Source organism: Pinus tabuliformis, chromosome 5_2, assembly GCF_031772625.1.
Source record: "Pinus tabuliformis cultivar Carrire ecotype Pingquan chromosome 5_2, CPIR1, whole genome shotgun sequence".
NCBI classification, from domain to species: Eukaryota; Viridiplantae; Streptophyta; class Pinopsida; order Pinales; family Pinaceae; genus Pinus; species Pinus tabuliformis.
Genome location: NC_142306.1, coordinates 383811343 through 383883431, shown reverse-complemented (window position 1 = coordinate 383883431; position 72089 = coordinate 383811343). Strand labels below are relative to the sequence as shown.

At 37.4% G+C, this 72089-nt stretch overlaps 2 pseudogenes; one reads left to right on the top strand and one right to left on the bottom strand.

The window, feature by feature from the left end:
- Positions 1 to 31602: 31602 nt before the first annotated feature.
- Positions 31603 to 33721, bottom strand: LOC149159079 (BTB/POZ and MATH domain-containing protein 6 pseudogene; annotated as a pseudogene).
- Positions 33722 to 38734: 5013 nt separating this feature from the next.
- On the top strand, positions 38735 to 65823 carry LOC149159078 (uncharacterized; annotated as a pseudogene).
- The last annotated feature ends 6266 nt before the right edge of the window (positions 65824 to 72089 follow it).

Sequence of the window (72089 nt, the reverse complement as noted above, 5' to 3'; positions counted from 1 at the left end):
TCAGAGCTAAGGTGAAGGAAATCCAAAAAAGGAGACAAGAATTTAAGCAGTCATCTTTGGAAAAGTTGAAGGACCCAATCTAGTTAGGTCAAGATGTCTTCCTTCTTCAAGCAAAATGAGAAGTTGGGTGACTCATCTAGCATTGTTGAATGGAAAGTTAGGTTGGATATCCATTAAGGGAGTTTTGAGGTATAAAATGAGCCTCCAAAGAAAGTTATAAAATAATAATGGAAATAATAAAATAATATTAGATTACATCATCAAATTTTAGAGGGAAGAAACAAAAAAAATATTTTTTCAACTCGTATTTTCAACTTATCTCCCTATGGGTTTACTCAAATTTCAAGTAGAAACACACGTTCGATTCCAAATTTGATTCCTCATCAAATGAGTACCCATGTTCCATACTTTAAATGGACCTTACTACATGAAAAATGAGAAATACATGAAAAACGTGATTACAATCACCTTTTTTCATGTATTTTTCATTTTTCCTGTAACGGGGCACATCAAAAGTATTTAACATGGTTAATATATGCATGAGGAATTAATTTTTTCATCCAACGAGTACTTCCACTCAAAATTTGAGTAAAACCTTAGGGAGATATGTCGAAAATAGGAGTTGAAAAAGCAGTTTTATTTTTTATTATTTTTTACTATTTTTATCCTTTTACTCCAAAAATGGTGAAACATCCCCCCTGATTAACATCATCATATTGAATCCTACTGGTTCTTTAAAGTTTATTTTGGTTGTACGTTTTTCTTAGGAGGCCCATTTCAGACCTCAAAATTCCCCTAATGATAGCTAGCGACAATGATGTTTTTTATTACATTCAAGGAAAAGTGCCCGAGCATCGAGAAAATGCTTCTATTGTTATTAAGAAGAAGAAAAAGAAAGGTGAGTTATAATAAAAAAAAATTATAACAAATGGTTTACAAGATAATTTACTTGAATATGTTAGAAATTTCAGGAAGTCTAAGGAAATGTATGATAATATAGTTGGCAAGTATGAAGTCAACAATTTGAATGAAATCGTCTCCTTGAAAGACCAGCTCAAAGACACAAAGATGAACAAAGGAGAGTGATCCATATTTAAATAGGAACACAACAAATTACAGATATAACCATAAATATAGAGATGCAGTGGAAATAACACTTCATTTCATTAATATCAAATACTGAAATATGCTTACAAACATAATGGAAACAAGACTAGCTCAGGTGATGGTAGCTTATCTCTGAGAAGTGATGTGGTGGCTATATGCATCTGAACTCAGTTGCAATGAGGCTCAAGGGAATTTCTATTATTGAAAAATAAGAGAAAACCCCTAAAAAACTAAAACCGTAACCCAAGGAGATGTAACACGAAGATTTTATGAGCCCCTTTGCGGTTAGTTGGGCAGCCAACTTCACGAGGTCGTAACTTGGTCATATTAGCTCTGTTTGACGGATATGATACTTCGTTGGAAATATCTCTCTCAGGACTACAACTGCTGGTGCGATTTCCCTTGAAATCAATGGATGAATTTGGCCAAGAAAACATTGTTTCAGGCCTAAAAACAGATTTGGAAGTGGAGCACCCAAAAAACTGCCAAAAGTAATAAATTATGCTACAATTAAGGAAACTAAAAGAAACTGAAAGAAAAATGATGAGGGTCCAAGTGGAATAGTCAAGTGGCCACCAATATCCACCTGGATCAGTCCTCCCCCCCTTAGGAAGGAATGGTCTCCATTGCATTGAGTTCCTCCATGAGATGAGGAAACTTCTGCTGAACTTGGTCCCGAGTGAGCCATTTGCCTTGGTGTAGGAGTTGGATGGCTTTGACAAATCTATATAGATGGATGTTTTCCTGGCGAGTGTTCTTGATCTGTGTGTCCATGATCTGATCAATTGCAGCTTGTCCCATGTAGTCTAGATTTAACTCTGTTGGTGTGAGTTGTTCTAGAATGTTAGATGTGTCCAGTAATAGTGGAAAGTATGGCTGAAGGCGATCCACATTGAACAATAGGTGGAGTCCAAGGAATGGGGCAATTATGAGCTTGAAAGTATTATCTCCCACAACCTTGGTGATAGTGTATGGATCATATCTAAGTGGGAGAATATTGTGGTGGGGCCCAATGAGGCAATGTAGGAATTTACAGGGTAAGTTCCTCAGAAAGAATACCAAAAGGACACCGCTCACAACCAGATCTCAAATCAATACACCAGTATTTTTAACGTGGTTAAAACCCTCAGAGTGCAAGGAGGGAAACAGTCCACGGCCTGTCCCAACGTGGGTACAGACAATTTATTAATCAAAGAATGAAAATTTACATAAGCTTCTCTCATGCACGGATTACCCGAACAATGACCCTCCATGCGCTTTAAATAGAACTCATGGACCAATCGGGTGTCAAGCCACGGATCAAGTGTCGGTAATACCGAGGTGAGAGTGAACCGTCGGATCACTACATATCGTGACCGTCGGATTGTAAGTTACAAAATGTACAACGGTAAATAAACACACTTTACCTAACTCTAACCTAACTCTATGCTAGACCAAGTTGAACTTAACTATATCCTATGTGTCGGAATATCCTAACATCCCCCCTTAAGAACAACTTGGGATAGGATTGAAGGATTTACAAATATGACACAATAGGAGAAGGAAGGAGGCACTAGAGCCTATCCCCCCTTAGTGACAACTTCCTGAACTCCAAGCATATATCGAAGTTTAGTGAACTTCGCCTCTGTGAGAGCCTTTGTGAAGATGTCTGCAACCTGATCATCCGTTGGACAATATTGCACTTCAAGAACGTGGTCATGAATGAACTTTCTGATGAAGTGCATGTGTAGTTCAATGTGTTTGCTGCGCTGATGCTGGACTGGATCTTTGCATAGCTGAATGGCACTTTGATTATCCCACCAAAGTGTGGTTGGATGCTGCTGCTCAAAGCCAAATTCGGATAGGATCTGACGAAGCCACAAGGCTTCCTTACTAGCTTCAACGGCACCACGATACTCTGCTTCTGCTGACGAAAGAGAAATGGCAGCCTGTTTCTTACAAGCCCATGTAATAGGTCCTGAACCAAGAGTGAAGACATAACCGGCAGTAGACTTTCGATCATCAAGGTCACCAGCCCAGTCAGAATCAGTGAAACCAACTAACAGAGGAGCTGCTTTGGCACTGTAATGAATCCCAAACTGTACTGTACCTCGAACATAACGAAGTATTCTTTTAGCTGCTTTCCAATGACTTTCACGGGGGTTTTGCATAAAACGAGCAACAAGGCCAACAGCAAAGGAAAGATCAGGACGAGTATGGGTTAAATACAAGAGTTTTCCGACAAGTTGACGGTATAAGGTAGCATCAACTTCAGGAGAAGTACAAGAGACTGAAAGTTTGACTCCAGACTGAAAGGGAGAAGGGGCTGGCTTACAGTCTTCCATGTGAAAATGACGAAGAATATCACAAGCATACTTGGACTGGGAAAGGAAAATACCTTCTTGGGATTGTAAGACTTGAAGACCGAGAAAATAGTGTAAGTGTCCTAAGTCTGTCATTTCAAATTTCTTTTTAAGGCTGGACTTCACATGGTTTATAAGGTTGGGATCACTACCAGTAAGAATAAGATCATCAACATAAAGAACAAGGATGATAAGAGAGTTGCCCACTTTCTTGGTGTAGACAGTATTGTCAGAATGACACCTAGAAAAGCCAGATTCTAAAAGAAAGTTATCCATTTTGGCATACCAAGCCCGAGGAGCTTGTTTGAGGCCATAAAGGGATTTCTTAAGTCGACAAATGAGGCTGGAGTCTGTTTGTATGAAGCCAATGGGTTGTTCCATATAGATTTCTTCCTGCAAGTCCCCATGCAAGAAGGCAGATTTAACATCCATTTGATGGACTTCCCATTTTAAAGAGGCAGCAAGGGAAAGAACAAGGCGGATAGAGTTCATTTTGGCAACTGGAGAGAAGGTTTCAGTGTAGTCAATGCCTTCAACCTGTGAAAAGCCCTTAGCAACTAGACGAGCCTTATGTTTATCAACTTTCCCATCTGGTCCATACTTGGTTCTGTAAACCCATTTGCATCTAACAAGTTTGCGTCCCTTTGGTAGAGGAACAAGATCCCATGTATCATTTGTCATCAATGAATGATATTCTTCATTCATAGCTGCTTCCCAATGTGGATGGCCTGAAGCTTCTGCAAAAGTGTCAGGATCATGATTTACTGGAGCTTGAGCCAGTAAAGAAGAGGCTCTTTCAAACTGAGAACGTGTACGTCGCTGATCTGTAGGATCACCGGCAAGATCACCTGCTGCATCCCGAGTAGCACGGACCCATCTTGGAAGTTGAGGATCCTGAGAAGGTGGGGGAGGATTATCATCCTCGCTTTCATCATCAGAAGAAGAAATGTTTTCAAAGATAGAAGAGATAGGAAGAGGTGGCACATCCGCCGGACTAGGCTCGCAGGCCGATTTATTTTCATTAAATTTTACATCTCTTCTAATGATAACATTTTTGGACTTAAATGGAATAAGTCTATAACCTTTTACATCTTCAGAATATCCAACAAAAGTACATTTCTCACTCTTAGGTTCTAAATCTTTATGCTTTTCATCTGGAATATGGGCCCATGCTTCACTTCCAAACACACGAAAGTGACTTACATCTGGTTTAATGGAACTCCAAGCTTCTTCTGGAGTGATATTCTCTAGAACCTTAGTAGGAGTGCGATTGATTATATAATTTGCACAATTAATTGCTTCGGCCCAAAAACTAAGACTGAGTCCTTTAGATTGCAGCATACAATTAGCCATTTCCTTTAAGGTGCGATTTTTCCTTTCAGCTACACCATTTTGTTGTGGAGTGTATGGAACAGTATGTTGCATTTGAATTCCATTTTCGGTGCAAAAGTTGATGAATGCGTTTTTAACATATTCTCCACCATTATCAGTTCTTAGCTTAAGAATTTGATGTCCAGATTGTTTTTCAACAAATGCTTTGAAGGCCAAAAAAGTGCTAAATACTTCGCTCTTGAGTTTTAAGAAGTATACCCAAGTGCGTCTAGAGAAATCATCAATGAAAGTTAAGAAGTACTTGCAGCCAGAGAATGAAGCAACAGGAAGAGGACCACATAAATCACTGTGCACAAGCTGTAAAGGGGCTGAGGCGTGCCAAGAGGCACGTTTGTCAAAACTGTCCCGATGATGTTTTCCGAGTACACATCCGGAACAAACACCATCTTTGCAAGATACCATAGGAAGACCTGTCACCATATTTTCTTTACATAGATGCTGAAGGGAGCGATAGTTTAAGTGACCAAACCGCTCATGCCAAAGTTTGCTCACTTCATCATTATGAGCAACAAACACTGAGGGAAGATGGATGACCCAAAGTTGTGAAACTTATACAACCTTTTGGAATCATCAGCAAGACCAGTAGCTAGAATCTGTTTAGGATCTTTTAGATCCTTGATTACAACATCATGAGGTGAAAATTCAACAATTTTACCTTCACCTGAATGAGTTATCTGATAGACAGATAGAAGGTTGCAGGATAAGTTTGGAACACATAATACATCATTGAACTGACCATTGTCTAGATGAATAGTTCCAGTCCCTACAACATTAAGAGATCTATCATCACCAACATATATATTTTTGGTGTTACAATCATTTAAAGAAGAAAACATGGCTTGGTTTTTGGCCATGTGACAAGAGGCTCCAGAATCAATGAGCCACTCATGAGAATGAGAAGAAGAAGAAGATACATTTAATGCATAACCAGACTGAGATGATTGACGATGACATGCAGAAAGTGCCGTTCCGGAAGTTGAAGTTGAAGTAGGCTCCAGATGGATGTTATGTTTCTTCATTGCGACTTCCAAGGCTTCCATCTTCTTAAAGCATTTAGATTCTAAGTGGCCATCTCGATTACAAAAGTTACAATGTCTGTCAGTCCTCTTCCATTTGTTTTTATTGGTCTTGTCATTTTGCTGAAATGATCTTTCATCTTGAGGCTGAGTTGGTTTAGGACCATTCCTTTGAGGATAAGACTTCTTAGGATTCTTTGAATTTGGTTGCTGCTGGGCGGCTAACGCTTTCGAGGAAGAGTTTCCAAGATTAAGAAGACCAAGGTGTAAGAGTTTTTATTGTTCTCTTATTAAGGAATCACAAAAGGAGTCAAAGGAAGGGGGTTTGTAGTCTTTGCCTTGACAAATGAAAGCTTCCCTTGTAGAATGGAAAGTGGAAACAAATACAGAGTAGGCTGGTCCCAACTTAGTAAGGATGGAATAAATAAGGTTACCATCTTCTTTCTTAACTTTAACACCTTCCAAGAGATATCTAAGGGTCTTGAATTTGGACAAGAAATCTTCAATGCAAGAAAAATTATTAGGATCCAAAGTAAGCAACTCATTCTCAAGTTGATGGGCTCTAATTTCATTTTTAATCCCAAAAACTTTAGCAAGTTTTTCTAATGCTTCATGAGGAGTTTCAATTTCTGCAATGTGGAATCTAAGATCAGGAGAAACAGACATTCCTATCAAACCACGTGCTTGATCTTGTCTATTTTCCCATTTTTCGGCCTTGTCTTCATCTTTGGGTTTCTTCTCTTGGTCTGTGGCTATTCTGAAGAGACCTTTACTTCTAAGTAAATCTCCCATGTAGGCTACCCATTGGAAGTAGTTAGTGCTGTCAAGAATGACTTGGCATGGACTTTCCATTTTTTGAAAAAAAACTGAAGCTGAAGATGCTGAAAGTAAGTGGTCCAATGGATAGATCTCGAAAAAATAGGCGATTTTAAAAAAAACGGCTCTGAAAAAGGCTTCCGGATGAAGAAGATATGGCTTTTTGAAAAAAAATTGTTGACGTTGCCGGCAAAGTGCGCGAATGTGCGGGAATGAAAAAATCCGCCCCCACAAAATGGAGACTTGAACCCAAGACCTCTACTCTCTTAAAAAGTCTTTGAACCAATTGATCTATACAAAATATTTGAGAGAGAGAGAGAGAGAGAGAGAGAGAGAGAGAGGGGGGGGGGCCTCGATTTGCGTGCTTGCCTTGGGAAGGCTCTTTTCCCCTACAAAACACAAAACACAAAACCCAACACGAATATGCAAAGAAAAACGAACCTTACGGCTCAAAGTTAGCTTTAGCCAAAAAACTAGAATTTTTTAAAAAAAATCTCAAAGTTAGCTTTTAACCGAAAAACTAAATATTTTTCTCAATGTTTCTGATTTTCCAAGATCACACTAAGGTGCAGGGAAAAGAGCATACGCATGAGAAAAATCCTTTCTTTCTGTTTCTGATTTGCCCAGATCACACAGAGTCGCAGGGCAAAGAGCATACGCAGAAATGAAAGGTATAGATCCGGGAAAAAAAAAGGCTAAATAAACCGAAACCGAAATAAGCAGAGAGAAAATGACAGTAAACTGCAAAAAAAAACACTGTATACCTCCCGATCTGAAAAATGACGCAGCTAGGGCTACCGGAAACCTTTTCGCGTGAAACGAAAGGGGTTCCTCACTGAAACAGATGCTCCGAACGCAACAGAGCAGTCCTCTCGGCCCGAAAGCAGTCAAAAATAGCAGATCTAGGAAACGACAGCCGCATGCAGTTCTACCGGCTTCAGATTTGGATCACCAACGGACGCGGCCCTCAAATAGCTCTGATACCATGTAGGAATTTACAGGGTAAGTTCCTCAGAAAGAATACCAAAAGGACACCGCTCACAACCAGATCTCAAATCAATACACCAGTATTTTTAACGTGGTTAAAACCCTCAGAGTGCAAGGAGGGAAACAGTCCACGGCCTGTCCCAACGTGGGTACAGACAATTTATTAATCAAAGAATGAAAATTTACATAAGCTTCTCTCATGCACGGATTACCCGAACAATGACCCTCCATGCGCTTTAAATAGAACTCATGGACCAATCGGGTGTCAAGCCACGGATCAAGTGTCGGTAATACCGAGGTGAGAGTGAACCGTCGGATCACTACATATCGTGACCGTCGGATTGTAAGTTACAAAATGTACAACGGTAAAGAAACACACTTTACCTAACTCTAACCTAACTCTATGCTAGACCAAGTTGAACTTAACTATATCCTATGTGTCGGAATATCCTAACAGGCAATGCTTCTGCAAATGTAGCCAAACTTTGTCACCCACCTAGAACTTGTGTGGCACCCGATGTTGATCATGTCGCTAATTGTACTTAACATTGGATTTGTCCAATATGTCATGGACCTGTTGGAAGATGTGTTGAATGTCTTTAATGAATCTATTTGCCTTGTCAGTTTTGGGCTGGACATGAGCCGAATCTTCCGGAGTCACTGCAGATGGTATGGCCACATCAATGGGACACAGTGACTGGAATCCCAAGCCCACTTGAAAAGGGTTGTGGCCAGTAGAGAAGTGGAGAGTCCAGTTATAACTGTACTGGAAATAGGGGAGGCTCTCATCCCATGTGCGTGGATGATTTGAGTTGTACATGCACAAAATGTGTATGATCATCCTATTGATGACCTCTGTCTCACCACCAGTTTTGGGATGGAAAGTTATGGACTTAGTGAGCTTAGTGTCCAGCATCGACCAGAGACTGTAACAATATGTATTGAAGAACCTGTTGTCCCAATCTGGGATGATAGACCGTGGGATCACAAAGTGTACCCACACTCATTCAAAGAAGAGTTTAGGAGTTGCTTATGTTGTGATATTCTTCTTGTAGGCCGCCATAATGGCCATCTTCGAGAATATGTTGACAACCACTAAAACACAATCGTTGCCATGCTTAGTAGAAGGAAGGCCTGACATGTAATCCATGAAGATAGATTTGTAAGGTCAACTAGGGGTAGGCAATGGTGTAGGAAGTGCAGGATCTGATGTACTTCCTAATATCCTGTTGAAGATTCGGCCAATAAAAATACTTTTGTAATACTGCCACCATTTTCTCGACCCTGAAATGCCCAACAACCTGACTGTAGTGTGCTTCCTAAATCATCTTGGCACGCTCACTTGAAGGAACACAAGGTTGTCCTAGGTGGCATAAGAGAGCACCCAGAAGGTGAAAATATGGAACTTGTTGACCCTCCAAGAGAATATGGTATGTGTCGCCAAATTCTGGGTCACTTTTGTAGACAAATGGCCAATCGAAAGTCTCTTGCCCGCAAGAGTTGAGCACAGTGGTTAACGTGATGATTGGTGGTTGGCTGAGGCAGTCTGCAACATTATTGGCGTTGTCCTTCTTGTACTTGATATTCAAATGGAACTGTTGCAGGTATGTGGACCACTTCTGATGGAGATCATTCTGCAACTTCCTTTGCATCTGTATGGACTACGAGGGTTGGTGGTATATGTGGATGATCGTTTCCTTCCCTAAAATATAATGCTTCCATTGTCGGCATGCTTGCACAATGGAATACATCTCTTTGTCATAAGTGGGATACTTTTGAACTGTGTCTGAAAGTGTCTCACTGTGATATGTCACTGGATGCACCTATTGAGTAAGGATTGCCCCAGTAGCATGGCCAGAGGCATCTGTCTCGATCTCAAATGGTTGTTGTAATTCTGGTAATGTGAGCATTGGTGCAGAGCAGAGGTGATGTTTCAACTCTGTGAATGCTTTCTGTTTAGATTAATACCAAAGGATTTTTTCTTTCTCTCATCCCATGGTGACTTGACTCAAGAGATAAGTGATATGCGAGAACCCCAACATGAACCTATAGTAGAAATTGGAAAGTTTGAGAAAGATGTGGTTTTCTATTAGAGTGGTTGGTATTGGCCAATTTGGAATTAATTAGATCTTGCATGAATCCACATGCACCCCCTGTTCATCAATAATGTATCCTAGATACTAAACCTGGGTCATGCCAAAAGTGCATTTCTCCACATTGGCACACAACTTGTGTTGATGTAGTGTTTGGAGAGCCTGTCGAATGTGGTGGAGGTACTCTTCCCAACTCTAGCTGAAGATCAAAATGTCATCCAAGTATATCACTATAAATGAGTTCATGAAAGGCTGCAAGATGCCATCTGTTATCCTCATGAAGGTTGCAGGAGCATTCGGCAACTCAAAAGGTATATCCAACCATTCAAAAAGGCCCTCCTTGGCTATGGAGGAAGTCTTCCACATTTCGGAGGGTTCGATTGGTACCTGGTAATATCTGGACTTCAACTCAATCTTGCAGAAATATTTCCCCCCCTTGAGTTGGTCCAAAAGGTCATCCTTCTATGTGATTAGGTACCTACTCTAGAAAGTGATATTTTTCAGCACCGATGGTCAATACAAGGTCTCCAAGTACCATCCTTCTTATGTACCAACATAATCAAGCTCCCATAGGGAAATGAACTTGGTCGGATGTGACCTTTCTATAGTAGCTCCTGAATATAACTCCTGATTTCATTGTTCTCTAGAACAAAGCGCCAATAGATTGGTCCATTGGGAAACGATGCACCTGTGGTCAGATTGATGCAGTGTCTGACTTGATAGTGCAGAGGCACCCTTGCAGGGGAGGTGAAGATGTCCTCATACTCCTCCATGACCTTTTCCATTGTTCTTGTCATGTAGAGGGGCCCTATCTGGAGATTGTGGCCACCGTCTTCTTCTTTCTCTAAGGGCATATCATCACCAAAAAAAATTTACCAGTTTTGAAAATGAGCTTACAATGTCATTTTGGCGTAACTATAGAGGTGAGGGTAGGTAGTGCTACCTCTAGTATCCTATACAACTTATTTCCCAAGGTAAAAATAGCAGTGTGAGGCCTTCACTCATAGAAAACATGTCACTTCCACAAGTACGGTGGGCCTAATAATACATCACAAACATCAAGGGGAGCAACATCACATAATACCTCATTCCTGAAGGGCTTGATGTTGTATGGAAGGTGGCATTGTTGGCTCATGCGAAGATCCTGTCCTTGGTGAAGCCACCCAATGGTGTACAGTTGTATGTGTGTTGTCGTCAGTAAGCCTAGCTACTTCATAACCTCTTCTGCAATGAGGTTCTTTTGGATCCCAGTGGGTAACACTTTACCCACATTAGGGAGTGGAAAAGATGCTCCTTCTCTAGATCTTCGGGTTCCTCCCTCTACATTTTCATGGTGGAAATGGTAATGTTCGGTTCCACATCGATAACCTGCTTCCCTTTGTCATTACCCTTGTGAGGTTCTGACTAAGAGTCAGAACATGCATCTAATTTTGAACCCTTCAGCTCAGCCACGAGTGACTACTTCACCCAACACTCACTTATGTTGTGAGTGGACCTCTTATGGAACTCACTCCACTTTCCTATGTCCTTCTTCAGCTTTGAAGTGTTTTCCTTTGCTTGTGGCTTTGGTTGGTTATCGTCGGCCATCCTACCTTGGATTTGTACTTTGTTCTATGGTTTGGGGGCACTTTTCCCTTGCTTCAGATTCATAGATGCACAGTCTCTCTTCTTCTTTTTGAACTTCTAGCTGATCTTGATGGCATACCAGTATGCCATGTTGAGCGAGGATATGTCTAGGAACTCCATCTTATCCTGAATGTATCTATCTAGACAACCACGATACTTGAGTACCAAATGTTTCTCAGAATCCTTCATACCCAACTTCGTGTGAAGGGTATGAAAAACATTGGTAAACATCGGCACATATTCATCCCTTGCCTTTTGCAGTGTGCTCCAATTTATGTATTTGTCCTCATAGCTCCTGACAGGGTAGTACTACTCCTTTATGGCATCCCGAAACGAATTCCAAGTGGGAGTGACTGAAAATAATGAGGTTGTACTTTCATACTTTTTCACATAGTATGTTTCCCACCAATCCTTGACATGCCGTGTCGCTTTGAGAAGAGAAAAAATAATCTTTTCTTGACTAGAAAAATCATGAACAGAAAAATATATTTCTAGCAGATTTAACCATTTACCTATGGTGTTTGCATATATTTTTCACTCAAATATGAGAATGTCAAACTTTACTTGTACCTTAAAGGGTGGGGATCCTCCAGAGTGGCCGTTGGATGTGGATGCGCCACTGGTGAGCAACCGTTGAATGATCTATGCAAAGTTATCCATCATCTTTTTCCTTTGTTTCTCGAGGGCCTCCGATTGAAATATTTTAATAGCATCTCCTTCTCGTTCTTCTTTCTTTTCTTCCCCCATGGGCATTTGTTGGGGTTTACGAGGTTGATATTGCAAAGGGTCAACCAGATCGAGCCCTAACTCCTTATATCTCTACCTCGTTGGGGACATGCGAAGAAAAACATAGAAAGAACAAACCCCTCTGATACCATTGGTTCGTATTTAAATAGGAACACAAAAAATTACAGATATAACCATAAATATAAATATGCAGCATAAATAAAACTTCATTTCATTAATATTAAATACTAAAATATGCTTACAAACATAATTGAAATAAGACTAGATCAGGCAATGGTAGCTTATCTCTGAGAAGAGATGTGGCGGCTACATGCCTCTGAACTTATTTACAATGAGGCTCAAGGGCCCTTTTATTATTGGGCAATAAGATAAAAACCCTAAACAACCAGAACCCTAACCGAAGGAGATGTAACACCAAGAGCTTCTGGGCCCCGTTGGGGTTAGTTGAACAACCAATTTCTTAGGGTCGTAAATTCGTCATATTATCTCTGTTTGACGCATATGATACCTCATTGGAAAGATCTCTCTGAGGGTTTATAATGCAATTTCCATATATATACCTAGATGCATTTTGCCAAAAAAAAGTCATTTAGGGCCTCAAAACAGCTACAGAAGTTGAGGACCCGGTAAATTGACAAAAATAGTAAATTGCACTACAATTAAGGAAACTAAAAATAATTGGAAGAACAATGGTGAGGGTCCAAGTGGAATAGGTGGGTTTCCAACAATATCCACCTGGATTAGAGAGTATGTACAATCCTACATTTTGCAGATATCTTATCTTAGAGATCAATTGCAAAGAGTTTGGTAATTTGTGCCTAATAGGAAATTGGTGACTGTGACTCTAAGAGGTCTCCCACCTATATTGGAAACATTCATTAGTACTATAAGAAATAACAATACCCTCCCATCATTTGATGAAATTCTTGGAAATATCACTCAAGAATAATGAAGGATGATATCAAGAGGAAGGATTCAAAAGCATGAAGCGGGAGATCTCGCTCCATTTATCATTGAAAACAAGAAGAAAGCAGAAGGAGGTCCATCAAATTCAAGAAAGTCTCCACCTTGAGATGCAAAAACAAGGAATGATAGATCATCATCTCACATTGAATGCTACAATTCTCACAAGAAAGGTCATTATTTTTGAGATTTCCCCAAGAAGAACAATGTTCCACACTACAAATCTACAATCAACAACAACAAGTTTGATGATCAAAAATGAAGTGAATACCAAGGTAATGATGGCAATGGAAGAGATGGAAGAAGAAGACAAGATGATCTTAGTCAACATGATGAGGATCATCGTCCCCAAAAGAATTCAAGATTCTCCAGGTATGAAAGTAATGTTACAAATCAATATGAACATATTCTTATTGATGCCCTTACTACTTCATCTCCATAATTGTGGGATAGTTAGTTTGGTTATAGTTGTGCCACTCATCACTTCTACGGATATAAGGAAGTTTTCTCTAATTTTGAAGAGAGTGAGTCAAATTTGAAAATTATTCTTCAAGATAACTCCACTCATCCCATCAAAGGCTTTGGGTCTATCAAATTTCATTTGAACTTTAAGGAATCTATTTTTCTCGATGATGTGATGTATGTGCAGAGATTTAAGAAGATTTTGGTATCAATATCTACTTTGGGAGACAAAGGGATGAGGACTTCCTTCATCAAGGAAAATGTTCTTACTTTTCCTGTTGTATAACCTATGAGAGATTCATTCACATTAGGATCAAGATATGAAGGAATATACTGGGTTACTGGAAGACCTCTTCTATAATTATTCCATGATAATATTCATCTAAGTGAGCTATGGCACCAAAGATTTCCCCATATACATTATTATTCTCTTTTGGAATTGGAGAAATTAGTCTCAGGGATTCCTAAGGCCCAAGCTCAACATGATGGACTATGTTTAGGTTGTGCTAATGGAGAGAAGACAAGTGGAACATTACCCTCTAGTGAGAAAAATACAAATTACATTCTCCATATCATTCATTTTAACATATGTGATCCAATGTTTATGAATTCTATTATTGGCCAGCTCTACTACATCGTCTTCATTGACGACTTATCAAGAAAGAAAAGGATATATTATTTGAAGCACAAGGATGAAGCCTTTGAAATATTCAAGGTGTTAAAAGCTTTGATCAAAAATAAAAAAAGGGAAGAAAATGAAAATATTCAGGTCTGACAATGGTGGAGAGTACACATCTAAGGAGTTCATTGATTTTTGGAAAAAGGAAGGTGAATAAAAACACAATTGTGCCCTATACTCCCAAACAAAATGGAGTGGTTGAAAGAAATAACAGGTCCATTATAGAAGCTACATATGCCATGCTACATAATCAAAAGCTTGCAAAGCTCTTTTGGGGAGAATCAATGAGTGTTGTTGTATATGTTTAAGATAGGGCGCCTCATCAAGCATTAGACAACAATACCCTAGAAGAAGTATTCACATGTGTCAAGCCCGATGTTGGTCATCTTCGTAACTTTGCTTTCCCCATATACTTTCACGTGACGAAGCACAAAAGAAACAAGTTGGAGGCTATGGGAAGAAAATGTATGTTTGTTGGATATTATGAAAATTCTAAAGCATTTAGAAAGTATATTCTTGGTCAAAGCAAGGTTGAAATGAGCAGGGATGTTACATTCGAGGAAGATGCTTCCCTTGTAAAAGTAAGGTACCTTCCTTTGCATTATCCTCCTGAGAATAATGATGATATGGATATTTTAGATGTTCCTTTGATGTCGTTATCTGAAACAAATATTGTTGATGAATCCATGGCACCCATAGATTCCTTAGATCCTCCTCTATGTGATCCTCCCACCAAGAAGAGGGGACTTTGGATTTGTGACTCATTACAAGATGATGAGAGGTGTTCTCCCATTGGAAGAGAATTTAGAGAAAGTAAGAATTCATGCAGATACCAGGGATATGTTTCCACCATGAGAACTATGACTGAAGCCAGCCTCCCACCATTGAAGAAGTCGTGAAAGAAGAAGTTTGGAAGTATGTTATGGCCAAATAATATGAATCAATTATGAATGATGATGTATGGTATCTTGTATGAGACCGAAGGGGAAATCTGTGTTGAATTCAGAGTGGTTAATCAAGAGGGATAATATTATGATGATAATATGTTTCCATTGCTGCAAGTCAAGGATGGACCTATCATTAGAGGGATTTGAAGACAACATTGCTTTATGGCATGTTACAAGAATAAGTGTACATTGAGAAGCCATGACGATTTGACATAGAGGATCAAAAGGAACATGTTTGCAGGTTGAATAAGGCATCATAAGATTTGAAGCAATCCCCTAGAGCATGGTGTGCCCACATTGACAATTATTTGGTGAAGCTAGGCTTCACAATAAGTAATGTCAATTCCAACCTCTACTTCAAGGTAGTCCAAGATATCTCATTGATTTTGGTTTTATATGTTGACCATATATTCTTGATAGGTAGTGAGACCCTAATGATCAAGTGTAACATGGAGATAGCCTCTAAATTCAAGATGAAGGACCTCATACTCATGCATTACTTTCTAGGACTTGGCATATGGCAAAGGACCGGTGAGCTTTTCCTCTCAAAATGAATATATGTTGTGAAGTTGTTGGAGAAATTTGGAATGATGAAATGAAATTCCCTACACACGCTAATGGGAATAAACTTCAAGAAATTATCTGCAGAGGCTATAGGAACCAATTTGGAAATCCATCTAAGTATAGATAATTGATTGGGGCTCTAATGTTCCTAGCGAACATCCATCTAGAGATATGCTACGCAATGAATATGTTGTTTAAATTCATAATCGTGCCTCTCCTACCCATTGGATCACTATCAAACACATTTTGAGATATTTGCATGGGACGATCACACTTGGTTTGAGATATTCTGTTGAAGATGTTTGAATTCATGGATACACTGATGTTGACTGGGTAGGAAATGTTTTCGATAGGAAGAGTATGTCTAGATGTTGTTTTAGCCTTGGATATTCCATGATATTTTAGATGAGCAGGAAGTAGAAGTCTATAGCACTGAGTACTGTAGAGTCAGAGTACATTGTTGCTAGCATGGCTAGCTAGAAAGTAGTTTGTTTGAGGAATCTCTTTGGAAATTTATTTGAGCATGCCCTAGAAACTACACTAATATATTGTGAGAATAAGAGTGGGATCCATCTAACAGAGAATCCTATATTTATTGAGAACTCGAAGCACATAGAGAAATCAAAGAAATGGAAAAATGAAAAAAAAATCTGAGAAATCAAATAATCTGAGAAATGACTATAATACTAATTATTACCTCGAACATAAAAATTTTATTTTTTTGTAGCAATTGGTGTACTAGTCATAGAAACCTCTTCCCTTTTGATGGAAAATATCATTAGTAGTTTTTTGAGGTAGAAGAGAGACCTTGGTATTTTAATTTTTTTCTTAGAGTTGTAGAGTGTCACTCGCAAGATTTGAGTGTGCAAACGATGGAGGTGGTTGAGGACGGTGATGAGGGTGAGGAGGGTAGTTAACCTAACTACCAATTATGATATTTGTAGTATCGAACTGATCAAGATAATCTTCATCATCCACATTGTTCTTCTGTGTAATAGGGAATGGGATACCTTAAAGATACCAAGCTAGGTGGCCTTTGTCACATGAAGGGTAATACATGTAGAACCATCCCTTAGTAAATACACAATGGTACCATGGGTAGCCCCCCCAGCATAACATAAAAATTTATATACCAACTCCAAAGGTATACTGTAGGACTTAATGAAATATGACTTTGGCATAAGCAATGTTATATATATATATATATATATATATATATATATATATATATATATATATATATATAATCATAATGACCTCTTACCATTACAAAATACCATGAACGTTTATGTTAATATGAAGAATATGCAGAATGGAATAAAAATGGTCCAAGTGTCATGGCTAACCCAAGTGTTAGAAATACAGAGAGGGTGGTTGAATCAATATTTCTTTGAAGTGTGATATTATGCTAGTTAATATTTGTATCACAAGTTATACTATAACATAAGAAATATAATTTTTTTTATTGATGAAGCTATTCAGAACTCTAATCCTCTAAAACAAATCTTAAGCTCGAACTTGAACAACAGAATCTGTAATGCCTTCAAGGCTCCCACCTTGAGCAAATCCAACCACCAAATTGATCAAACTGAGCACTCTAATATTGCTAGGATCCAAGCTTTCCAAATAGACTTCAAAATTAGCTTCTATAATATGTCTCCAAAATAAGTTCCAAATACACAATATAACAGGTCTACAAAATTCCCTTGCTCCAAGAAGGGTTCAAGTCTACTTCAACAAGGCTTACAAAGGTTTCTTCGACAAAGGCTTCAAATATGATTCATTAAAATATTCGCAAATTTCTCTAAAGATTCTCCTACAAGAGTCTTAAAAAACTTGCTCAAGGAATATCAAATTTGTTTACAAGAGAGAGGGCCCAAAGCACTTTTAAATTTTGATATAAAATTGTTCCAAGTTTTCAGTCAAAATAGTATAAAATTTTCACCAAATTAGCGACAGAGATTGATAAAAAATGTGATCATAAATTGGTATAATTCTACTCTCAAAATGATATTAAAAACATAGATCCAAAATAGTACAAGGAAGCCACATTTTGAGTTTTAATTCTGCTACAATTAAGCGATAATTTAAGGGTGCATAGTCAGAGCCATAGTCCAACGATTATACGAGGTTGATATTTGCATGGGGCTGAAGTTTGTAGGAGTCTGATAATTGAAAGTGGTTCAGGTCTAATAGTATAGGCCGAGTTCTACTCCAGTGTAGGTTGAGGTCTACTATAATGAAGGTCGATACTTCTCTACGAGAAGAATAAATTTTGTGCTGTATAGTGTTTGAGTTTTACAATTCCAATAGGATTGTAATATCTGTCAATAAACCTTGATCCAAAAAAATGGAGATAACAACCCAAACAAATTCCCTGAATTTTCTTATTTTTCATTGACATATGAACCTTATCTCTCTACATCTAGCTTGATATCCTTGATATTGTCTTCCTTGGCGAAGTTGGACGAGGAAATGATGAGGAATGGTGAATTATTTATACTAGTTGAGCCCTCATTGAATTGTCATGTCTATATTAGGGGGTCTACTTTATCTCAAGGTAGGTGGACATGAAGAGGGGGACAAAAATTGATTTCTTCACCCAAAAATTTCATTTCTCATCATTTGAGGGAAGAGAGGAGGCATGATATAGCTCATTGGAAATTTCTTAATGTGATCCTTGAATCTATGGCATTCTTATATTCATCAAGTCATCATTTCACATTAATAAAATCAAATTATTTGAACAATATCCCCCTTTGCTATTGTTGGTAACAATCCCCTCATATGTTGCTACCCTTGTTATCATGTTTCTCCTACTATCACGATGTTTCCAACCCATCATATTCTCCTTCTTTGACATCAATAGAAAACTAGTGCTCTAATGGGATGTAATATAGATGGCCCACATATTTTGAGGAACATATTAAAAATATTGTTTAGGTAGGGGTTTTGTGAAGAAATCTTCAATTTGTCCCTTAGTTGACATAGTTCCTTTTTATGCTCTAATCTACAACTTGTTCTTGATGAAAGTGCTATTAGATTGGGATATGTTTTGTCTTTGAATGGATGTCTGAAATTTTTAAGAGACTAATGGCACTAGTATTGTCACAGTACAAAGTAATGGGCTAATGTGTTTCTATATTGACATCCTTCAAGGCTTCGTTTATCCATAGGATATTTGTACAATAATTTTTTGTTACTATATACTTGTATTTGACTATGGAGAGATATATAGATGAGTATTTCTTGTTAAGCTAAGATACAAGACAATCTCGTAAGAAGAATGCATTCCCACTCATACTCCTTCTGTCATGAATGCTTCCTTCCCAATATGCATCAATATATGTTTCCAAGGTAATATTTGTGATCTTAGGGTACCATAGTCCAAAATCAAAAGTGCCTTTTAGGTATCCGAGTATTATTTCTATAACTAGAATGTGATATTCCTTTAGGGTTAAATGGAATATTTCCACCATTCCTACTTCATACATGTTATCTCGTGATGCAGGTATGAAATGTAAGGGACCTCCAATCATTGATGTATAAAGTGTTGCATCCACCATAGGAGATTCATTATCTTTACTTAATTTGTAGCCTATACTCATAGGTGTGCTCACAATAGCACATTATTTGATCACAAATAACCTAAGAATATCACTTAGATATTTTACTTGTGATATGAACATTCCTTCTTCAATTTGAATTACTTTAAGTCCAAGAAAGTAAGACAAATCTGTAATAATCGACAATTTTTCAAACTCTTTTGACATATCTTTGGAAAATTTGTGACTCATTTCATCATTATTTCTCCCTAAAATTAGAGCATCCACTTATACTAATGTGATTAGTAGATTATATTTGTCCATCTTCATGTAAAGGTTACTTCTTGCAACTCCTTTATTGAATCCTTGTTAAAGATAATGATCATGTCTAGCATACAAAGCTCTTTGAGCATGCTTTAATCCATACAAGGTCTTCTTTAATTTGTATACAAAGTTTGTATTTTCAGACAATTCAAATCCTTTTTGTTGTTCCATGTCTAGTTCTTCTTTTAGATCTCACATCCATTTCATATACTTTGAAGGATTTTGAACAAGAAAATGTTGAAAACATCCATATAGCCTCTATTCTAGAAATAAGAGGAAAGGTCTCTTCAAAGTCACTTCCTTCAATTTGAGTGTATATGTTGCACACCAATCTTGCCTTATTTCTGATGATTTGTCCATCTTCATTCATTTTTTCTTATATACCCACTCGGTTCATATAACATTTTTATTCTTTGGATGATGTACTATTTCCCATTATCTTCTTTTCAATTGGATTCATATCTTCGCCCATTGACTTGATCGAGTGAACATCCTTACTTGAGTGAAATTCTTTGGTTTTAGTGTGGATAATAAAGAAATGTCATTCCTTTTTGGTGTGTGTGTCATGTTTCTTCAAGTTTGTATTCTTCCGTCTACATCTCCAATCATTTGGTCTTCTATATGATATTTTTGTACAAATTTTAACATTGATGGTGTTTGACATGGTTCATCCCTTTGATTTTCTAGCTCCTCTTCTTTTGCAACACCTTCCTCTAAATCTACAAAGATAGGGTATTCTTCATTGGTTTGAACTACTTCTTTTTCATGTTGAAAATGTACAACTTTAGTTTGAATTTCATCATCAAAAAAAAGGAGAGAAATCAAATTTCCTTGCTTGACCAAGTCGACCTCCAAGGGTACAAGTCTGCCCTATTATGTGGAATCTACGAATGTGGATAGAAGTATCTTCCCTAGGCCTGGTGGACTCACCTAGAACAAAAGAAAGACAAGGTGAATAATGTTTTCCTTAAAGTAAATAGATAATGGGATGAAGCCTGCGTTGAATCTATCGTATGCTTCACTCCTTCCTTAGATTGTATGCTCCAACACTAGCTCCAGTCTCTATAATTAGAACCTGCATAGGCAGATAACATAAGCCAATGATCTATGAGATATATGAAGAACCATCTAATCACTTTATTCAATAGATAAAAATGGTATTCAAATATATGGAACCATAACATCATATACAGGAAAAAAAGGAAGTCTTTGCATTAATAGAAATGGTGTGAATTACAACAAAAAATAGGTTTGGATCTTATACAGGGGCTCCTCCAAGTTGAGTTGTCATTTTCTTGTTAGAAAGTGCACCTCTACTTATCCTAATGCTTTGAAAGATATCTCTCACATCAAGGGCATAAGGGTAGAATCACTCTCCAAAAGCCAACAATAACCAACCAAGTGCTTATGGAATTCTTATGCATTTACCAATCTAGGATTGAGATCCACTCTTGATGGGACTATGATATCAAGGGATAAGGGATGAAAAATATAAGGTGGGATAGGGTAGGATTCAAGCCTTTTATTTGAGGTAAATAGTTACAACAAATATTGGAAGCTTTTGGAAGAGGAATCTTCAGGATTCCTTTTGATTTCCTGAATTTATAGAATAAATTCACCCCCAACACTAAGGAACCTGCTTGTGATCAATGTAGGTGCTGAGTAGGGAAACCTCATAATCAACCCTGGATAGTAAGGGTCTAGGGTGCACTGGTCCTTAAAATGATTGAAACAAGGTGCTTTCAGGCAGAAACTCAGGTTTAGAAAGAGTCATGCTTAGGGATTTTTGTAGGGAGGATGGAAAAGTGTTCAAAGGATGTGAATGATCATGTTTGAAGGCCTATTGACTAGATGTGACAAATTGGCCTATAACAGATTGCCCCATAAAGCACAAAGTTAGAAATGATATTTGATCACTGAAGTGCTTTACCTTGTAACAAGTCAGGATCAAGAACAGCTCACGAGATCATCATCTGTTACAATACATCTACATCATGAAATCTTTTTTGAGGGATCCATACCCATACACAACACATAAGGTAACATTACATCTACAATGATCAAGAGACATGTCCACATAAGACAAATGGTGGACCCATGACTACGTGATTTTTTATATAATCATAGCCATCATACATTGTGATATTCTATTACTCCTAAAACCACAACCCATATGGGTGAAACTAGATTTGAGCTCTTCTATCTCATTCACATGACCACCCAATGTATGAGTCTAACCATGTGAATAAATGAATTGAGGTCGAACATGGTAGACACCATATGATTACCGGCTAATGATGTAATATGCTAATAGGCGTGATAGAAACCATCAATGATGTTAACGATTATCAAGCTATTCTAGTAAAATCCATATGATGTGAATAAATCAGTTGATGTCGAACATGAAATAAAATATTTTAGTCTAAGCTCGATGATGTAAACCTTTCACCGAGAGTGAGGAAACTTGCAATTGATGTATGAAAACACGAAGGTACGAAGAAGTGTTTTTGAGGTAACTTCCAGATAATGAGATGATGGAGACAGTAAACAACCTATCGTGGGAGGGCCTTGATTATCCCCCATGAATGACACAAAACATGTATCATGATTTGAGATAGAATGATTAGAATGTTGCTGATACATAACTAGATTAGGAAATGTAGACATGGAATGAAGGCTTACGAGTGTTGTGGAAGATATTGACTGAATAGTTTCTCTTGAACATAGTGGCGATACTAAATGGATTTGGAAACATTGAGATAAAACCAAAAGTGGAGGCATTCAAATGGTATGTTCAATAAAAACATAAGAATATTTCCCAACCCAATAGCCATCGAGATGAGGTGGAAGAGTGTCATGTTTAGGAGTGACTCATTTTCATTAAAAAATGAAGTACCCTATTTTCCCAATTTCCCCAACCATATTGGTTAGTAACTCTTTATTTTATAACAAGATTGAGGAGGATAAAATATGCTTGATCTATAAGTTCATCCTTCAGGTGAATCACTCTAAGAATATTTAACAAACCCAGAGAAGGAGTTCTTTGGTCCTATGATAAATTACGAGTCCATCAATGTTTGATATTTTAAAAAGTCCAACAAAGGTATAACTCGACATATTTTTCATGTTTAGACCCTTTGAAAAAGAGGAGAAATATTCTCTTGAGTATGAGAAGGTAGAAAATCATACTCAGGAGAACCTCTTAGCCATGTTCGACTAAGGTATTCCTTTTTTGTAGTGAATATATCTCAGTTCAAAAAAGAGTGAAACTTATACTCACTAGATATCTTTTAATTTACTTTAATGAGGTCGAAAAGACAAGTGCTCGACAATATTTTCATATTTTGGGAGTCTAAAAAGAGCTAAAAGAGGACTTCTCCTAGAGGAATGAGTGGAATGTATGGATAAAAATTGGTTTTGGTCATGATGGAACTGCTCAAAACATGCAAAGGTCAAGACACTGGCTTATGAGACCACTCATTGCAGTGGTTCCTCAGGAATAGGTAAAAGAACCAAGTGAAAGCATATGATTGGCCAAGTAGATGGTAACAATGGAATTAGAAAACCAAGGCTCATCTGGAAAAAATAGGATGATAAAAAATGGTAATCACACTAGATAGGATGAGAATGGTTTCATTTTTACACAAGCCTAAAACATGGGAAACTATGCATGCGAATACTTGAAGATGGTTTCATTTTTTCACATTGTTTCATTTTTTCAACGAGCTTGACACAAGAAAATGAACTTTTCTCTAGACCTAGTTTCATTTTTTAATGAACTTGACAAAAGGAAAAGAACTTTTCTCTCTACTTGTTTTTTTTTTAATGGGCTTGATACAAGAAAAATAACTTTTCCCCGACACCTTAATTCATCTTTTAAGGAGATTGACACAAGACAATAAAATATTCTCTGGGAACGTTGATCATGACTTGCAAAAGGCCATGGCTTCCAAGAGATTCTCATCATATGAGAGAACGACACTCTAGAAGGGATATATATTAAGTGATCTAATGGAAATATCATGCTCCAATGCCCCAAGTAAATCATTCACCATTTCACCTACTAGATCTAGGTCAAAACAAGTTGAGGAAATAGTGAAAGGATAATATTCATTAGTAGGTATGTGAATGGGATACATTGCCACATAATTAATCTGTGGCGAGATAGATACCACATGAATATAAGGTCCATTTACAGATTTTCATTACTTAGGAGTGAAATTAGGACCAACATATGAAAGTTGGTCAATGGTCATGATTTTTCTTTCATGCGGGAAACACATCACATGAAAGAGTGAAGAAACAAGAGCTCCCATGGTATAAACATAGTCACACCCATGAAGAACATTGAGTTTAGTCAGGATGTGACATTTGATGAAGATGCTTCCTTTGGAAAAGCAAGGGACTTTCCCATCCCCACCAACACTAAAACAAGAGATGATATTATTGATGTAGATGTAGAGCCATCCATGTCATTGCTGACCTTGCAGATGAGTCTATGTGTAACCACCCCTCCCATATCTACATAATTTCACTATCTTGCTAGGGTAAACATGAGTTGAGGGCTACTATGACATGACATAACCTCCTAGTTCACCTTAAGGAAATGGGTTTACAAAATGAAACCCTATTAACCTTCCTCAAGAGCTACAGGACCTCCAAGAGGTAGAGCACCACTGCAAATGACCAAACCCTGAGTCATATTTCTTTTTCACAAACTAATACTTCCAGCCGTAGGAATAACACTGTATCCATGAGACTATATGCCTTCAGTCAAGTTCACAACCTTGCAAGGTAGCGACTGCAATCCCATTTTCTTAGTTCTAATTTTGCGGCCTCAGAATCAATAGCACCTTTTAAGGGCTTGTCTCCATACCATTTCCAAGAACTTAATGAGACTTTCCAAAATGATAAGATACATCAAGAAAAATATGGATATAGAAATTTGAGCCACAAACTTGACCCAACCATGCCTAACCATGACATTCATTTCGTTGAACATATTGGGAACATGAAATCTATAGTTCACTAATACATATCTGAACATAGGGCTCTGATACTTATCTGAGAATAATCAGGAAGTTATAATTCCCTCTCAAAGTAGATTTCATAACATCTATTATGTCATGCATTCAATAACCATTAATTTACCAATAAAACATGATGAGAGGCATGACTAGAATCTGTTATAAAACCATGCTTCTAACTTGCATTTAACTAGATTAATAAGAATGATAGAACAACTATTAAAGAAACATATTAACAAGTAAATCTACTCATTAAATGCAAGAGGAAATAACTCTTATTAACATATTCAAAATCTAATCAAGCTAGGGACTTCCATGAACCACATGGCCATAGATTAAGTTGAACTAAACATTTCTTTTAGCCAATCACCCCTATTCTAGATTCCAAGCATGAATGTGGTACGTCATTGTATAAACCAAGAAATAAACAATCAAGGGAATATATAGGTTAAACCACTTCTAGCCTCACACTACCGTGGTATCACCTAAACTGGTCTTGAGATCATGAAACCAAACCAATATTAGATGCATTAAAATTCCTTCACCATTCCTTGAGGAATCTTCCCTTCTCTACCAAACTATTAGGGGATTCCAAGAGAAGCCCATCTCCACCCAAAACCATTGGGATTTTCCTGAGTACACATCACCTAGATCCAAAACCTTCCAACGATCTAAAGCTCAACTGAGAATGAATCCCATCACACCATGGCTATCTAGAAATGGCAAGGTAAGGATTAAACCACTGTCAAACTAGACAAAACCCATGCTAATGATAGTAAGATAACCTAATACACACATGCATGTACCATGCATGCCAAAACTAGCAAGGAAATCATACAAGCAACTTTATACCTACAATCAATCCCACTGTAGCCTCTTGATCCATCTATTCCTTGCTTGATCCTTTCTTTCCTTTGCTTTCTTTTTCTTTCTTCTCCTTCCTTTGCTTCCTTTGCTTCCTTGCTCATCTTGGTGCTCTTCTCCTCTCTGAAAGCAATTCCCAAAACTAACCTAATAAATACTATGAACTGATCTTCAGAAGCCTTTTTATTCTTTAGGCCTCTATTTCCTTCAATTTCCTCTATTTTCCCTTCAATTTCCCTCTCATGCAAATATGTTACTCTTCATGTCCGTTTTCTCCTATTTTCCTTTATTTTCATAAATGTAAATAATTTCCGTTTTACATTTCCAAAGCGTTTGCCAATTTATTTAGCCATAATAATAGAAAGTGACACCAACTAGGATGTTTTCTCGACATTCAACTTGGAATACGTGCCCTATGACATTGTTCTTAGTTTTCATTTATTAACCTTATTATATGAAATTTTAACCCAGGGTTGTTACAGACATGCCCCTTAGTGGAACATCGTCCTTGATGTTCAATGAGACCTATAACTAGCAAGATCGTTGGGAACCAAAACATGCTTCCTATGGAGCTTTATAATCCATGTTGTTGTAGTATTTACAATGACCACCGCTGAAGACATGACAATCATATTGTTTATTGGAGATTTATAAAACAACTCATTACGATATTTAGAATAAAAACCACATATATACTCATGCACATTTGTTTCATCCAAGAAATAATCATAATATCTATGGATATTTATAACCACAACTCAATACCATATTTACAATGATATACAAAGATAACCACCTATCTATTCATCTTAAGATAAAGGACTTTTACTGTTACTAGATGCCACTCTTATTAGTTGCTTCAAAGCCTTAAGTAATGAACCTATTCTTCATTCAAATTAGTTATAATAAAGTTGTATGCCTTTAAAAAACTTAAATTTTATTAAAAAAAAAATTATTTTCCTCCTTTACAATTGAACCCAAAAAATTCATTGTCTTAGACATGAATTTTGTTGATTTCTAGGGTAGCTATAGTCGATATTCCTAGCTAGTTAGGTGAACCCTTTAAATAAATTAAAAGGAAGAAGTTTAACATTTTAATTTTGAATTTAATTTGACTCCAAAATATTCATTTCAGATCCAAATGATCAGGTCATCCCAGCCATAAAGATGCAACACTTGGGGCACGCTAATACACTATAAATTAGCATTTGACCTCATCACTTGGAGATCGACTCAGATCATGAAAAGGAGCATGTAATATTTTATTCACACATGTGAAGGAGTCTAGGAAAGAGGATGAGATTTATAAGGGAGAATTTTATCTATGGAAACCAAGTTTATCCATCTTTTGACCAACATTGACCTCACACGTATGGAAACACCGACATATTGTTTGACTGAATTTTTTCTTTGCAAGTTCTAGGTAGCTGACCAAAATTTTGGGTAGGTTGAACAAAATTATTTGTTAGCTCCAGGAAGTCAAATTTCAGCTATATTGAAAAAAGGTTGACCGAAATGATGAGTGCAAACAAGAAGGATGAAATTTGATTTATTTGACAAGGACTTGTTAGATCTGTGTGGTCAGTTTGACTTAAAATCAAATTGTACCTTTTGTTGAATTGAAGAATTTATCCAAATAAAAGATTGTTGTTTTTCTCTCAAAGTTGGGTTTCCCAGGTCAATTTTTTTATCTCGCTTTTGTGCTTGGTTGTCTCTTTATGTTATAATCATTATTGCACTATTATTGGGATTTTCTATTTATAATTGCTTAATATTACATGTGATATAAGAAACTTGATTAATAAATCATTAGAAATTAATTATCAAATTAGAATATTAGATTCTCCTTAGGAAATCAAGATGGTACCAAATCTAATATTTTTAAAGAGAAACCATAAGTTAATATAAACAAGCTTAAAGACTAGTCATTTGATTTCCCCAGAAGGAAAACTTAGATTGGACTATGGAAGAGTCAATTCGCTAACTATAGTTTGAATGAAAAAAAGTCTTAATATTGATTTCATGAAGAATGAGTTTTTTTGTCTATAAAAGGTGTTAAGTTTCCATGATTAGGAGGAGGGTCAAAGTCCTAGAAGTAAGCAATAATCCTCATATCTGCCATAAAAGGGTCAAAAGGCCTCAACAAATAAACGAAAGGTTCGAGAAAAGCATCAACCTATTCGAAAAAAGATCAGAACAGAACCATAGCTAGCTTGTTGGCCTAGAAGAAGATGAAAGGTATCATACCCTTGAAAACATAGTTTTGAATTACCGATGATAGTAGTCTAGCAAGGTTAATTTGGGGATGTTGTTCTACCATAAAGTGATTGTTAAGTGTGCATTTTGAAGTATAAGACTCACCTTAACTTAAGAAAGTTTGACCGAGACCTAGACCTGGTAGGCTAGTAGAGTTGGGGAAACACTTGAAGTTGATTAGAGTTACTCCAATGAGCTTGTGTCTCCTTAAAAAAAAAATACTTATTTAGGAGAAAGAAAAGGATTTGTTAGTGTGATGAAATTGAAAACGTATGTTAGGTGCCTATAATACTAGTGTATTCTCATTGTTGTTATTAGTGTAACCCCCTATTGCTATTTTTGTTCCCATGTATCCCCGATGTTGTTATTGTTGTACCAATGTATCACCCATGTTATTTTTGTGCCCCATAGAAGCCATCCATGTCCCCTTTTAGTTCCTCTTTGATTTCTCTTTGTGGGAGTGAGATTTTTTGCACGTGGTCCCATAATTTTGATATACCTCCTTTGTATAGATAGGAGTCTAAGGGGTCATGATATAATCAAAGACTACATAAAATAATATTTTAAGGGCCAATAATAACAATAGTGGGCTTCTACGAGGCACAACAATAATAACATGGGGGATACATGGGAAAAAAATTAACAATAGGGGGCTACAGTAATAACAAGGGGATTACAGTGCTAGTATTATAGGGACCTAACAAGGTATTTGCTAAAGAATGTGACTTAATCCTTCAATGTCACACGAAAGGGATTACATGATTAGTTTTAATCATCTCTACAATTTCAAGTTGGTGGAAGTTCTTAGATGAACAATCAAAGGGTTCAACAACCAATTTTTGGCACTTTACTTAAATGTCCACACTCACACATCTCATCAAGGGAAAATAACAACCTAGTATAGAAAGTCCTTTATTAATGCAAAGAATGACTCTAGAGTGGAATTGATGACAATTACGTTCAAGCAGGGAAGATATGGTGGGGCATGGTCATTCAAAAATGGAATTATATCATGATTGCAAGTTACTGGCCATAAGTACTTATTGTAGCATTAAATGCATGAAAGGGACATTGCCTTACAAAGGGAAATTTGGATCATTTATCTTGATACATTTGTTTGGACTGATATTGGTAGTTTGACTCAGATGGAACATCCTTCATTGATAAAAAAATATGAGGATGATGATAAATGCATCACACATGTGGAGTTGGATATGGATTTGAGAAATTCTCCCACCTATACAACAAATTATTTTGTAAGGCATGGGGTTTGAAAACTCTAGAAGAGATTAAGGTTATGACTTGAATGTGAAAGTCATAAGATACCCAAGAACACAATAAAGAATGTTGAATGCTACTAGGAGTGTGTTCTTGGTAACATGAAGATGTCTCAACTTACAATTGAGACCTTCTCATGGATAGATAACTTGATGACAAACAAACCCTAGCTCATATAATTCGTGCAAGGAAGAAAAGTGAAGCTACATGAATTAATAACAAAAGATTAGGATGATGATAAGAATTTATATCTTGATGAAGTTGTATATGGATTTCAATGATTTTTTCAAGAAGGAAAGGATCAAGAGGGAGTTGACAATTCCCTAGAATCCTCAAAAGACAAGTACTTTATATAATTTTTCCATGATTATTATTGTAGCTCTTTTGATCGGCCTCTTGTCCTTTTATCTCTTACATGGTCATAATAATATCTTCCATGACCTTCTAATGAGGCTTGTAGGTACATCATTAAGGATGCCAAGTCTTTAATAACATATAGAATCATAAGGAAAAAATAAGCAAAGTTTGTGAAAAGAAGATTCTCTAGAGGATTAAGTTCAAGAGAGTGCACAAGACACGAATAACACATCTAAATTATGCTTCAGTTTTGGGTTATCCTTTGATATTATGGATAAGTAGGAAATATACATCTATCACACTCAACACTATAGAAGCTAAGTATATTGTAGCTAGTTTGGTGAGTTGTGAAACAGTTCATCTTTGAATCTACTCGCAATATTGTTTGATCATGTGCATAAGATGGCCACGATGAAAAGTCAGAACACATTGAGATCAAGTACCACTATTTTTTAGACATGGTACATAAGGAAGCAATGTGGCTCCATTGCATTTGTATGCATGAGCATGATGTTGACATTCTCAAAATCAAGCCTCTATCACAGGATTAAGTTTGTATACTTCAAGAACAAGCTTACAGTAGTTGAGAATGCTTGCCTCAGTTAAAGGGAATGTTGAAATTGTAGCATCAAGGGGAAGGCATTCTCCCTAGGTTAGAATATTGATGGAAGACATTCTCCCTAGGTTAGAATATTGACATTTTAATAGTATTGACTAGGGGACATGTAATGTGGCTAGGGTGAATCGCTTAGAGATCATCAAGGCAGAGAGTGCTCCCTGAGCTAGAATATTCTAACCATATTGCCAAGAGATACTTGGCTAGTTGGTAGAGTGAGTTCCTTTAGCATTGGTAAAGTGTGTTTCCGTTCAATTTGCATGAAAGGATGATAATTGGCCTAGGGCTTCACCATTTCTAGTTAAAGGAATTAACCTTGCTCCAAGTGACGACTTGTTGCGCTAGTGAGCAAGGACTAGTCTTATTCACCTTAGAAGGCCAAAATGTATTTGGCTAGGGGGTGTCTAGATCTTGATGTTGATGAAAGATTCTTTCCATGTGATTCTATATGACAAAATGAAGTGGATCGATACATTAATGTAGCAAGCTCATTCAACATTCTCAGAGGAAACACATGCTCTTAACCATTAGGCCCACTATCAAAACCACAAAAATACAAAGAAGATCATGAGCTCCAGTTTTCCTCATAGTTTGCAAAGAATGCTCTATAGATAATAACAAGATGACCTCATGCAGTAAAAATAACTCATTTTCGACTTAATGTTCATTAAAACCTTGACTGGTTATAGATGCCTATAGGTATGGTAATCCATAATTGAATGCCTCAGGCGTAGAGTATCCATCCTCATCATTTAATCTTGTCCTGTGATCAAGGGGATTAATTATTAGTAAACATGGATAATTATAATTAGAGGTAGGGATTTAAGAATCCCCAACAAAGTTAATCTTGTAAATAATAAATTTATTTTAATCACTACCACTATATTTTTTAGTTAATTATTAAACAAATAATTAATAAATCATTTTATATATATAATTGAAGTAATTTAATTATATTTTGTAAATTTGTTGACCTAGTTGACTGAGATTTAAACTTGGAATCTCCTACTTTATATATGTAACTTTTGACTATGCCCAAATAAACCAAATACACTAATAATTTTATTTCAAAAAAGATAATTGATAATCAGTTACTAAAACAACCTGTATTTCTACCTCAGGAGACACCAGCAAAACCAAAAATTGCATGAGCAAACAAATAAATTAGAAAAAGACAAATAGTTTATGCTTCCCCATCTGAAATAGGGAAAACTTATTAGTATAATAAATTTATGTTATGTTCGAAGAAAGTAGAGGCTGATAATACTGTAACAACAATGAACCTGATATAACCTGCTGCCAGAGAAGTTTACAAGGCGAAGAAATTTCCTTATAAATTGCTCGAAAATAAGAGTTAAAAGTGTGAACACAACATATGACCGAAGAGCAATAATAGGCTGTACCTGCCGAATGCATATTTCCCCTGCTAGGATTATTAATGGCAATAGTGTAGACATCATTATTAAAAAAAAATCATATACAAGGTCTATCTTAAAAATGTGCATCATAAATCCTCCAGACTTAAGTTCAACTTTCTAGCCATTGCCCTTCTCAGCATCCACAGACAAACACAAACAGTGATAGTCAGCCTCAGTTAATCTTCAACAGTGTCGTTACTTTCATAATCACACTCCACAGAGAAGTCCAAACTCTGAATGCTATTTCTTGGTCTTACTCTCCTGCCATTAATATCAGTACCATCGGAAGGTTGATCGCAGACACGCCTGCGATTTTCTCTGCTGCTGCAATCATCCGCAAATCCAACAACTGCCTTTAGAAGTTTTGACACAAGTAAAGGGTATTTCTGTTGCAAACACTCAAAACCCTTTGAACGCATAACCTCAGGCAGATTTTGTGTGGAAAATTTGAGACATGCAGCTTTCAAGCCAGTAGCATGGCAACTTTCAGCCAGAGCAAGAGTGGAGGCAACTGTATTTACAGATATGTTTCTGCATAATTTTGATTCACAGAGTAGCCTCAATCGCCGTAAACCATACGCATCTGCTACGGCAAGCAAGCGCTCTGTCAATGTCCCAGTTGTTGAAGAAGAAGATGAATTGGCTGGGGAAGGCTCTTCATCAAGAAGGGTTTCTGTATAAATATAATGCAGCATAGCCTTGAACACTCTAGGCTCCATCTCTGTAATAAGAACTTCATTATTCTGCTCCGAAGAAGCAAAAAAATTGATCTGAATACTGGGGATCGTGCAGCTAAAACAAGCTTATGAGCACGAAATTTCTCCCCAGCCACATCAAAAGTTACATCCTTGGCTTCTTGATTTTCTAAAAGTTTACCAAAATTTAAACCTAACTCTGATTCGGGAACAGCTATGGAGTGCAACCCAGCGTATTCGTTGGCACAGACCACAACACCTACTGTGCAATGTAATATCACGCAATCATCCTTGAGGTAATTAGATATTTCAAGTGCAGCCCGTTCGATGAACCGGTTGTAGCCCCACAGGCTTCCTTGAACGTAAAAAATGTGAGGGCCTCTCTCCCCCCGGGGCGCGCATGGCTGTAGAGGCTTATGTCAGTGCCCTCCCCGCTTTGATCCACCAACGTTAGTACGATGGTAGCGCGAACGTTAGTGCCCTTGCTGGCCAGACCTATGAAAACCGAAACATAACGCGATTTATCATGGCTACTTATGCCGTCCGGGTAGAAATAAATGGCCCACTGATAACCTCCCGCAAAGAAAGTCTGGCTGGAAATGCGCCTGCCAACGCCAATGCCCTTGACCAGTGAATAACCTTCTATCACGAAATTGTGCGACCCATTGGCAGTGCTGGTAACCGATCTCGAGGTCGAAGCCGATCCATCGCAGCTCTGAATTCCATACTGCATTCTGGACGGAAATATGTACCCAAGTGACCTTTTAATTGCGAAGGGCCAGCCCAAAAAGACAAAACAAAACAAAAAAAACAGAAATGAAACGCTAAGCTGCCAAAATCGCCCTAATTCACAGATAACTCAGCCGCTAGAGACCCATTAGATATTCCCTAGTTTATCGTCGATCACCTCCCACTGCCACTTCACCCAAGCGGTTTTTGAACGATTTCGGGGGAAAACTTCCTGAATATTCACGGCCTTTGTAGAATAGCCAATATAGATGTCGAGACAAACTCGTGATGGCAGACAAGATAATAATGCTGATTATGACCTCCAAATTCTCTCTATATATATTGCAAGTTATAATCAATCTACGTCGGTGCGAGTTGGAATATGGGAGTAAAAATTGATCGGTGGTCGTTGAAATTGTGCCATGCTAGTCTTCCATGAGATATGGTTAACTTTCACAATAGGACAATAGGACTTTTTCCCATGTAAAAAAAATCTTCAAAAAAGCTCTAGATTTAGTCCAGGAAAATCTTATTTAATTTTATTGGGTAAAGGAAAAACAAATTAGTAACATTAAATCTTATACAAATTAATTAGTTTACATTAAAATTTTTAAATTTTTAGTTTATTTATAAATAATTATTTTATAGATGGTAGAGATTTAACTACCATAAAATATTGTAAAATATTTTTGATAGTGTCAATTTAAAGGTTATATGTATTTTAAAAATAATTATGCTTTTTTGGCCCTTTTGACTAAATGTATTAATTAACAAAAATGTCATATGAAATGCAATAACTTATGGTTTCTTGGACACGTAGTGTTGATAAGCCATATTATTGACTTGTAGAATTGTAAGAAAATACCTCCATAGTAAGTGGTATGAATCTCCATTATTAAGAATTTTGATACATTTAAATGTATATTTATTTAATTTATATATTATTTTTTTAACAAATAATAGTAATAATTTAAAATAAAGTTAAAATTTAGTTAATTTTTATGACTTTTTTAACCTCGGTGAAGTGAGATGTATTATAAAGTAAGTGTTTTGGTGCTTCACATGAATGATGCCTATCAACTTTTAAGAACTATTTATTTTAGGTAACTACAATAATATTAAAATATTTCGTGTTGGTACTGTATATCGTAATAGACCGAATAAACTCATAACAATAACCGCTCACAAAACATTTATAGTTGGTGTACTTTAACCCCTTAAAAGGCATTTATAATTGGTGTACTTTTTATATTGATACCCTTGTCTATTTTCAAATAGGGCTTCTCGAATTTTAATTTAATTATCAATAAATAATAGGTGGATGATAAAGGGCTTAAATATATCTCAAAGTTAATTATGCCCCTTTTACATTTCAATTCAGCTAGTACAACTATATAAATTATACACTTGGTGAACAAGGAAAAGCATCAAAACACATGCCTCATCATACATTTTATATTGTGAACAACAAAAAATTCACAAAAATTAATTAAATTATGAAATTATTAGTATTTATTAAGAGCATAGATCCATCTTTACTTTATATTTACCAAGTTGGCATATAAAGATATTTGATCCCTCTCGAGGCTTAGTAGATCCAGAGTAAAGATGGATCTATGCCGGTTTAATTTGCCCTTTAAATATGCTACATTCCACGTGAATACCATGGATCAATACCATGTGCCATCTTTAGTTTTATTAATATTAATATTAGGGTTAATAATGTTTTTTTTGCATGGTGTTAATAATAATTTGACCCATGGCATTTGGCACATAGGCTTCACCTAAACAAAACCTCTTTTTTAGTATTCATAAATATAAAGTGAATTTTGATTAAATATAATTTTTTTATTTAATTATTTATCATACCTCTCATTTATTTATATTTTTATTAATTTACCATACCTCTTTTATAAATGTGGTATTTGGCCCATGTTATTTAGCCCATGATATTAAAATCCTATTTGGCCCATAGGCTTCACCTAAATAAAACCTATGTTTTTAGTCTCCTTATATATAAAAAGGTTTATGGAGTAAATATAAAAAAAGGTTTTATTTATTTACCATACCTCTAGTTTATTTATATTTTTATTTATTTACCGATCTTTGGAATAAATATAGAAAGAGGTTTTATTTATTTAACAAATCTCTAGTTTATTTAATTTTATTTCTAAACAGGGTTTAAATGTTAAACATTACATGTTAAATGTTTATGTTTTCATTTAATTTTACATTTATGTTTCCGTTTACACATGTTTACGTGAGATCTACCCCATAAAATGAAATAATGTATGATTTAAACATATATAAATTTAAAGCTTGTAACAATATTTTTAACCATGAAAATTTACCCTATCTTTGCCCTTGAGATTCTTAACATGTAAATATGTTAAATATGTTTTGTTAGGGTAACGATGGACCCCAGATTACTAATACCACATGTCCAAACAACCATAAATCTTATTCATATGAATTTTTTTAATTAATAAATTCAATTAAAATGGAAGAAAAAACATAACCACTTGGGATATAAATCTCAACCTTCTATTTATGACTACTACTAAGAATATTTTATGGAGTTTAAGACTCTATCATGTATCCAATAATCATGATAACTAAATTAAAATTCGTCTATTCCAAAACAGATGCACTTATCTAAATATGTGATTAAATTCTGAATAATATTTGTTACAATACCATGGGCTAATATCATGGCTTATGAATACGAGATTCTAAAAAGCCATAACTTATTTCATAACTTGTAAATGGGATTTGTTACAATGCCATGGGCCAATACCATGGCTTATCAATACCACATACCCAAAAAATATAACTTATTTCACAATCCAAATATTTAGTAACAATATGACAAGATTCTCAATCATGGATATTCACCCCCACTTTACTATGGATATTATTAACATGTAAATATATTTTTTTACAATACCATGGGCCAGCACCATGACTTATCAATGGATATTCACCCCACTTTTCCATTTATATTATGAACTTGTGAATATGCTTTGTTACAATGCCATGGGCCAATAGCATGGCTGATCAATACCTTATACCCAAAAAAATCATAACTTATTTCTCAATCAAAATATTTTATAACAATATGACAAGATTTTTAACCATGGATATTTTCCCCCACTTTATCATGGATATTATTAACTTGTAAATAGGCCTTATTGCAATAACACAGACCGTGGCTTATCAATACAATATTCTATAAAATATTTTAATTTAATTTAATTTAATTTTATGACATTTTTTTAATTGAATCTAAAATAAAAAATGTTCTAATTACTTTTGAGATATATTTAAACTATCTATAGTCATGGATACTAAAAATATTCTCATATAGATTAAATCAAGTTTTTAATAAAATAAAAAATTTGAATACTTTTATATATAAAGATGTGAAATTTATATATAAAAGTATTAATCTAAGATATAAGTTTAATATTTTACAACCAATTGAGGTATAAACATAATACAATGGACCAAATTTAAGAGATAGGGGGAGAATGGGAAGAGAGATAGGGAGGGAGACACAAAGATGGAGGGGAGAGAGGAGAGAGAGGGAGAAAGTGACAAACTTGGAGGGAAGAGATAAAGCGAGTGATGGGGGATAGATAGAGGGAAGGGAGAGAGAAAGGGAGACATAGGAAGGAAGAGAGAGAGGAATCATGAGAGGGAATGAGAGAGAGAGATGGAGGCTGAATGATCCAGGTGGATGTTGGTGGCCACCCACCTATCCCATTTGGACCCCCACAACTGTCTCTTTCAGTTTTTCAGTTTCCTTAATTATAGAGCAGTTTACTATTTTTAGCAGTTTTTCGGGTCCTAAACTTCTGGAGCCGTTGTGAGGCCCTAAACGACGTTTTTTGGGAAATCTACCTCTCCTTTCCGTCATAGTCCTCGGAGAGATCTTTCCAACGGGCTATCATGCGCATCAAACGAAGATCGTATGCCAAAGTTACGACCCCGGGAAGTTGATGTACAAATTTACCCAAACAGGGCCCATAGTTTGGCGTTTCATCTTCTAGGGTTAGGATTTGGAATGTTAAGGGTTTTCCATTGTTTCTAAATAATAAATAGGCCTTCAAGCCTCATTGTAAAGAGAGTTTGAAACAGTTCAGAGGCATGGACCCGACACATCTCTTCTCAAAGATAAGCTACCATCGCCCTATCTGGGTTATTTCTATTTGTAAGCATATTTCAGTATTCTCCATTAATGAAATGAAGTATTATTTCCGCTGCATCTCTGTTTTTGTGGTTATCGCATCTCTGTATTTATGGTTATCTTTGTAATCTATTGCGTTCCTGCTTAAATCCGGATCACTGAAGGGGAGAGAGGGGGAGGGAAGAAGAAAGACAAAGAGGGAGAAAGGCGGGCAGAGAGAGTAAGGGAGAGGGAGATATATAGATACAAAGAGAGAGTGTGTGTATGTTTTGGAGGTGAGCTAGAGAGAGGGAATAAGAAAGAGACACATATATATAAATATAGATATTATATAGTATTATATAACCATCCTAGATCCATCTTAAACTTGGATCTATCAAGTGCCAAGAGGGATTAAATTTCTTGAGGTGCAAACCTTTCCTCAAGTTTTACAATAAAAAAAATGTTTTCACCTCGAGATATTTGATCCCTCTCGACACTTGATGGATCCTGGGTTAAGATGGATATAGGCTAGGAACAATAAAAATAATTGCATAGTTTAGTGGATGGAAGTTATTTTTAGACATCTCAAGTCTATTGTAGAGTTTAGTGAAGGTCATTTTTCCTATCTTTCTGGTGGATTTAGAAGTAAAGCTCCTTATAAGAAAGGAAATTTATGGAAACCTCGGGATAGTCGTATTCTAGATGATGATGATGATATTTAACCCTAGTTAACACAAAGAAAAAGATAATAATTACATTCAATGAGCCAAAAAAATAACAAGCACAGGCACCCCTTGTTCTAGCGAATGAAGAAGATTGTATTGAGAAAATTATGTCCTAGTCTCCAACCAAGGAGGTAGACTCGAAAGACCAAGAAGATTATGAATTTGATGGGGTATTATTGAAGGAAAGAAATATCTAGTGACATGTCACTTTATTTAGGCATTCATGGAAAACGTATACAACTTAATAGGTTAGGGTGCATATCAGATGAATCATTAGAGTCTCGTGCAAAGTGAGAAACCTTTGATGTTGAATATTTTCGTCAAGCAACCCTTAACTATAATTTTCATGGAAAATGAGAAACCTTTGATGTTGAATATTTTCCTCGAGTAGCCCTTAACTATAATCTTAATTTGGATAAGGCTGTTAAGGAACAACCTTTCATAAAAGAAAAAATGCATCTCCTTAACGTACGATGGAGATTTGAGTTCAAATCTCGTAGGGGGTGTCATGTTGTTCGTTATATCTCCCCTACAGGTCAGAATTATTGTTCTCTTTTACAAGCATGTTTGGCATGGAAGCAAGAAAAAGAATTCCAGGGAGTAATATAAGGAAATCATGATGATAATGTGTAGGGGATAAAAGGTCAAGAAAATTATTTTGATGTTGTTTCTTCATTTCCTCATCTGCAGAAAACTTGGGCATGGGCTCCAAGAAACATGTTTTCAAATTTTGTATGTCCAAATAGGTCATGGAGAATCTATAGTTCTAAGGAAGTAGTAAAAATTGAAAACAAGGATAACTAATCTATTGAGGATGATTTCAAAACTAACACGAGACTAAAACAATGAGTATTTAGGAGACAATAGATGCATAAATGTGTCAATAAAAGGATACATGTGTTTTAGAGGAAATGTTTCCTCTTACAAAAAATATACTAGGATAAAGGAATATACCTTTGAATCAGGGATATTATGTCGGAAAAATGTGATGATAAGTGAAAGTGCACAAGGATTGGAACTCAGCAAGTCAAGGCAAGGTCTCTTATTAGTTTCTGCAATTGGTAGTAGAAAGCATAAAGTTGGTTTACAAGCTTTTCTTGAAGGTAATTGGAAAGATGAGAAAGGAAGACCATGCCCCCTTATGAAAAGAAATGTTGACAATATGTGGAAGTGGTTGATAAGATGCACAAACTATTTGAGAGCCCTAGAAATAAAAAATAAATTGCACATTGTGATCATCTATTGACAATAGATGGAAACCAAAATCCTTAGTGCATGGAAAATTTAGTGTCTTTAACCAGATTTCTCCAAGCGACTCTGTAGGAACAAAGTCATATGAGTCTGGATCAAAATGACTGACCCCTTCCTTCACACATCAAGGATGTGAAGGTTATGTTTCTCCATTTTTGGTTGAACTCCGAGCTCCTCACTTTGGAGGCAATGGAAGTGACATGAAAGAAGAGGGTATTTTTCCAATGTAAGAACATCAATCTACTCATCATAGGGTGAGAGGGGACCTGGACAAATTTGTGATAGTTCAAATCTTGAAGATGAGGAAGAGCCTTTCCAGCCTCACTACATTTTAGCTTCTCGCTGGGTAGATGAATATAACTCTCCTAGAGAAGCAAGGTCTGAGAATGAGGGCACAAAGAAATGGAAGAGACGTTCAACCAACATTGACAATGAGGGGAGGTACACTTCAGTTTACAATGACATTGAGAATGGCAATGGTCAGAGTATTTGTCCTGAACCAGGAGAATACGTGGGAGAAAGATCAGAGGATGCAAGAGGAAAATCAAAAGTTATGAGGATGATAGAGTTGAAAGTATTAGTGGTGTCTCATTTGGGTAGTGTTATATTCTTTCCATGACTACCCCATGCACAGGGGGGTGGTAGCCCTGTTTGTATGTTGTACGTTATGTCCGGCACTGCCAGGGGGTCACAAGGGGGGTGGTTGCCCCCTGATGTGAGGGGGCCATAGCCCCCTTCCATGGGGTCTGGGGCAGTGGCATGGGAATTTTTTTTAGGCACTATATTAGGTGGGTCGACATATCTATGTTTTTTTGCATGGATTTCTCACATGGTTTTGGGCATGTTGGTTTTCTATCCATGGTATTTTGTAGATTTAGTCAAGGGAACTATGGTTATGTTCTAATCCAAGGTTAATGGATTGGGGTTTATAGATGCTTTGACATGTATATATATGTATTCTAACATTGAAAGGAACATAATGAAAAGCAATCTCATAGTCTTGGTTTTGGGATCTAGGGGAAAATCTCTATGTATACCTATTTTATGTTTTATGCTCTTTCCATTTTTTTCTTTTTTTTTTTAGAATTTGCATGCAGGTAATTTATGTATGATGTTAAAGCCTACATTTCATATGAGATTTTTTTGGCTCCACGGGGACGCCCTTGTTGTTGAGGGGTTTTTTGCTTGAGCCTATGGTAGACCCTGTTCAGTGGGAGATTCATGGGATCGATTCTTGTGGTGAAAGAATATGGTGAGCAGTGGAAAGATAAAGATCAAGAAATTTAATGGTCAGAGTTTTGGTTTTTGGAAACTGAATATGGAGGATCTGCTGGTAGATAAAGATTAGTAGATCACAGTAGATCCATGTACTAAATAAAGAAATATGTTATTTTAAGACTCAAAAAAGTTTTATTGGAAGGAAAAGAGCACAATACGATTGTGTGTCTCAGATTCAGTATTTCTTAATGTATCAGGGGTTGTGGGACAATTTAGGGACATTGTTCCAATCTAAGTCTCTGGTTAATAAATTGTTCCTATGGAAAAAGCTCTATAACCTGAGGATGAAAGATGGAGACTCTATGAAAGAGCATCTGAAGGCATTTAATAATGTGATAATATAGTTATTATTTGTTGATATTAAAATTTTAGATGAAGATAAGTGCATCAGTTTGTTGTGTTCTCTACGAAATTTGTGGGATAGTCTAGTTGTTGCAATAGGTAGCAATGTAACTGCCTTGGAGTTTGGTGAAATAGTCTCATCCTTACTATCGGAGTAGATGAGATGGGAAAATATGGAGGGCCAGAATGGTGATACCTTTTCTATACGAGGAGGGTCCCAGCCTAGAAACAAAAGTAAGTCCTTGAGTGGGAGATCTAAATCTAGAGGGGACTTATAAATATCCAAGAAAACATATAAAGGTGTCTTAGAAATGTGGAAAGCAAGGGCACTTGAAAAGGGACCATAAATCTAAATCTCTTGAGAAAGGAAAGGGATATTATGATGCTCCTTCTCCAGATTCTTTTTGTACTCTAGAAATGACATGATGATCCAGGTGGATATTGGTGGCCACCTGCCAAGTCCACCTGGACCCCCACCATTGTTTCTCTCAGCATTTTCAGTTTCCTTAATTGTAGCACAACTTACTATTTTAGCAGTTTTTTGGGTCCTGAACTTTCGGAGCCGTTTTGAGGCCCTAAACGACGTTTTTTGGGAATTCTGGGAGTGCTCAGATAGATCTTTCTAACGAGCTATTGTACGTGTCAAACAAAGATCGTATACGAAAGTTACGACACCGGGAAGTTGGTGTACCAATTTACCCAAACGGGGCCCACAGTTTGGCGTTTCATCTTCTAGGGTTAGGTTTTGGAATGTTAAGGTTTTCCATTGTTTCTCAACAATAAATAGGCATTCGAGCCTCATTGTAACATAGTTCAGAGGCATGTAGCCACCACATCTCTTCTCAGAGATAAGCTACCATCGCCCTAGCTAGTTTATTTCCATTACTGTTTGTAAGCATATTTCAATATTTTACATTAATGAAATGAAGTATTATTTCTGCTGCATATCTGTGTTTATGGTTATCTCTGTAATTTGTTGCATTCCTGTTAAGTCCAGATCAGTGGTATCAGAGTTGTCTACTTTTTCTCTGTTTTTCTTTGCATGTCCCCAACAAGGTCAGGATATAAGGAGTTAGGGCTTGAACTGGTCGAACCTTTGCAAGACCAGCCTCGCAAATCCCGATCGCCTCCCATGGAAGATGACAAGAAAGATGAGGGGGCAGGAGATCCTATCAAAATCTTACTCGAAGAAGCCCTCGAGCGGCAATGAAATGCGATGATGGACAACTTTGCCCAAATCCTTCAATGACTACCCAGAAGCGACGCATCGGCTTCTAGCAGCTACTCTGGAAATGCCACGCCCTTTAAGGTACAAGTTAATTTTGAAATCCCCATATTCAAGGGTGAGATAGATGTAGATGCCGTAGATAAATGGTTAAATCTGTTAGAGGGTTATTTTTCTATTCATGAATTTTCGAGTCGGGAAAAGATTGTTTTCGCTCTTCTCAAAGTAGCCCCCCACGTCAAGGACTGGTGAGAAACCTACTGCGAGCAGAAGGATGAAAGTACTGTCTCACTATTTTCATTTGCACCCACCTGGAATTCATTCCGGGATGCCATCAATGAGCAGTACTACCCTGTTGGAAGCTATGAGGATGAATACATAAAGTGGATCACGCTACGGAAGGGAAGGGACCAAGACGTGCTGGAGTTCACCAATCTTTTCCATACCCTTCGCACAAAGTTGGTATCAAGGATTCAGAGCAACATTTGATACTCAAATACTACGGCTACCTGCACAAGTACATCCAGGAAGAAATACAATTCCTGAACATCTCCTCATTGGGCACAGCATACCGATATGCCGTCAAGGTCGAGCAGAAGTTTAAACAAAAGAAGCGAGACTTTGGATCTGCGAATCTAAAGCAGGGGAAAGGTGCCCCTAAACCACAGAACAAAGGACAAAGCTAAGGCAGGGCAACCCAAGACAACCCGCCGAAGCTGCAAGCAAAGAACAACACCGCAAAGCTGAAAAAGGACACAGGAAAATGGTGTGAGTTACATAAGAGCTCCACTCACAACACAAGCGAGTGTTGGGCCAAGAAGTCACTGGTGGCTGAGCTAAAGGTTTCAGAGTCAGATGCATGTTCCAACTCTGAGTCAGAACCTGACAAGGGAAATGACAAAGGGAAGCAGATTATTGATGCGGATCCCAATGCCACTGTTGCTATCGCCAAGATCCAGAAAAATGAACCCGAAGATCCAGAGGAGGAGGAGCGTCTCTTCCACTCCCAGATGTGGGTAAAGGATTCCATGATACAATTCATTGTTGATAGCGGGAGCCAAAAGAACCTCATTTCGGCAGAGGTCGTGAAGCGGTTGGGCTTACCGACCATAACACATCCACAACCGTACACCATCGGGTGGCTTCACCAAGGACGAGATCTTCGCGTGAGCCAGCAGTGTGACCTTCCATACAACATCAAGCCCTTCACGGATGAGGTATTGTGTGACATTCCTCCCCTTGAAGTTTGTGATGTATTATTAGGACATCCATACTTGTGGAAGCGACATGCTGTGTATGAATCAAGACCCCTTGCTGTTATCATTACATTGGGAAATAAGTTGTACAGGATACCAGAGGTAGCACCACCTACCGCCATCTCTTTGATTACTGCAAAACAATGCAGTAAGCTCATTTCCAAAACCGGGAAATTTGTTTTCCTGATGATACACCCTTAGGGAAAGAAGAAGACAGTGGCCGCGACCTCCAGACAGGGCCCATCCGCACGACAACTACAGATGGACAAGGTCATGGAGGAGTATGAGGACATACTCACCTCCCCCGCAGGGGTTCCTCTGCACTGACAGGTCAAGCACTCCATCGATCTGACCCCAGGTACGCCACTACCCAATGGACCAATTTATCGGCACTCCGTTCTAGAGAACGATGAAATCAAGAGGTAGATTCAGGAGCTCCTACAGAAAGGTCACATCCATTCGATTTCATCACCTTGTGGGAGCCCAATCGTGTTGGTACAGAAGAAGGATGGGACGTGGAGACTCTGTATTGACTATCGGGCGCTGAACAATATCACTGTCCGTAATAGGTACCCAATCCTGTGGATTGATGACCTCCTGGACCAGCTAAAGGGGGCGAAATATTTCAGCAAGATCGATCTGAAGTCAGGATATCACCAGGTACCAATCGAACCCTCTGATGTGTGGAAGACTGCCTTCAAATCCAAGGAGGGCCTTTTCGAATGGTTGGTTATGCCTTTCGGATTGACGAATGCTCCTGCAACCTTCATGAGGCTAATGGATGACATCTTGTGGCCATTCACCAACTCATTTGTAGTAGTATAATTGGATGACATTCTGATCTTTAGCCAGAGTTGGGAAGAGCACCTCCACCACATCCGACAGGTTCTCCAAACACTATGGCAACACAAGCTATGTGCCAATTTGGAGAAATGCACTTCTGGCATGACCCAGGTTCAGTATCTGGGATACATCATTGATGAACAGGGGGTGCATGTGGATCCAGCCAAGATCCAAGTCATTCAGGATTGGCCATCTCCAACTATTCTAACAGAGCTCCGTAGCTTTCTAGGTCTTGCCAACTTCTACCGCAGGTTCGTGTTGGGGTTTTCTCATATTACTTGGCCCTTGAGTCAAGTCACCATGGGAGGGGCGAAAGCAAAATTCTTTTGGTCTAAATCTCAACAAAAGGCATTCATAGAGTTGAAGGATCACCTCTGCACGGCAGTAGTGCTCGTGTTACCAGATTTACAACAACCATTTGAGTTCGAGACAGATGCCTCTGACTATGCTATTGGGGCAGTCCTTACTCAACATGGACATCCAGTGGCATATCACAGTGAAACACTTTCAGACACAGTCCAGAAGTACCCCACTTATGATAAAGAGATGTATTCCATTGTGCAGGCCTGTCGACAATGGAAGCATTACATTTTGGGGAAGAAAACAGTCATCCACATAGACCACAGACCCCTGCAGTCCATACAAACCCAAGGGAAATTGCAGAATGATCGCCATCATAAGTGGTCTACATACCTGCAACAGTTCCACTTGAATATCAAGTATAAGAAGGGCAGCACCAATAATGTTGCAGATTGCCTCAGCCGACCACCGATCATGGCGTTAACCACCGTGCTCAACTCTTGTGGGCACGAGACTTCTGATTGGCCACTTCTCTACAAAAGCAACCCAGAATTTGGCCACACATACCAGACACTCTTGGAGGGTCGGCATGTTCCAGATTTTCACCTCCAAGATGCCCTGTTATGCCACCTGGGTCACCTTTGTGTTCCTTCAAGCGAGCGTGCCAAGATGATTTGGGAAGCACACTACAGTCGGGCTGCTAGGCATTTCGGGGTCGAGAAAACAGTGGCAGTACTGCAAAATTATTTCTATTGGCCGAATCTTCGACAGGATGTTGGGAAGTACATCAGATCATGTACTGCCTGTGCCATTTCCAAACCAACCATCAAGAAGCACAACCTCTATACCCCCCTGCCTACCCCTAGTCGACCTTGGGAATCCATCTCCATGGATTACATGTCAGGCCTTCCTTCCACTAAGCATGGAAATGACTCTGTTTTTGTGGTCGTCGACAGGTTCTCGAAGATGGCCATTATGGTGGCCTGCAAGAAGAATATTGTAGCAGAAGCCACTGCTAAACTCTTCTTTGAATGAGTGTGGGTGCACTTTGGGATCGCATAGTCTATCATCTCAGATCGGGACAGTCGGTTCCTCAGCACATTTTGGTCCAGTCTCTGGTCAATGCTGAAAACCAAACTCACGAAGTCCACAGCCTTCCATCCTCAAACTGATGGCTAGACAGAGGTTATCAATAGGATGGTTGTGCACATTCTACAAATGTATAACTCAAAGCATCCACACACATGGGACAAGAGCCTCCCCTGTGTTCAACACAGCTACAACTGAGCTCTTCATTGCTCCACTAGCCATATCCCTTTTTAGGTGGGTTTGGGATTCCAGCCACCATGCCCCATTAATGTGGCCATGCCACTTGCAGCTACTCACATAAATTTGGCTCATGTCCAGTCCGAAATAGATAAGGCCACCAGCTTCATTGAGCACATCCAACATATTCGCCAGCAGGTCCATGACATTATGGAGAAATCAAATGCCAAGTACAAGCAGCGACATGATCAAGATCGGGTGCCACATAAGTTTCAGGTGGGCGACAAAGTCTAGTTGCATTTGCAAAAGGAACGTCTTATTGGAGCCTATCGAAAACTAAGACCACTCCAATATGTTCCTTACACCATTACTAAGGCTATGGGAGACAATGCATTTGAGCTTAGCATTCCCCCATTCCTTGGCTTTCACCCAGTGTTCAATGTGGATTGCCTTCGGCCATACGTTCCACCATTGCTAGACACATCCGACATTGCAGAACAACTCACACCCACATAATTAAATCCAGATTGCATGGAACAAGCTGCAACTGATTGGATCATGGACACATAGATCAAGAACACTCTCCAACAGAATATCAAACTGTATCGAGTTGTCAAAGCAAGCCAACTCCTTCACCAGGGCAAGTGGCTCACCAGGGAACAAGTTCAGCAAAAGTTTCCTCATCTCATGGAGGAACTAAACGCAATGGGGTCCATTACTTCCTAAGGGGGGTGGAATGATCTAGGTGGATATTGGTGGCCACCTGCCAAATCCACCTGGACCCCCACCATTGTTTCTCTCAGCATTTTCAGTTTCCTTAATTGTAGCACAACTTACTATTTTTAGTAGTTTTTCGGGTCCTCAACATCTGGAGCCATTTTGAGGCCCTAAACGATGTTTTTTGGGAATTTTGGGCAACATGGCTCGATGGACCCATGTTGCCTCCCAAAGTGGTAGTGCTCGGATAGATCTTTCTAACGAGCTATTGTACGCGTCAAACAAAGATCGTATGCCAAAGTTACGACCCCGGGAAGTTGGTGTACTAATTTACGCAAACAGGGCCCACAGTTTGGCGTTTCATCTTCTAGGGTTAGGTTTTGGAATGTTAAGGGTTTTCCATTATTTCTGAACAATAAATAGACCTTCGAGCCTCACTGTAACACAATTCAGAGGCATGTAGCCACCACATCTCTTCTCACAGATAAGCTACGATCGCCCTAGCTAGTTTATTTCCATTACTGTTTGTAAGCATATTTCAGTATTTTACATTAATGAAATGAAGTATTATTTCCACTGCATATCTGTGTTTATGGTTATCCCTGTAATTTGTTGTGTTCCTGTTTAAGTCCGGATCACATGATAAAATTCATTCAATGAAATAGATGGAATTATTTCCAACATCTTATATGGGTTTTATTTTCTACTCCAGAAACGATGATCAAATTCATTCAATGAAATAGTTGGGATTATTTTTCAACCTCCTTCCAAAGCTTCTAGGTTTTGAAAAAATTCAATAATGGTTGGAAATATTGAGTGAAATTGATTGACATAAAAGCCTTGGTGGTTGGGTTTACTTTGGGAATTATTTGCAGACATCTAAAGTCTATTGCATATCTTAGTGGAGGGAAGCTCTTTGTAGACATCTGAAGTTTATTGCAAAGCTTAGTGGAGGTCTTTTTTCCTATCTTGCTGGTGGATTTAAAAGAAAAGATCCTTATAAGAAAGGAAATATATAGCCACTTCAGGATGGTCATATTCTGGGTGACGATGATGATGATGATGATATTCAACCCCAGTTAACAAAAAGAAAAAGATAATGACATTCAAAGAGACAAAAGAAGAACAGGAACAAGTACCCCTTGTTCTAGCCAATGAACCAGATTGTATTGAGCAAATTATGTCCGAGTCTCCAACCAAGGAGGCAAACTGGAAAGGCCAAGAAGAATGTAAATTTGATGGGGTATTATTGAAGGATATAGTAGTGGATTGGAGGAGACAATGACATCTTCAATGAGGAAAGAAATATCTAGTGAAATGTCACTTTATTTAGGAATTCATGGAAAACCTGTATAGGTGAACATGTTAGGGTGCATAGAAGATGAATCATGGGAGTTTTGTGCAAAAGCATAAGCCTTTGATGTTGAATATTTTCCTCAAGCAACCCTTAACTATAATCTTAATTTGGACAAGACTTTAAAGAAACAACCTTGCATAAGAGTGAAAATGCATCTCCTTACTGTAGGATGGATATTTGAGTTCAAATCTCGCTAGGGATGTTATGATGTTCGTTAAATCTCCCCTAGAAGTCAAAATTATTATTCTCTTTTACAAGCATGCTTGGCATCGAAGCAGCAATAAAATGTTTAGGGAGTAATAGATGGAAATCATGATGATAATGTGGAGGGGATAACAAGTTAAAAGAAAATGCTTTTGGGGGTGTTTCTTCATTTCCTCCTCTATAGAAAACTCGTGCATGGGTTGTAAGAATCATGTCTTCAGATTTCGTATGTCCAAAGAGGTCAAGGAGAGTTTATAGTTCCACGGAAGTAGTAAGACATGAAAACAAAAATAATGAAATTGATGAGGATGCTTTCAAAACTGACACAAGACTAAAGCAACAAGTATTTAGGAGATAGAAGATGCATAATCATGTCAATAAGAGGATACATATTTCAGATCAAACGTTCTGTTATGAAACCAGCTCACAAAAAGATAGAAAAGATCGATCAACGCCTTAAAATTCAGCCTCTTCGAGGGGGAAACCTCCTTTACATTAGACAAATGAAAAATTCATGGAAGATTGAAATGACAAAACCTTCTTTCTATATAGAGGGATTCTATGGGGCACAATAATAACAATATGGGGACAATAGGGGCACAACAACAATAATAAGGGATACAACGACAATAGTAATGGGGGAATCACTAGCATTGTAGGGAGCTAAGATGACCCTCTCCTTCAAAAAAGTGTTGTCCTCAACGCTTGAGTAGTTCTGGATGCTTCTATATAAAATTCTCATCCTCGCATGCAGAATCTTCAGTAGATAAGTTCTTCCACTTGATGAGCTACTCCGAAATTGATCGATTTCATAGCTATCGAGTTCTTGTCTATGTGACTACTTCCGATTCCAATATAATTTTTCCTTCCTCGCCAAGTTATGGCAATATTGTTTCAACTAGGATCTTGTCGCCTACAACCTTCGTTAAACATGAAACATGGAAAACTAGGTGCACTCGAGAAGCTACAGGAAGCTACAATTTGTATGCCATATTACCAATCTCTTGCAACACCTTGCAAAAACCATAATACTTTGGTGATAATTTATTATCCTTCTTAGCTTGCTTGAGGGACATTTGCTTATATGGTTGTAGCTGTAGGAATACCCAATCACCTACATTAAAACTTCTTTCATTGTGATGTTGATCTGCCTGTTGTTTCATTCTATTCTGTGCAAGCATGAGGCTACCCTTTAAGAATTGGAGAACTTGTTGTTGATGCTTGATGTGATGTTCCAGTCCTCGAACCTTATAATTTTCTCTTAAATATGATGTGATGGATGGTCACTGATATCCATAAAGTGCCATAAATGGGGTGATTTTTGTTGCAGTATGGAAGGAAGTGTTACACCGCCATTCAGCCAGAGGAAACCATTTGACCCATTGTGTCTGTTTATCAAATACAAATAAATGAAGATATCCTTCAAAACATTTGTTTACTATCTCAGTTTACCCATCAGATTGAGGATGATAGGATGAGCTATGAGCTAACTGAGTGCCAAGACAAGAAAATAATTTTGTCTAAAAACTTCCAGTGAAAATGGGATCTCTGTCACTTACAATAATCATTGGGTTTCCATGTATCTTTTGAATTGTTTCCATAAATGTAATAGAAACTATACTGGCTTTAAATGGATGTGATAATGCACAAAAGTGTGCATACTTGGTAAGTTTGTCAACTATCACCATCATGACTCTTTCCTTCAGACTTTGGTAAACCTGTGATAAAATCCATTGAAACCTCCTCCCAATGTTGGCTTGGAATGGATAAATGTTGTAATAGACATGGGGTCTTAATTGCTTCAACTTTATTTTGTTGGCAAACCAAACATTCTGCCACAAACTTTTGAATATCTGATTTTAGGCCATCCCAAAAAAATTCCTTCTTAATGCTATGGAAAGTTTTTAAAAATCCTGAGTGCCCTCCTAACGGATAAGTGTGCAATTCCATAAGAATCTTTTGTTTTAATTGGGAATTCTTATAGAGTTATAAGTGATCTTTTTACCATAACGAATCATTTTTCCAGCTAAGTGTATCAGATGTACTGGAATCTTGTAGTAACTTTTGAATAAGTGCCCACACTTCTTTGTCATTTTGCCATTCCTCCCTTGCTTCGTTTATCCAATCTGGTTGGATAATAGAAATGGTGCACAACAATGCTTCCACATCCTCATCCTTTCTTGAGAGTGCATCTGCCACAACATTTTGCCTCCCTTTTTTGTAGATGATTTCAAAGTCATAACCCAACATCTTTGTGACCCAACTTTTTTGGTATTTAGAGGATAATCTTTGTTCTAAAAAGTATTTAAGGGTATCATGATCCATTTTTACCTTGAAGTTTCTACCCATTAGGTAGGGTCACCATTTCTTAAGTGCATGTAGTATTGCAAACATTTCCTTCTCATAAATAGCTTTGTGTAAATACTTTCCCTTCATTGGATGACTTTCGAAAGAAATGGGTCTTTCATCTTGCATTAAAACAACGCCAATTCCATTTCCTGAAGCATCGCATTCCACAATAAAGGCTTTTGTGTAGTCCGGTGTAGCTAAGACCGGTGCTTGGCACAGTGCCTCTTTAAGATGTTCGAAGGTCTTTGTTGCTTCTAGAGTCCATGAAAATGCATATTTCTTCAATAATGTTGTTAGAGGTGCTGCTATTCTCCCATAATTCTTAACAAAAATGTGATAATACCTTGTCAACCCAAGAAATCCTCGCAAATGCTTAATGGATGTGGGGATTTTCCATTGCTTAATGGATTTCATTTTGCTAGGGTCTACCATAACACCTTCATGAGATACAATATGACCCAGATATTCCACCTCTTGTACTCCAAAGAAACATTTGGAGCTTTCTGCATATAATTTATTCTCCTCCAATAGTTGTAGCACCCTGTCAACATGTTCAACATGATCCTTCCAAGACTTGTTATAGATTAGTATATCGTCAAAAAATACTAACACAAATTTTCTAAGGAAGGGGTTTGAAAATGGAATTCATCAAACCTTGAAATGTAGAAGGTGCATTGGTAAGGCCAAAAGGCATGACCAAAAATTCATAATGACCCTCATGACTTCTAAACGTTTTTTCCGAAATGTATTCAATCTTCATTCTAATTTGATGATATCCTGAATGAAGATCCAACTTGGTGAAGTCAATTGAGCCATGCAATTCATCCAATAATTCATCAATGACTGGAATGGGAAATTTATCTTTAATGGTGAGCTTGTTGAGCTCCCTATAATCCAGACGCATGCGCCATGATCCATCCTTCTTGTGAACCAATACTACTAGTACAGAGAAAGAACTTTGACTAGGATGAGTTATACCAGCCTCTAGCATTTTAGCAACCATACATTCAATTTCACTCTTTTGGGCATAGGGATATCTGTACGGCCTGATGTTTGGAGGAACACTTCCTTGAATCAAATGAATAGCATGATCATGATCATGAAGAGGTGGCAGACCTTTGGGTGTCTCAAATACTTTGGAATGATTGTCCAAGAATTTTTGGAGATTTGGAGAAATAGATGATTTCGATGTGGAAACATCTAGCGAACATAATTGTGCAATTACTCCTCATTGTTCATATTTTAAAAGCTTTGTCATATTGTTAAAGATTATTATCTTTCCCGGTTTCCCTGAAATACCCCTTAATTCAACTTCCTTTCCTTCCGTAGAAAATTTCATGAAAAGTTCTTAAAAATTAAAAGCTACTGTACCCAAGGATTGTAGCCATTGGACTCCTAGTACAACATGAGCACCTCCCATTGGAATGGAAAGAATTGGGCTATTCAATACATATTCTTTCATGGATAGCTTGATATTATGGCACTTTCCAGAGAAATTTATGGTTGCTCCGCTTGCAACCATCACTTGAAACTCTGGTGTTGAATATAGGAAGCAATTCAATTCTTTTGCTACCTTACAATGAATAAAATTGTGGGTACTTCCTGGACCAATCAACACTATTACCTATTTCTTCTTGATATGTCCTTCTAGTTTGATAGTTTGAGGAGCGGTAATTCCATCCAATTCATTACAAAATATGGTCGGATTCATTTCTTCTTTATATAGGGTTTGTTCCTGGAGTATATCCTCTTCTTTCGACATTTATTTTTCCTTTTCTTCCTCCTCTTCACAATCTATGTATAATAATTTCTTCTCAACACACTTATGACCTTTAGTGTATTTTCTATCAAAACTGTAACAAAGCCCTTTTGCTATTTTTTCTTCCAATTGTTGTAGTGTCATCCTTATAGGTTGTGGAAGGCTAGGGGCAACAACACTTCCATCTTTTTTGTTGTGAGTTGTAGGCCTCCTAGTTGCCATAATTTTTCTTTCCATTTTTCTTGCTAACCTAAATGCCTTCTTCAATGAATCAGGTTCCTAAATGCAAACATCATGTTGGCTATTATCCTTCAAAATCCCTATGAACACATCAATCCTATGCTCCTCTAGAATATATTTTACTGTTATGTTCGATTTTTGGAAGTTCTCAATGTGCTCCATCATCGAACCCTTTTGTTTGAGACTTATCAATTGGCTAAAAAAGGTGTTGCTTTTGTATCCTCATAATCTGCTATCATTTATTCCTTAAAAATTGCTCAAGTGTCAATTTGTTTATGAGAGCAAATCCATTGATACCATACAAACTGATTTGGTTCCAAATATAAAGTTGCAATATGTAGCTTTTGTGTGTTTTTCACATTATGGAGATCGAAAAATTACTCCATCTGTAGTATCCACGTTGCAGGATCCTTTCCATCAATCTTCCTCATAATGATTTTTGGAATATGGTGGGTCTTTAATCCAACATTAGAGTCTATGAAATCATGATTAACATTTCTTTTGTTCTCATCATGAGTTTCCTTTACTACCCTTTCACCATTAGTGACCATTTCTTGTAGCAACTTATTCAAATTTATCTTCAATTTTCCATCTTATTGTCCATGCCATCCATCTTAGCTTCCATGCCATCCATCTTAGCTTTCACGCCATTCATCTTAACTTGCATGCCATTCATATTAGCTTCCACGCCATTCATCTTGGCTTCATTTACCTTTAGTGAAAGTGAAATTTGTTGTACTTGGTCTTGTAATTTTGATATATCATGTTGCATTTCTTCCTCTTCTTCAAGAGTCATGCTAGAGCTTTCGGGTTGCTTACTAGGTGTTTCCATTTCCTTTCTTTGGGGAATTAATTAATGCTAATAATTCTTCACTATTCCCTTTGAATTCCTTCAAACTAATTTTTCAAACCAAGCTTATGCAAAAATTTAAAAAAATCTACACACATTTTTTCACTCTATAGGAGCTCGATATTGCATCTAATGTATCTCTGTAATTTCGTTACTTCCATTGTGAGTTGTAGTATCCCTCTGCATCCTCTTTCCAATGCCACTAGTCTGATCAAATTTAGATTCTCGAAGGAACAATTATGCACAATCTCCCAAGATGACCTGATTATATACCTTTTCAGAAGAGCGAAATTGTATGAAGTGCCATGTGTCACTGTTTTGACCTTAGTATCTGAAAAATATACAGGAAACTACAGTCCGTCCTCTTTTTGTAAATTCTTACGAAATTTTAATCTGATACTGAAAAAAATTATGACGATTTTCCCCAGGTCACCTATTTGGAATGTAATTCAGGAGGCTGCAAAAAGGCCAACTTCCTTAGATCATATCTCCACAAATATAGTGCAAAAAGCTCTATAATTGGGACCCAATGTTTGGAACGATTTCAACCCAAATGGGTTTTTTTTTAGCGTCTGAAATGTTGCATAAAAAAAGTTATAGCGCAAATACCACGATAACGTGTTTGGAGCAGCGAAACCCTAGAATCCAAAGCTCTGATACCAAATGTTATGAAACCAGCTCACAAAAAGATAGAAAAGATAGATCTACACCTTAGAATTAAGCCTCTTCGAGGGGGAACCTCCTTTACATTACACAAGTCAACAATTCTTGGATGACTCAAATGATAAAACCTCCTTTCCATATAGAGGGATTCTATGGGGCACAATAATAACAATATGGGGACAATAGGGGCACAACAATAATAATAAGGTATACAACGACAATAGTAATGGGGGAATCACTAGTATTATATGGACCTAACATGTTTCCTCTTATAGAAAAAAGTACTCGGGTAAAGCAATGTACCTTTTAATCAAAGAGTTTTTTTCCAGAAAAATATGATGAGAAGTCTAAGCACACAAAGATCGAAACTCAAAAAGTCAAGACGACGTCAACTAACAGTTTATGCAATTAGTAGTAGAAATCATAAAGTTGTTTTATAAGATTTTCTTGAAGGTTAGAAACGTAAGAAAGAAAGAGCATGCCCCATTGTGAAAATAAATGTTGAAAATTCATGGAAGTGGCTAATAAGATGCAAAAATTGTCTAAGAGCCCTAGAAAAGAAAAATCAACAACATAATGTGATCATGTTGACAATGAATGGAAACCAAAATCCTTGGTGTATGGAAAATCCATTGTATTTAACTAGATTTCTCCAAGTGACTTTGGAGGTAGGAACTCACATGGGTTTGGATCAAAAGGACCTACCCGTTTCCTCACACATCAAGGGTGTGAAGATTCTATTTATCCACTCTTACACGAACTCCCAACTCCTCACTCTAAAGGCAATTGAAGTCGTGGCAAAGAAGAGGATATTTTTCCAACATAAGACCTTCAATATACGTCATCAAAGGATGAGATGAAACCTAGACATCTGCTTGACATTTTGAAGCTTGAAGATGAGGAAGAGCCTTTATAACCTTTCTACATTTTAGCTTCTTGCTAGTCAGATGAATATAGTTATCCCAAAGATGCAAGGTCTGAGAATGAGGGAAAAAAGAAATGGGAGAGACATTCAACCAACATGGATAGTGAGTAGGGGAGGTACTCTTCAGAGTGCATTGGCATTAATCATGGAAGTGGTCAGAGTATTTCTCCTGAACTAGGAGAACACATGGGAAAGAGATCAAAGGGTGCAAGAGGAAAATCAAAAAGTTTCGAGGATGATGCAGGTTAAGGTATTGGTGGTGTCTCGAGGAAAGATGATGTAAGAAGAGATGCACAATCTGACTTGGAATTGAGTTAATGAGAGCTTATGGAACTAGATGATGGCAGCAATAGTGAAGATGATAATATTGTACAACAACCAAGTCCTCAATTCAACTTGAGATTCCACTCGCACAACGAATGATTGATATGATACAATATTGTATAAATGTCAATGAATTGGAGAGGCCTACCAAGACAGATGAAGGCACATATGGAGTTGTCTACGAATCTAAGAATAAGAAATCTAGGGAGATAGTCACTCTGAAAAAGGTAAAAATCGAAAAAGAGAGAGTTGGATTTCCGATGACTTATCTAAGGGAGATCAATGTCTTTCTATCATTCCATCACTCATCGATTGTTGATGTAAAGGAGGTAGTGGAAGGAAGCAACTTGGAAAACATTTTTATGGTGATGGAATACATGGAGCATGATGTAAAAGGACCCATGGAAACTGTTATCACCCCAAGAAACTCACCTAGGTTGTAAATCAGTGATGCTCAGGAACATTAAAAATTCAACAGTTTTGTTGGATAAAATGATGGATAAATGGAAGATGTGCAGCACCTTTAAGCCAGATAACCACTCCTACTATGATTTACCCCAGACATGGGTGAAGACCCCCAGACTACAAGGCTTTCAACCACCAACTACTCACAGCTTAAAGTTAAGGTGATAATGGAGAAGACTGATTGCACCAGCAGATGCACAGAGCTCTGCGATGGCCAGCTGCAATCAGTTAGAGGATCAGCATGACTATTATTCAATAGGCAGTGAGGATGACAGCTCTCTGCTATTTGAACAATAGCAACCTGCAAACAAGTTTCAATAAACTACTAAATTTTAACATAGAGGTGGGATGACAGCCCCTCCGATGCCAAAAATTCACAGCGCATCAAATAAATGCAAGCAGGCGCAGTCTAGAACAAGAAGAAGAAGTGGAAAGTGAGCAGGTGATAGCAAAAGAAGCTTGTATTAATAGAAATCAAGACCAGAAGCTGCAGGTCTCATAGTATTTACAGTCTCCAGAAGTTAAAAGGCTACAATAAGCTCTCATTCATCAAACACTCATCCATCCATTACATCTCTGTTCTGGGTATATATACTGTTACAATACAAAATATCTCTGCTGAACAATGCGTGGAGGAGCCTATAAATGCCCACCAACCATATTTACATTCAAGAATGGGCCTCTGGTACAAATCTGGCAGTGCTTTGAATAGGTTTGTCCCTCTCTAGTGCTCTGCGATCCTTTTAGGGCAGGTGAGACGAAGTATGGGCAAATCCCATAACCACTGAATGCTTTGACTGGATCTATGGCGTCCTATTTCCTCCTCGGCCATACTGCTGATTAAATGCTACTGTTGAATTATTGAACGGCTCTAATATGAATGCCTGGCTTGGCGACACTGAAACACTGCTACACTGTTCATTCCCGCCCACAATGCTTCATCTGGACTTGAAAGTCCCAACCACGGGTCAATCATGACTGATAAATGTTGATCTGTTTTGGGCACATCTTCTTTCCTGCTAGGCCATACTGTCGATTGAAGACAGCTGCCTACTGCGCTGTACTGCTGCATGCTTGCATTAATCATTTCCATGCCATTTATAAATACTGCCCATCTTACTATTTTTTAAATGTCAAAGGCCCTCACACATATATCTTTTCTATCGGGTCCGCCCCTTGTATTTTTATATTTCATTAAACACAGAAAATGTGCCCAAAATCATTAAAAGTGGCTTAAGCGCGGATTTGAAATTTATAAAAAGGACCTCAGTACACCCATCGGATCCGGCCCATCGCATCGGCAGATAACTGAAGGTAAAGACCTTGTCCACTTTGGCATCCCGACAGCGAAATGCCGATGCGATAGCAGCGAACATTGCGGATCCGAAAACACTATAGAAGACAATGCTGTATGGTCGCCGGGTCCGGCCCATCGGCGGTCACTCATATATGCACAGGCCATGCTCCATTGAAATGCCGATAGCGATATGCCGATGCGATATCGACGATCGCTCATCGGTGATACCACATCACTGCCGCTGCCGCCCCCCCGATGCGATAAGACCCGCCGACCTACCTCCTCCGATTGCGACCCGCCGATGCGATCTGGACCGATGATCGGCCGGATCAAACGGCTGTCGCTCATTTGAACTGCTAGGCCTGCGATTTTAAATTTTTGCTTGTCTCGGAGTGTTTCAGGCCTCCCGATAGATCATTTTGGCCCAACAATGAGGATTTTGACAGCATCCATGGTTCCTTCGGGATGATTATGAAGGTATTTGCAGCCTTCGAGAGTGTTTAAATTCATTTTTTATGCCTTTTGCATAGCAGCGCTAACACTGGCTCCTTCTGGGGATGAGATCCTCCCTCTGAGGTCTCAAGAACCTGCAGATCAATGCCTTTCCAGCAGCAAACAAATTAGCCAAAATTCCTAGTGTTCCATTGGGCATGGAGTCTATTACAACTACACTAAAAACTGATAAAAGCAGAATATTTACATCTTTTAAGGCCAAAAGACCTTAAATCACATAGTTCTTTAGAAATCGCCCATTAACTGGGCCATCAAAGACTCTGTCTTCTCCCATACTTTTCAGTATGAAGGTATTGTTCCCTTGAATCTGTGAAATGATGAAAGGACCTGTCCAGAGAGCATCAAACTTCCCATGATTGCCTTTCTTTTCTTTAAAAGCATCCCATTTCATGACCAAATCCCCAACCTGAAAGTTGTTACTTTTTGTGTTCTTGTCAAAGGCTTCCTTGACCTTTTGTTGATGTGATGTAGCCTTTTCAATCAGCTGCTCTCTGATCTGATATAATTTTGTTAAATCAGTGATTCTATTGGCCATGTTATCTTCCTCATTATGCGCTGTTTGGAGCAACTTTTCCACAGGGAGGGTAAGTTGAATGGGAAAAACGGCATCAGTACCATATACCAGCTTGAAGGGAGAGCAACCTGTGGATCTTTTGATAGTCACTCTGTCTGCCCAAAGTGCATATTTGAGCTTGGCATCCCAATTCTTCTTATTTTCCTCTAACAGCTTCTTTATAATCCTGATCAGACTTTTATTAGAGGATTCTGCTAGACCATTCCCTTGGGGGTAATAGGGGGTGGAATGAACAAGTTTAATGCCCATTGAATCACACATTTCCACCAATTCATTTGCCTTGAAGGTTGCTGCATTATCTGTTATAAGCTTATGTGGGCAACCAAATCTGCTGAAAATGTTTTCTGATAAAAATTTCATTACCACATTATGATCAGCCTTCCTTGTTGGGATTGCTTCAATCCATTTTGTAAAATAATCAGTGGCGACTAATATCCACCTGTGCCGGCCACTGGAATGTGGGTTGATTTCACCAATGAAATCCAAGCCCCACTGCTGAAAAGGTCCTTTCGCAATGATTGGCTTTAGGGGCAGGGATTTCAGCTGCTGCTTACCTTCAAATCTCTGGCACCTGTCACAAGATTTAACAAAAGCAAATACATCAGAAAATAGAGAGGGCCAATAGTACCCGGCTCTGAGAATCTTTTGGGCTGTTGTCCTCCAATAATGATGTCCTCCACACATGCTGTCATGGAACTGCTGCATAACTTCTATTGACTGTTGTTTATCCAGGCATCTTAAAAGCACTCCAGATGGATCCCTCCAATAAAGCAAGCTACCATTGATGCAATATTTCGTTGCCTTGAGCTTTAACGTTCTTGCTTGACTTTGAGAAAATTCTGAAGGAACTTCTAGCTTTAGCAGGAAATTAATTATTGCAGCATACCAGCTACATGAGGCTAGGTTCTTGGCCACTGACTGTCCTTTCTGCGTTTCGGCTGTTTCATGTTCTTCTATTTGGCCAATTTCTGCTATATTGAACAAGAAATCAATGTCCAAAGACCTGCAATTTTCTTCAGCCAACAGCTTAGCAAGCCCCTGACCTCTTACCAGCTTGGTGGGTTTCAGCTCTATGTTGAATTCTATTATTTTTGCAATCCACTTCGCTCTTCTTCCATTGGCATCAGGCTGCGTTAAAACATCCTTTATTGCAGCAGAAGGGACATATGCAACTATTTTGGAATGCAATATGTATACTCTGAAAGCCTTTAAAGATTTGATAAGCGCATAAGCCTGCTTTTCAATAATATCATACCTTAGTTCAGCATCCCTCAGATTTTTGCTGAAAAAGGCAACTGGATGCTCTTGCCCTGCTTCATCTTGCAGGAATAGGACAGCTGCAATGGTATCCTTGGAGGCAAATGAAAATAGATGAAACTCCTTGCTATAATCAGGGCTTATTAAAGTGGGAGCTTCTACAATAGCCATCTTAATGGACTCAAAAGATCTTCTGGCCGCATCAGTCCACTTCACCTCTGCTCCCTTTTTCAACATAGAGGTTATGTGCTTGACCAGCTCTGCAAAATTTGGGATGAACCTCCGTACAAAGTTAATTTTGCCAAGAAAAGACTGTATATCTTTCTTTGATCGTGGAAGAGTCAAGGCCTGAATTGCTTTTACCCTTTCTGGGTCAATCTGAACACCTGCAGCAGACACTACATGCCCCAACAGTTTGCCTTCTTCTAAAGCGAAATGGGACTTTTTGGAATTGAGTGAAATTCCAAACTTCCTGCACTTCAAAAACACCTTTCTTAAATGCTGTAAATGATCATGGTGGCTGCCAGAATAAACAGTTATGTCATCAAGATAAATCAACACGAATTTATCCTTTTCACCCACAAAAGCAATATCCATAGCGCGTTGAAAGGTGGCTCCGGCATTCATTAGTCCAAACGGCATTTTTGCATACATGAACGTGCCCCAAGGAGTGGTAAATGCTGTCTTTTCTTGATCATCTGGATGCACAGCGATTTGATTGAAGCCTGAAAACCCATCTATGAAAGACATCACTTTGGCACCTGAGACCTGCTGCAACAAATGCTCCATTTTGGGCAAGGGATAATTATCTTTTTTGGAGCACTTATTTAGATTCCTGAAATCAACACACAGTCTGATTTCTCCATTCTTCTTCCTCACAACAACCAGATTGGCCACCCATTTAGAATATCTGAGAGGCACTATAATTTTGGCCGCCAACAACTTCTTAATTTCTTTCTCGACCAGAGGAAGGAGCATAGGGTTCATTGGCCTCAGCTTCTGTTTGAAAGGAATAGTGCCTTTTTCAAGCGGAATTTTATGCTGTATTATACTCCTGTCATAGGTTTTCAGATCACTGTACTCCCAAGCGAACACATCAGCAAATTGCCTCATTAATTTGCAATATTCAGCATTCTGATCAGCAGATAGCTTAGTGGACAAATTTATGAATTTGGGCTGACCTGGACCTCCTATATCATGCTTGCAGACTTGAGACTGATCTTCTTTTTGGGCAGCTCTGTAAGGCACATCATTGTGGTCAAACAATTTCTCCAGAGGAATTAGACCCTTAGGAATATGGTTACTAGGAAGCTGGACTATGCTATTCTTGCCAATTTTATTTCTAAGCTGGGACTTGGGATCTTCTAACAAAGCATCATCGTTTTGGTCAATTTGCATTTCAGAGAACTCATCAATGACTTGAAGGAACCTACTTAACTCATTATCATCATCAAAAACCTTCCAATGGTGGACATTATCAGGCACAGAGGGTCTATACTTCATTTGTACCTCATAAACTAGTTTGGGAGGCGATGGAGGGATGAACAAACTAGCAGAGACAGCAAGGGAATCAACAAGCTGATTTTGGGCTCTAGGAATATATGAAATGCAGAAAAAATCAAAGAACTCTTTGACTCTCCATACCTCATCTCTATAAGCTTTCAGCCTTGGGTGCTTTGCTTGGAACGTTCTGTTTACTTGCTGAATTATCAGATCAGCATCTCCAAAAACCTTCAGATTTTTTATTCCTCTATCTTTGGCTTCATAAAGGCCCAGCAGCAGTGCTTCATATTCTGCTACGTTGTTTGTCACCTGAAAAACCAGCTTTAGAGATAACTGAACTGTTTCTTGCTGTGGAGACACTAGCACCACCCCTGCTCCTGCAGTCTCCTTGGTACATGCTCCATCAAAAAACATTTCCCAAATCTGACCACCCATGTCATGTTCAGCCTGAGCTGCCGGTTTCCGGATATGCAATGCAGCCTTCTGAGATTCTTCTATTTGGAGGATGCAAGCCCCAAAATCAGTGTCCACTGCATATATGGGATGGTTTGTAGGATTCTTCTCATCACTAATAACATATGCCAGCTGTGCTTCTCTATATAACCTCCTGCTTTCTCCTCCAAACACTGGGACAGTTGCATAAGACAGATCATTCTGTAATGTCCCTCCTAGTCTCTTAATCCACCCTCTAGACAACAGCATACCAAACTTAGGAGGAACATCAGCCACCACTATATCCATCATCATACTTTTCATGGGCAGCTGGGTTAAGGTAATAGCCAGATCCTTAATTAATCCAAGGCATTTTACCTTCCTTGAATCAAACGAGAACAAATCATGATAAGGTTTAGTGATATCAAGGCCTAACCCTTCCATGACGGTTTTTGGCATTAGATTGTGGCTGGCCCCTGTGTCTAGCAGGCAATTGTGGAGGATTTTATCATGGATAGTTAATGAAACATAAAAAGATGGAGAAGTATCATCTGCAGGTTCAATCATAGGGCTAAGCACAATAGCAGGTTTGTCGTCTTGCAAATTGACAGAGTCAATGGAGGGTTGGTTAGGCTCTAGCTCAAGGGCTTTAAAGATGGTCTTCCTAAATAATTCACTCTTCACCAACTCAGCAATAGGCACAGCTATTTTCAATTTCTGAATTTCTGACTCAAAACTAAAAGAAGAGGATACTTTATCAGCAGTTTTTACCTCTTGAACTGGAGCTCTGAGGGTGACAGGATCAGCTGCTGGTCTTCTTTGCCTGCTATTTTGTGGCACTGTTCGAGCAGCTGCTTCTTGCGCAGTATTTTCTTTGACATTCTTTGCATTGGATCTTAGATTATATCTTTGCTGCTGTTCATTAGATTGCAGAACAGCACCACTGTCCCACCTCTGGCTGTTTTGCCCTTGCAGCAATGACTCTTCATACTCGGCCAATGTTAAAAATGCAGCATTCCCTTTATCCTCCAAGCAGTGAATTTCATCCTCGTCTTCTTCAGATCGTTCACCCTCCATGACTGCATTCTGAAAGGGAGCTTTTACTTTATGATCTTCTCTTGCTTCTTCACCCCTTTGCATAATCTGCATCTGTTCATTTGCTTTTCTGAAGGGGTTTGGATTTCTTGGGACAAATGTGTTTTGCTGCCTTGTTTTGCCTGAGGTCTGATCAACCTTTAACTTAGAAATTTCAGCAGCCAATGACTCTATCATTTTGGTCATTTTGTCTAACTTAGGCTCGGAAGTTGATGCAGTGGAAGAAGAAGCCTCAGCTCTAGGCCTTCTTCTGTCACCTTGACTCTTTAACTTTTCTGCTGCCATAATATTTGATTCCACCTCCAAGGCTGCCTCTTGCATATCACCCAGCGTAACACATCGTCTTTCTCTCAACAATAAGCAAAAGTCAGAATCAAAAGCATTGGCATATGTGAGTTTGGCAGCAGTAGAGGTAGGCTTTACCTCAGCTGGTATTTTACTATACATTCTATTAAATCTTTTATTGAAGTCAGGCAAAGACTCACCCTTTTCTCTTTTCAAGTTTCCAAACTCTGTATGATAATACAACAAGTCCTTCTTATCTCCCCATTGCTTCAAAAATGCTTCATCTAATGCTTCTATATCTGTTATAGATCTCTGGGGTAGTTCTCTAAACCATTTCCCAGCCTCTTCATCAAGACTTTGGACAAAAATTCTCATCCATACATCGTTCTCACTTATGTCTAAATTATCAGCATAACTATAAAAAGCTTCAAGATGTTCTTCTGCTGTAACTCCTTCTGTTCCAGTAAATTTGGGCATATATTTTTGATATTCTCCTGTGGGCATGGCATTTAAAGGTGTAGGCAATATCAAAGGTCCATATCTAGCAGCAACAATCCTTTCAATCCTAGTAGGTGCTTGCTGTCCTGCCATGTTTGGAATATGCGGAAGAATACTAACAGATGGAGCAGTAGGAGATAATGTAATGGATAAGAATGATATTGGGATGTTTTGGACAGTATGGGAAACTTTCTTCGGACTCAGCTTCAAAGGGGAATTAAATGGAGAAGGAGCTTTATGAGTCTCTGTAGGTATTTCTTCCTTAACAGTACTAGGCTCTAAATCTTCAAACTGTGTATCTTCAACTAAAAACTCCTCATACAGAGACAAATTAGATCTCTTGGGCTTACCTGATCCTGATGCTCCTTTCTGCGATGTTTTCTTCGAGTTAACTATCTTTTCAGGGTCAGGCACTGGAACAACTGAAGACTTCTGCGGATTTCTTCTAGTATGCCTCACAAACTGCGCCAGAACTTCAATGTGGAGTCGCCAAAGTATGGCCTTCTTCCAGTGGAGTCGCCAGACAGATGATTACAACCAAAATCTGTGTTCAAACCTTGTTTGTCATCAAAGTTTGAAGCTGTGTCATCTCCCAGGGAAGTTGAGCTTCGATTCTCCTCTCCCCGGCAACGGCGCCAATTAATGTTATCACCCCAAGAAACTCACCTAGGTTGTAAATCAGTGATGCTCAGGAACATTAAAAATTCAACAGTTTTGTTGGATAAAATGATGGATAAATGGAAGATGTGCAGCACCTTTAAGCCAGATAACCACTCCTACTATGATTTACCCCAGACATGGGTGAAGACCCCCAGACTACAAGGCTTTCAACCACCAACTACTCACAGCTTAAAGTTAAGGTGATAATGGAGAAGACTGATTGCACCAGCAGATGCACAGAGCTCTGCGATGGCCAGCTGCAATCAGTTAGAGGATCAGCACGACTATTATTCAATAGGCAGTGAGGATGACAGCTCTCTGCTATTTGAACAATAGCAACCTGCAAACAAGTTTCAATAAACTACTAAATTTTAACATAGAGGTGGGATGACAGCCCCTCCGATGCCAAAAATTCACAGCACATCAAATAAATGCAAGCAGGCGCAGTCTAGAACAAGAAGAAGAAGTGGAAAGTGAGCAAGTGATAGCAAAAGAAGCTTGTATTAATAGAAATCAAGACCAGAAGCTGCAGGTCTCATAGTATTTACAGTCTCCAGAAGTTAAAAGGCTACAATAAGCTCTCATTCATCAAACACTCATCCATCCATTACATCTCTGTTCTGGGTATATATACTGTTACAATACAAAATATCTCTGCTGAACAATGCGTGGAGGAGCCTATAAATGCCCACCAACCATATTTACATTCAAGAATGGGCCTCTGGTACAAATCTGGCAGTGCTTTGAATAGGTTTGTCCCTCTCTGGTGCTCTGCGATCCTTTTAGGGCAGGTGAGACGAAGTATGGGCAAATCCCATAACCACTGAATGCTTTGACTGGATCTGTGGTGTCCTATTTCCTCCTCGGCCATACTGCTGATTAAATGCTGTTGTTGAATTATTGAACGGCTCTAATATGAATGCCTGGCTTGGCGACACTGAAACACTGCTACACTGTTCATTCCCGCCCACAATGCTTCATCTGGACTTGAAAGTCCCAACCACGGGTCAATCATGACTGATAAATGTTGATCTGTTTTGGGCACATCTTCTTTCCTGCTAGGCCATACTGTCGATTGAAGACAGCTGCCTACTGCGCTGTACTGCTGCATGCTTGCATTAATCATTTCCGCGCCATTTATAAATACTGCCCATCTTACTATTTTTTAAATGTCAAAGGCCCTCACACATATATCTTTTCTATCGGGTCCGCCCCTTGTATTTTTATATTTCATTAAACACAGAAAATGTGCCCAAAATCATTAAAAGTGGCTTAAGCGCGGATTTGAAATTTATAAAAAGGACCTCAGTACACCCATCGGATCCGGCCCATCGCATCGGCAGATAACTGAAGGTAAAGACCTTGTCCACTTTGGCATCCCGACAGCGAAATGCCGATGCGATATCAGCGAACATTGCGGATCCGAAAACACTATAGAAGACAACGCTGTATGGTCGCCGGGTCCGGCCCATCGGCGGTCACTCATATATGCACAGGCCATGCTCCATTGAAATGCCGATAGCGATATGCCGATGCGATATCGGCGATCGCTCATCGGTGATACCACATCACTGCCGCTGCCGCCTCCGATTGCAACCCGCCGATGCGATCTGGACCGATGATCGGCCGGATCAAACGGCTGTCGCTCATTTGAACTGCTAGGCCTGCGATTTTAAATTTTTGCTTGTCTCGGAGTGTTTCAGGCCTCCCGATAGATCATTTTGGCCCAACAATGAGGATTTTGACAGCATCGATGGTTCCTTCGGGATGATTATGAAGGTATTTGCAGCCTTCGAGAGTGTTTAAATTCATTTTTTATGCCTTTTGCATAGCAGCGCTAACAGAAACCATGAAAAAGTATTTCAGGTAGAGTAAAGTTAAATGTTTGATGTTGCAGCTCTTTGAGGGTGTTAAATACCTTCATGATAATTGGGTTTTGCATAGGTGCAAGTTCCTTATGTTTTCGGTTACATTCTCTATTGTTTTTAAATGATGCGCATTATGCATGGCATGTGTGCCTTGATATCTTTTTTTGGGTGTTTTCATCTATTTATTGAAGATAACATATAAGTGATCTTTTGTCCATGCCATTTGTGCACTTGATGTATTTTTTTTATGTTCTTTCTTCTTCTATTTATCGAAGATAAAATAGAAGCATACTTATAGATTTTTTATAGAAATCGATGTTGAATGCATCTATCTACTTTGTTTATTTTTTCTAGGGACTTGAAGACCTCAAAGCTTTTTCTAATCGATTGTGGTGAACTGAAGATATGTGACTTTGTTTTGGCTAGCCAGTATGGCAGTCCTTTGAAACCTTACACACCAATGGTTGTCACCTTATGGTAGCTTAATAATTGTTCTAATATATAGTTGTGTGGCTTGCATGTTGATTGCTTGCAATACAAAAGCTTGTTGAACATTTAATTTTTCATTTAAAGACCATACCAAATAAAATTTTAAACATTTTTAATTTACTAATGTTGATTCTTTGTCACTAATTTCTTGCAGATATGAAAAATAGTAAGCTATTCAAGAATTAATTACCTTAGTGTTCATTAAGTGTTTGATTATTTTTGTACTCCATAAATGAGATGATAAAAATCAGTTGATGAAATATATGGAACTATTTCCAATATATTCCATGGGTTTTATTTTCTACCACAGAAATGACAATCAAATTCATTTAGTGATAGTTGGGATTATTTTTCAACCACCTTCCAGAGCTTCTTGGTTTTGCAGAAATTTAATAGTGCTTGGAAATATTGAGAGAAATTTATTGACCTAAAACCCTTGGTGGTTGGGTTTCCCCGGGGAATTTCTTTGTAGACATATGAAGTCTTTTTCATAGTTTAGTGGAGGGAATTTCTTTCTAGAGATATAAATTCTATTGTAGAGTTTAGTGTAGGCCTTATTTCCTATCTTGCAAGAGGATTTAGAATAAAATATCCTTATAATAAAGGAAATTTATGGCCACTTCAGGATAGTCATATTTTAGATGATGATGATGGTATTAAACATGAAGTAACACATAAAAAAATAAAATAGCATTCAAAGAGACAAAAAAAGAACAAGCAAAGGTACCTCTTGTTCTAGCCAATGAAGGAGATTGTACTGAGAAAATTTTGTCCCAGTCTCCAACCAAGGAGGCACACTAGAATTACCAAGAATATTATGAATTTTATGGGTTATTATTAAAGGATCTATGCACTGGATTAGATGATGCAATGACCTCTTCAATGAGGAAAGGAATATCTAGTGACATGTCATTTTATTTAGGCATTCATAGAAAACTTGTACAACTAAACAAGTTAGGGTGCATATGAGCTGAATCACGAGAGTCTCCTATAAAAGGAGAAACTTTTGACGTTTAATATTTTAATTGAGAAACCCTTAAATATAATCTTAATTTGGACAATACTGTAAAGAAGAAAACTTACATAAAAGCGAAAATGCATCTCCTTATAGTAGGATGGAGATTTGAGTTCAAATCTCGCAGGGTGTGTCATGATGTTCATTATATCTTCCCTACAGGTGAGAATTATTATTATCTTTTGATATCATGCTTGGAATTGAAGCAGCAACAAAATATTCAGGGAGTAATATATGGAAATCATGATGATAAAGTGGAGGGAGTAACAAGTGAAGAAAATTATTTTGGGGGTGTTTATTAATTTCCTCCTCTATAGAAAACTCAGGCATGGGCTATAAGAAACACATCTTCAAATGGTGTATGTCCAAATAGGTCAAGGAGAGTCTATAGTTCTAGGGAGGTAGTAAAACATGAAAAGAGAAATCATGAAATTGTTGAGGATGCTTTCAAAACTGACACAGGACTAAAGCAATGAGTATTTAGGAGATAGAGGATGCATAACTATGTCAATAAGAGAATATATGTTTCAGAGGAAATGTTTCCTTTCATAGAAAAATATACAAGGTTAAAGGCATATACCTTTGAATCAAAAATAATTTTCCAAAAACATGTGATGAGAAGTGCAAGCGAACAAGGACCGAAAGTCAAAAAGTCAAGGCAAGGTCATTTAACAATTTCTACAATTGGCAGTAGAAAGAATAAAGTTGGTTTATAAGGTTTGCTTGATGGTTAGAAACATAAGAAAGGAAGACCATGCCCCCTTGTGAAAATAAATGTGGACAATGCATGGAAGTGGTTGAGAAGATGCAAAAATATTCTCAAAGAACTAGAAATAAAAAATCAACTATACAGTATGATCATGTTGACAATGGATGGAAACCAAAATCCTTGTGTGTCAATAATATATATATATATATATATATATATATATATATATATATATATATATATATATATATATATATATATATATATATATATATATATATATATATATATATATATACATATACATATATATTATGTGAGCATCATAACATGAAACATGGAGCTGTATGCCAAAAAATTCTGAAAACTTTCCAAAAAGCATACAAATTAACAAAAAGAGTTTGTTATCATGTGACAATTGGAGATAAAAATAAATTTAAATCAATATGGATGTAAAAGACCTGCATAGATATTCCTATTTGATATGCAAGAGATAATCAAATATGGTAATTCACATCATTTGAGGAAGATATAAACCAGAAAGATTAAGTTTTCAAAAGTGAGGAATGGGATTAAGAAATTGAAATGAAGATAGATACAATTGTTGTAGAATTTAATCAGATGGGCTAATTACCATCATTTGAGGAAGATATAAACCAGAAAGATTCAATTTTCAAAAGTGAGGAATGGTATTAAGCAATTGAAATAAACATAGATATAGTTGTTGTATGATTTAATAAGATAGGATAATTCACATCATTTGAGGAAAATATAAACTAGAAATATTCAGTTTTCAAAAGTGAGGAATGGTATTAAGAAATTGAAATAAACATAGGTATAGTTGTTGTAGAATTAATTGGGGAGGAATTTAGGCTCACACAAAATAACTGTGGTTGATATAATTTCCATGGGCTCTATTGCAACATAAAATGATAGCAAAACATTACAACCATCACACCAGACTACCAAGAAAAAGGACTTTAAAAAAATAGACTTAGGCATATTTATACAAACAACTGACATGAAAGACAATTTAGGAAAGACTATTGGTTCGAGACTATATTGCAAGTATCACTGAGAATTTTACAGAAATAAATTTATAATAGAGTAAAAAATCAAGAAACTAGATAGCCCAAAAGGATATTGTGGTTGGGTATAAGCAAGGGGTTGTGTTTGGGCCTTGAGCTTTTCCCGTTCAAAGTCATTTTCCAATATTTTAGTGGGAAATAAGTGCATAAAATTTTGTATTATGTGATACACAACCTCTTCTTGCTTCCATAATTAAGATTCTAAATGCTCATAATTTCTAAAAAGATTAATATTTTCTAGACAAAGGGAATAAAACAAAACTAAAGGTACAAGTACATTGTTAAAACTGCTAAGAATTCCCTCAATTTTCATATTGCAGTGCAAATCAATAGGATAACCAAAGGGGAGCTCACTTTACTTTTAACACCATGTTATTTCTCTCACTGAAATTATAACATAACACATCTCTCTTCATTTATGCTCTTTCTTCATACGTTATTTCCTTACGATGTTCCTTTGCAACATTTGGTGCAATTGCTAGTTTATAACAGCATGAAAATAATCTTAACCATAGATATTCACCCCTGCTTTACTATAGATATTATTAACTTGTAAATGGGATTTTTTATAATACCTTGGGCTAGGTAAGATGGTTTATCAATACCACATACCTAGAAAATATAACTTATTTCACAATCAAAATATTTTATTACAATATGAAAATATTCTCAAGCATGGATATTCACCCCCACTTTACCATGGATATTATTAACTTGTAAATAGGATTTGTTAAAATACCATTGGCGAATAACATGGCTTATCAATACCACATTCTCAAAAAACATAACTTATTTCACAATCAAAATATCATATAACAATATGACAAGATTCCTAACCATGGATATTCACCCCCACTTTTCCATTTATATTATGAACTTGTGAATAGGATTTGTTACGATGCCATGAGCCAATACCAAGACTTATCGATATTTTATACCCAAAAAATCACAACTTATTTCACAATCAAAATATTTTATAATAATATGAAAAGATTTTTAACCATGGATAGTTAACCCCACTTTACCATGGATATTATTAGCTTGTAAATAGCCCTTGTTAGAATACCAATGGAAAATACCCTCGCTTATCAATACAACATTCCCAAAATCCATAACTTATTTCATAATCAGAATATTTTATAAAATATTTTATTTTAATTTAATTTCATGATTTTTTTTAATCAAATCTAAAATGAAAAAGATTCTAATTAATTTTGAGATATATCTAATCCCTCTCTCCTACCACATGCCCAAAAACCATAACTTATTTCACAATCATAATATTTTACAAAATATTTTATTTTTACTTAATTTCATTACATTTTCTTAATCAAATCTAAAATGAAAAGGATTCTAATTAATTTTGAGATATATCTACACCCTCTCTCCTCATGTCTATTAAAATTATTCTCATATAAATCAAATCAAAGTTTTAATAAAATAAAAGTGTGAATGCTTTTATATATAAAGATGTGAACTTTATATATAAAAGTATTAATCCAAGATATAAGTTCAAAATTTTACAACAAATTAAGGATTTTTTATTTATATAGAGATAGGGGGGTGGGGGTGGAAGGTGGGCCTAGGGACAAAGTTGGAGGGTGGTGAGAGAGAGAGGGGGTGGAAGAGAGAGAGAATGGCAGAGAGAGGAGAGACAAAGAGATATAGGGGGAGAAGGGGAAGAGAGATAGGAAGACACAAACATGGAGGGGAGAGAGAGAAGGAGAGAGAGAGGAAGATAGTGACAGAGTTGGAGGGAAGAGAGAAAGCGATGATGGCAGTATAGACATAGGGAAGGGAGACAGAGGAAGGAGGAGAGAGAGGACTCAAGAGAGAGAAGGAGAGAGAAATGGAGCTGGAAAGGGAAAGAGGGGGAGGGCATAAGAAAGACATAAAGGGAGAAAGGTGGAGAGAGGGAGGGAGTGACAAGGAAGAGATGGAGAGAGAGCAAGGGAGAGATATATATATACATAGAGAGAGAGTGTATGTTTTGAGGTTGAGATAGAGAGAGGGAATAAGGAAGTGAAACATAGATATAAATATAGATATTATATAGTATTATATAACCATTATAGATATATCTTAAACTTGGATCTGTCAAGTGCCGAGAGGGATCAAATCTCATGAGGTGAAAACCTTTCCTCATATTTTACACTTAAAAAAGAGTTTGCACCTAAAGATATTTTCTCCCTTTTGGTGTTTGATAGATCTGGGGTTAAGATGGATCTAGGCTGGTAATAATAATAATAATAATAATAATTCCACTGAGAGATGTTGTAAGGTTATGCTATGTTATGTGTTGTTATGTTATGTAAACATTTTGATTAGGTAAAATTAGATAAGAATACAAATAAATGTAAAATACAATTCAAAAAAGAAATAAAATTACTAATTATAATTATTAATTCAAACATTTTGACTACATCAAATCAAATGGAATTATAAATATAAATTGAATTAAATTAATAATTATAATGATAAATTATTAATAATTAAACCATCCTAGATCCATCTTAAATCTGGATCTACCAAGTGTAGAGAGGGTCAAAGCTCTTGAGGTGCAAACTTCTTTTAAAGTGAAAATAAATTTGATCCCTCTTGGTGCTTGGTATGTCCAGAGTTATGATGTATCTAGGTTAGTAATATTAATTCGTATGAGATAGAATCATCCTATTATTAAATCACACTCAGTGTATGTTTATAAAATTTGTTCTGGGGAGAGTTTCAAATAATAAATATTAGATTATTGAGGTTGACTTTCTTTTGAAATGAAAATAGAAAAAGAAGTAAAAAAAATGCAAGTATTGGGTGTTTCTAAACTTGTGATAGATTAGGTTACCAAAAAGGCTTTGGTGGGTAATGTTAAACTTGAACCCATCCTTAGAGACGTCGAGAATTCTTTTATTTATTTTGAGTGGGTGTCCTTTAATGATATCATTCACAAATTGAAATATGTCATTTCTAGATGGTACAATAGGCCTTTATGTGTTCATTGATGTGGAGGAACTTGAGACTATAAACTCTTTTTTGTAATTGATGCAGAAGTTAATGTTTGGAGATGCGATTATAAGGATGTCTAACTCATTGTCCATGATTAACTTGATGAATGTATAGGCTGAAAATTCAAGGCGGTGTGAGAATTTTGATTCTATAGGTAAGATTATGATAAATTTATCAAAGTATGGTTGTAGAGATACAAACACATATATATTCATTATCCTCGATATATAATATTTTTTCCAATAATAATAATGATAATAATAATAATTTAGTATGTTTTTGTAGGTGTTGGTGTAGCTGCTAACTACTTACGTTTCATACATTCAAATATAGAACCAGCTATAGTAGGTATGTATCTCAACATTTATTTTACTTTGCATCGTTACTCCTTTTTAAGGATAACTTGGTTTAAGAAAGACTTGTTAAAATATTTTCTTAAATTAATT